The sequence below is a fragment of the Euprymna scolopes genome, chromosome 16, assembly GCF_053919585.1.
Source record: "Euprymna scolopes isolate OS-2025 chromosome 16, ASM5391958v1, whole genome shotgun sequence".
In the NCBI taxonomy this organism is placed as follows: Eukaryota; Metazoa; Mollusca; class Cephalopoda; order Sepiida; family Sepiolidae; genus Euprymna; species Euprymna scolopes.
Window position 1 is genome coordinate 46,932,054 of NC_136497.1, and position 72,089 is coordinate 47,004,142.

Consider the following 72,089-nt stretch of genomic DNA (forward strand, 5'->3'; position numbering starts at 1 on the left):
ATTCAAAGCTTCGCTTTTAAAGTGAAAGAAGCTACGTGTGATTTTTTTTCATGAGAAAGAATAACTTGGTTACATGATTGATAAAAATGGTAGACACCTCGACTCTGAGAGGACAGAAGCCATAAATAACATACCTGTACCCGATAATGTGCAAAAACTCCAAAGTTTTCTGAGACTGGATAACTACTACCAAGTATTCATAAAGAACATACATGACTTGCCTGTCCCACTCAACGAATTTCTTAAGAAAGAAAAGACCTTGAATTGGGCGCCTGAATGTCAAGCGTTGTTTGAGGACATCAAGGACTGAAACATACATATAAACGCCACAATAAAACAATTAAGATGTCGCGGACATAATAAAAACGACACACAACCGTTGGAGGTAGAACCGATCGACACTATTTTCCATACATTTAAGCTCGAAGCTCCCCAACAGCACCTTACCTAAGACGGTCCGTTCAGAAGAGAAGCGTTACCAATCTAAGAATTATTAACAGCATTTACGAACAGAAAGCTTGGGAGAGATTTTTGGTGACGCACCACTACTACCGGGCATAATGAAGTATTACATGGCGTCACTTCCGTCCATGACGTCTCTTCCGGTGAATAAGAACCGATTTACAACAGGAGTCAGACAGACACGCAGAGAGTATGGTCGTCGCCAATAGTTCAGCAATGAACAAAGGCACAGCTCAGTTACTCTTTTTATGTATTTTAGTTAATTCATATTTATTTAATTGTTATTGGTCCTTTCTCGTCAATTATTTAATAAGTAACACCATAACAGATATGTATTAGAAAATGTCCAATTTTATGCGGGACATAAAACTATACAAACATATATACAATTATCATATATAGATATCGACGTGTTTAAGATGCGTCTAGTAGCACATAATATGCAAAAGTACAATCAGGTTAACTGGCAGATTAACAGATAAACAACTCAACAGAAAACAAAATTTATACCGGAACATAGCTGGTCAAAAAAAGAAGTCTACGGTTATTTAGAAGCATTACCTATGAACGAAAATACCTATGTCACTAAATAAACAATAACATTGAAGGAAGCCGCATTCAACAGAAAGCGTGGCTGCATTGACTTCGTAGGCAAAATACGAAATAACCATTACAGTTGTTTATGTATGAATGTCTAGAAAGTAGATAAAATTGAGTTTGAAACATATCTGCGACTTCAAGAAGGCAATTTTAATTAATGTACGAGTTCCGACGCCTAGGATCTAAAATATACTTATTTGCTGCGACAAGGCAAGAAAATATTCCATCATATTTTTATACAGAAATTGTCATCATTCGCTGAATCACAATATTAATACACAGCAATAGCTTGTATTTCCGTTAAAACAAATTAAAGGCCTCATCTATATTGCAAAGTACAGTATAATTAATTAGCATGAGATAAAGTACTCACAGTACTCTTTTTACATAAAAAAACTCTAGCACTAGTATATTTCTAATTTTTTTCAACCATGTTTTACATATCAGTTGAAAGTTATTGCTGTCTACACACTACACAAAAATACACTCTCAACATGTCTAAAATTAAATAGATTAAGATGTTAAAACAAAATTATGATTAGCGACTGTATTATTCAAAATTGTATATTTCCGGCTTAATATTAAAGGTCGGACCATGTACCCGGGGAGTCAAACATTAGGATGAAGAAAGAAAAAGCATCAGAACAAAAGCAATCAATTAAACATTTTTTTCTATTTATTTAAATCAATATATAGACGGAAGAATTTTTAAATTATTGTATATTATTACAGTTATTATTAATGTTTTTTCTTTAATTTGGGACAATTTTGGAGGGGCCGAAATAAGTCAATGGTCTAATTCTTATTTACAAAAAAAGCTGTTCATATACCCGTTAAACAGAAGCGTATTTCATAAACGTTGTATATATATATATATATATATATATATATATATATATATATATATATATATATATATATATATATATGTGTGTGTGTGTGTGTATGTGTGTGTGTGTGTATATATATATATTTCTATATATATATTGAAACGTATTTCAGCGTAATGGAAATTAAACAAAAGCGATAAAAACAAGAATTACTTATATATTTACAAACGTTTCGTCTTTATTTAAAGACTTTTTGAGGAAATAAAAGCAGTCATATATATATATATATATATATATATATATATATATATATATATATTATGGTCAGTACATGCGGTCGGGCTTCAATCCTTGTTGGAGGTAGTTGTCTGTCAAACCGTACTGATGAGCTGTGATACAGCGAAGCTGTACTGTATGTATATGACTATATATATGTATATATATGTATATATATGTATATATATATGTGTGTGTGTGTGTGTGTGTGTGGATGTGTGTGTGTGTGTGTAACAATTTTTCGGGTGAGTACAGAATTTAAGAAAGGCTAAATACATACCAACCAACATAATGATTTAAAAAATATTTATTTTCATTTTTTATTTTTTAAATCACTATGTTCATTGGTCTGTATTTAACAAATATATATATATATATATATATATATATATATATATATATATATATATATATATATATATGGAAACATAATCCAACGTAATGGGATATGAAACAAAGGGGAAAAACAAGAACTGCTTACATATTCACACACGTTTCATCTTTATTTAAAAACATTCAGAAATTAGCTAATTTTAAGGAAAATCCTAGGTCAATATTTGAAAATATATACTGCACCTTGAGTCGATCTTAAGAAGAAAAAAATGAAGAAAACCAACCCCAGTAATAAGCTGGCAAAACGGTGCATTAACACGACAAGAATAATGCCCAATAAAGGTAATGGTAATATACCAAATCATAAAGAAAGGTGGGGGGGGGCAGAAAATGAAAAGTTAGTCAATTACCCAATTTAATGGGAGAAACAAAATAATAGTGAAATTGAAATGGAAAGAAAACCACTTAATTTTAAGGGGTAAAAATTTAGAACAAGATAAATACAGACGAAACGTAATTTAAAAATACAAGGAATAAAAAGAAATAAAACACAGATACAAACGAAATAGAAGAAATATGACGAAGAAAGCTGAGCATAATAAAAACAGATGTTACGATAGATTTAATGAAATAGAAATGAAAATATAAATAGTAAAAAAATAAAATTACGCTAAAACTATAAATAATAATAATAATAATAATAATAATAATAATAATAATAATAATAATAATAATAATGAATACGTTAATTCTTTTCCAAACCAGGCGTTAATTTATAAATTCGTTTTCGAAACCAAGAATTAATATAGAAATATATTCTAGCCTAAACCCCTTTTTCCCATTTCGATATCGTTTTGATTTCTATTATTATCAAACTAATGCTAACGGATTTTTTACATTTTCCAACCTTGCCACCCCGATAGCCTTATATGCTTTCAATTTCACTAATTTCACTACCTCCCCACAAGACATAAAGCTCATCCCTTTTTGCCACCTCCCCGGGTCATCAGCGTCAATTCTTTATCGTTCGTACCCTTTAAACCCTCTTTTCTTTAATCAACGCCCAATATTGCAACCTCTTATTTTTTTTTCATTTCTTAGCAATGTGCAGTATTGAATTCAATATGCCTTGTACAGTTATATTGTATTCGGTTTCATTAATGTTTTATGTTATAGCGAGGTGTCTCTTTTCTTGCTTTTATCACGTTTGTACATTGCCGACATTAATCCATAGACGGAAGTGACGTCATGCTACTCCTTGATGTACGTACTTCGTCCTGTATTCTGCCTTCTTTCTTCTTTAAGGAAAACATAGACGTTTGTGAAAATATATTGCATTTTACTTGACGTTCTTTTTTTTTCTTACTTCTTTTAAACTTACATGTAGACGAAAATGAAGACATAGAGCTTTCTATATTATTTTTTCAATCTTTTTTTTAATTTTTAATGCTCATATAGACGAGTCTGAAGTCATAAAAATTCCGTCTGAAAGTGCTTTCTTATTTTTCATCTTTTTTTATATTTTAATTCATATATAAACGGAAGTGGAAATATATCATTTTCGTCTGTAGTCCAGTATTCTATTCATTCTCATATCTATCTTGCCATTATTATGTATCTTTATATTTTCCTTCTTTATATATTTTGCTTTTACATCTGATTGTATGTTATTGAATTTTATATCTTCTACCGTTCTGAGTGTCATGCATTCTGTCTTTCTGTTATTGTATATTTCTTGAATAGTCTGTTCTTCATTCTATATTTCTGCGGTTTATTATCTTTATTTTTTTAATTTTGTATCAATTTATTAGAAATAACAACCGTTAAGCAAACTTCGACTCTGTTCATCAAACTAGTCTCTTCCTAGTGCTATGCTTTGTAAACATTTGACCTTCACTTTTGGAACGATTTGTCTCTGACCTAAATAAGTAAATATATATAATATAAGTATATATATATATATATATATATATATATATATATATATATATATATATATATAAATATAACTTCTATATCATAAAAAAGTCGCTCCTCTGGAACATTCTTCTCAGATTCGGAAACAGCCAGTAATAACTGAGGAACACAACGTTAATTGGAAATAAGACTCAGTGAACACAGAAGAGACATAAAGAACGGCAACCGTCTAAACGCATTTCGCTCAGCTTTACCCGTGCAAAAATCATCAAATTCGTTCCGTTTAGAGCTGAATAAAGACTTGTAGAACTACACTGATTTTAAATACTATTAAAATCAAGCAGAGAGAAGCATTCTACAATTAAGACTTCATGATAAAAAATATAATAATCAAATAGCAAAATATGAATATTGATCCTGCGTAGCTATTCTATGTATCCTTAACTTTTTTTCCTAATATAATCTGAATAAAATTTATAAGGTATTAGCCAACTAACAAATAAATGCAAATAAAAACAAATGTAGCAAATATAAAAAAAAACATTAAAAAATATTTAACAGTTCAGTTAATATGCATGTATATTTATATATAAATATATTTATATATATATATGTGTGTGTCTGTGTGTGTGTGTGTGAGTGAGTGTCTGAGTGTATATATATACATAGAATACTCCGACCCTCCTACACGCACTTATGCCCATTTTTCCAGAGTAAGAAGAAACATAAAGTTCCTTCCCTCTTCATTAGTATGTTGTCTATAACCTGTTTCCTTGGCATTTTTTTTTCACTCAATCCTGATGATGTCCCCTGAAATAGGGATGAAACTTTGATTAACATTTATCTATTTTAGGTTCTCCTTTTTATTCTCATAACTTCAACCATTGTTTGCATTTTACTTATATATCTCTATCTTTCTATCTATATATCTATATATATCTATGTACATATACTTATGCATATATATACACACACACATATATATATATATATGCATAAGTGAACTCGTCTGTCTGTCCGACTGTTGTGGGACCGTATCTACCAAACTACTCTATCAATTCTTGACCTACAGAATTACGACTTAAATAGAGGATTTGGACAAGTGCATGCTTGAAAATTGACATATAGATCATTCAGACTTGTGGAACAATTTTGATTTTGTTTTCACTCAGAAAAAGTAGATGTTAAGGGTTAAAATTAAAAACAACAAAACAGAACAACAGAATTTGGGACTAGGCCGAAAATATACATCATGAGTGAATTCGTTTAATTATTACAGTTTTAATATCCATCTGACATTAGCTCAGATCCTGGCAAAAAAACGAATAAGATCTAAATGTTTTTATTTGTATTTTTACTGATTCTACCCAAACCATATGTTTTTAAAACTTCTGAAATCACGACTATATATTGGGTACAGTATATTAATCAATAGAGTATGAAGAGTAACAATAATGATGACGATAAGGGAAAAAGAGAGATAGGGGTTAGAATAATCAGAGGATTGTTAATTTTAAATTTATTTTTAAAATTAACAATCCTCTGATTATTCTAAATAAATAAAAACAAGAAAAATATAAAGAGTAATGTAATCATGAAATAAAGCAATACGATTTCCTTATAACCACTACTGCTCATCATTGATATTATGCACTCAGAACATACACAAAGAAAATGCCAAGCTAGATACAAGTTCACTAATAAAGATGAAAGAATTAACGACCTAATGTATATGGATGATCTGAAATTGTTTACAAATTACAAAGATATAACTAGAGACACGAATAAACTAAACCAGAATCTTCAGCAAGGATATCAAATGGAATTCGGTATGGAAAAGTCTGATCACAAGGGGAGGAAAACTGAAAGCAACAGAAGGTAAACTAGTGCCCAATCAAACAGAGATAAGAGCACTAGACGAACATGATAGCTACTGATACTTGGGAGGTCTAGAGGCAGACACAATCAAAACAACATAAATAAAAGAGAAAATTATAAAGGAATACTGTAGAAAAACAAGAAAAATTCTCGAAACTAAACTGGACAGTGTAATTAGTATGATACTCAGGAATGTTTATACGTTTGACAAAAGAAAAACTGAGGTACCTCGACCAGAAGACCAAAAAAAAATCATGATAATGCACAATGCACTACACCCAAAAGGATGATACTGATCGACTCTGTATAAAACGGACAGACGGCGGAAGATGGCTGGTCTGTAAATAATACAGCAAAAGAATTAGAAAAATACATAATGCAGAACACCGAAAAAATATTTATTGTAGCAAGAGACACTGTAGAAACAAAGAAGATAGAAAAAGAAGAGACGAGGAAAAAGACGAGTTAAGAAAAAAATGCGAAGAGAAACAGCTATACGGACGATACATAAAAATTACAACCAATGAGACTAACTAAAATACGTGAAAAAGCCTACGAACAGGAAACCTAAACAGAGAAACTGAATCACTAATAAGCACCGCATAAGAAAACGCAATTAGAATCAACCACACCAAATCAAGGATCGACAATACAAAACAAACAGACTCTGCAGACAAAGAGACGAAACAATAAACAGCATAATAAGTGAAAAAGTATGCCAACACCCAAATGATTATACTAATCGACTCTATGTGAAATGGAAAGACGGAGGTAGAGGGTTGGTCTGTACAGAAGACTGTGTAAATAATCAAAAAGAATAATACAAAATGTATAAGAAATAGAAAACTGAAAAGAACATCAGATAGAATCATTAAACCTGAAATGGTATGATTATAAGTACACGCATGCGCCCAATGTGTTCCAGCTACTCTCACATTTCGTGTATATGTGTGTGTATATGACCATAAACTGGCACCACAAAAAATAAATAAGGGGAGGTCAAATAGGGTGGAAAGATCAAGGAGAGAAAGCGGGATTAGAGAAAAGAGTATTATGACTTTGGGAATGTGTTTTGCCATCCAAATTTTAACGAGTACCAATGGTCGCTGCAAACGCGAAATCAATGGCTAGTGGATGTTGTGATAATGCAAATACTTCTGCAAAGGGTTATCGAAAGAGGTGAAAAGTACTTAAAATCTGAGGAGACTTGTTGTAAATTATACTACAGAGAACACGACAAATTGTTATCAAAGATAAATCTTTGATGATAGCCTGTGTGGCCACACCTAGAGAGTAAATAATAGCAATAATAAAAATGATTCTAAATAACATAGAAAAAGAAAAAGTCCTAAATATAGCAACCATGTGGAAAATTTCAACACTGCTCATACGATAAATGACCAACACTGTTAATACTCATAGAATATTTCTGGAATAACAGAAAAGGTTGCCGAAATTGACAATAGCGACTCCTGACCTATTATAGAGAGACGAATAATTCTTTAAGATGTAAAAAGAAAAAAAAAACATAGGCATAACGTGGATTACATAAAAGAAAGCTTACAAAATGGATGCAACATTAATAATTAAGTGGATTATCTAGATAATATCAAACAAGGCAGTCAATTCGATTAAAATCATGATGGAAGCATTCAGAATTGACACCTAGATAATAATATCAAATTGACATATCAATAAAAAAGAGTATATTCCAAGGAAACCCACAATATTTATTATTCTTTATCATAGACCTAGTGTCACTCAACCATATACTCAAAATATGATACAGGAAAAATATCTCACACATATGGACGACCCCAAGCTATTTTAAAAAATTAAAGAATAACTGAAAATATTGATTATACAACGATATAAAGACTATAGTAAATCATGATACTATATAACTATTTGAAAACGTCCGAAAGAAAACAGAATGAAATCGATATATAAAATATTTGATGGGAAAGGTATACGACAAATAAGAAGAGCAAAACCTCTTAGAAACTGAATTATTTAACAGACATATAGCAAAAAGAATAAACACCTGATCAATACTAGCGGAAAAATATTCCGGATCAGTTTTAGACTAATCTTAAAACCAAGTGGGGTAGTTTGACCAGAAATTAATCTTCATGTACAATACACTATGCAACGGGAGGGGGGGTGATTAGAAGATTCTACGTGCAAGAAGAAGCGAGAGAAGAGTATTGATTAGTATAGTAGATGGTTTTAATCAGGTTATATAGAAATCGGAAAACGTCAAGAACACAAACTGCTGATCATTACAGCAAATAATACTATCAGAAGGGACAGTAAATGGATCAAAGCAACGAGAAAACAGGAAGAAAAGTAATGAAGGGAAGGGAAAGAGCTCGATGAATGATTCATAAGAATAACAAAACAAAAAAAAAACACACGAAAATACATGTGTTCGAAACGGATATCCAAAAGCGAAACAGAATCATTACTTACAGCCGCAAACTAAGATAGAGAAACCCCAGGAAACAGCAGATTTAGACTCTGTGGACAAAGAGACGAAACAGTAAATTATATAATAATAAAACTTACCCCCCCAAAAAAAATATACATGAAAGTAATTACTCTGTGGGAAAGGTTTTGAACTATGTCAGCCAATTCTGCATTTTTGGACACGGAAATAAAAGTATTCGACTGGAAAGGAAAATTACAAAATCATTTAAGGCATATATGTACAAAAAGGTAACCTCATTCGACAAGCAGACTAGATGTCATAATTGTTAACAAGAAGAAAATAATTGCCAAATCGTAGACTATCCTATCCTAGTGGGCAACAACATGGAAGTCAAGGAATAAGAAACACGAAGCAAATATAAGAACTTTCCAAAGAACTAAAAACTATACAGCAGATACAGAAGGTCAATATAATACCTCCAATAAAAGTACCACTAAGAATATTCCCGAAAAATAAAAAAAATAAAAAACTGGGAAAAAATGAAAATACAAATTGGACAATCCTTGAATACGGAAAACAATCACATAAATCAAGATCGCTGACGAGACATGTGAAAGTTGCGGAATTCTGGTGTAAAGGTATTACGTAAGTTATTTTATAAACTGATTCCCTACAGACACACATCTACGCAAAAAAAAAAGATCAAAGAGGAAAAGCATCAGCCAGACCTTCACCGAGAGAGTTAAGATTGAACTGGACCCTCGGAAGGCTTGTTGCCTACAAAATTATGAATATGCAATAGTTTTTGCCAGCGAGAAATCAAACTAAACGACTGTTATGATAGCGCCAAATAATTAGCAATTATTATTATAAGAATAAACCAAAGTAAGGAAAATATGGTAGATCTCTTGTCACTCGGAATTCAGGGAACACTATCTCTAAGAAGACTAAGAATGTAAATTTTTAATATGAGTTATATCAAAAAAGATAGAATAGGGTGGAAGTAGAGGTTCATTAATAAGAAGATAAAAACGAAGCAGGGGGTGAGAGTGGAGGCTTTTTCATAATGGCGCGTGATTATTGCTGTGAGTTAAGTAGCGATTTAAAATGTTTGAAGAATGAGATAAACGGACGACAATATTCGGCTTTATCGGTTGACATTACATTATCTCATCTCAAAAGTTGCGGATTAACATCGCTTAGCCCAATCGCGAAAACTGTGTCCTATTTTCAATAAGAACATAATGCTGGATTTGCTTAATTTAACCTTCCCCCACCCCAACCCAATTGCAACCCTTTTCTGAGAATCTTCCGACTGTCATGATGATTCCTTCAATCTATCTAACTTCACCTTCAGCTTTTTGGGTTTATCCATCTCTTCATTAATCAGTTTTATCTATTTATCTCAAGTATCAGTCAATTTTTAAAATGGCTAACGCGTGCTACAACAATCGAATGATATCCACGGATTCCATAAAACAATCGGGATTACTCGTACTTCTTACTCTCCCGAGCTTGATCATTCCCTTTCTGTCTTATTGTGTCAATTTTACTTCTATTTTATTTCTTTCATTCTCTTATTCTCTTTTGTTCTCCGTGTTTCTGTCTCTAATTATCTCTTACCCGCTTTCTCTCTGGCGGGATCTACTTTGTTTTGATGCATGTTATTTTCCTCCTGTTTCGAGCCCTTTTCTTATTTTTGTCTTTGGTTCTCTTTCATTATTTCCTCACTTGTCTATATGTCTGTTTATCTAGATATGTAAATCTGTGTACGACGATTTCACTTCTACCCCTATTTCTATTCATCTATTTTTTTATGACTTTTCTGTATGTAATAATCAGTCTCCCTATATATATATATATATATATATATATATATATATATATATGTGTGTGTGTGTGTGGGTGTGTGTATATAAAACTATACATATAAATGATATATATATATATATCTATGTGTATATAGATTTATTTTTTATTCTAAATATTTTTTTTTAATTCTAAATATTTATATTATAGTCCAGATAAGTGAGGATGGAATATATATATATATATATATATATATATATATATATATATATATATATATATGATTTTTTGCATGCAATAAATTGTCTCCCCATTTATCGGCTTTTCCCTCTGCATGCATATACATACATACAGACATATATATATATATATATATATATATATATATATATATATATATGTATATATATATATATATATATATATATATATATATATGGTAAAACTGGTAATTAGTAAAAACCTAAAGAGAGGGTTCAATATTATTGCAGAGCAAATATGTGTTTTATTTTTTTATTAGCGTTTTATCTGTTTTGTTGCATATGTTTCAGATGTTGTATCATGTTTACGATCCAACAGCCTCGTCAGTCCTTACAAAGGTCTGTAAGGTCTGACGAGGCTGTTAGATCGTAAATATAGTCCAACATCTGAAACATATATAACCAAACAGATAAAACGCTAATAAAAAAGTAATAAATATATATATATATATATATATATATATATATATATATATATATATATATATATATATATATATATATATATATATGCTAGCAAAAGTACCCGTCGTTGACTGGGTTCAAAAACAGCCTACAGAAAATTGACTCTGATTTATGAAAGTATGATAGGTTATGAAAAGGAAGGGTTATAAATTTGGGTATCAAAACCAAAGCAAAATATGATGAAAGTAAAAATAAAAAAGATAAACAATATAATTTATTTTACTATACCTGTTCACACTGAAACACCTATCACAATATTCTCTGGATCCATATTAAAAACCTTGTTGAACTTTGTGACATATTTCCATTCTATGGAGGTCAGGTGCGAACGAACACCCTATAATTATATTATACCATATTTCCTCAAACTGAAACATAATTATAAAAGCATACTTACGCAGATAGATATGAAAAGTCATTATTAAAGTTTGTGCCTATTTCCATTCTATAGAGGCCAGGCGCGAACGCAGACCCCACAATTCTATTTTACCATCCCTATTTTAGTTAAAGCATACTTATCAAATTATTCTTATGTACATCTATATCAAAAACACTTGGAAACGTTTTTTTTAATTTTTAATTTTCAATACTTTGTGGACCATGCGCGAGCTCAGACCCCACAATTTTAATGAACCACCGTTCTGCCAGATCAAACATACCATTTCCTGTTTTTCAATGCATCTTCTATTATTATATGTAATCATTTTTTTTAAATAGTACACCATATAGGAGCCTATTCGTGACCACACACACACACACACACACACACACATTTAGCTTTATATTATAGATATATATGGATATATATATTAAATATATTATATATATATATAGATATATAGATATATTTATATATATATTGAATATATATATTTATATTATAGCCCAGATAATAAAGATGAAAAAATGAAATATATATATATATATATATATATATATGTGTGTGTGTGTGTGTTTATGTGTATGTGTGTGTATGTGTTCGCGCGCGGTCGTGTGTCTGTGTCTCTGTGTCTGTATGCGTCTTGCTGCGTTACAGTTGTTTCAGTGTACATGATGTATTCCGCCATTTTGAATATCACTTTTATTTTTTATTTTTAACTAGCGGGAGTACCCGGCGTTGCCCGTGTGTTTGTTTCCGGGACAGGGGGGGGAGTTTTAAAAATGTTATGGTAGATAAGTAGGAAGGATCAAACCCGGAGTCATGAGTAAAAGTAGGAAAATAAAGTGTGAAAAAAAAACCCACCTGCAACGTTAACAGTTCGGCCACCAAGAAAAGTCCATTCCAGTTGTTTAGGAAAAAAAAAAAAAAAAAAAAAAACGACTGCGGTAGGTCGGCGCGAACGTGAAAATATAATGTGAATTGTTCAGCACGCTAACCACTACGCCACAGAACACTGCAGCTTTGTTTAGTGATTTTAAATAACTTCACATGAAAGAACTACGAAGCCAAACCGGTGTTCTCTTCTCAACTGTTCCTTGTGAACGATCCCCAAACTGTGTTAAGTGGTGGCAGGGGGAGGAGGAGGAATGTATTAGAGAGAAAATATTTTACTACTTCTATTGATCTTAACCGATTTGGGCCGTGACTTCTCAGCAGAAAAAGTATAGAAATCTAAGATTATCGAGGAATTTGAGAAATAATAAGTCTATAACACACCTCAGATATTGTTCTGCCGTTTGTGCATATTATATTTGCATGAAATATCTTGATTTTTAATCCTATTAATGTCAAAATCAGACGGGAAAAATGAGTTCATTTTATTTATATAGAATAGAAGAAGATAGATAGAAGATAACTAGCGGGAGTACCCGGCGTTGCCCGAGTGTTGGTTTCCGGGACGGGGGGGGAGTTTGAAAAATGTTATGGTAGGTAAGTAGGAAGGATCAAACCCGGAGTCATGAGTAAAAGTAGGAAAATAAAGTGTGAAAAAAAACCCACCTGCAACGTTAACAGTTCGGGCACCAAGAAAAGTCCATTTCAGTTGTTTAGGAAAAAAAAACAAAAAAAAACGACTACGGTAAGTCGGCGCGAACGTGAAAATATAATGTGAATTGTTCAGCACGCTAACCACTACGCCACAGAACACTGCAGCTTGGTTTAGTGATTTTAAATAACTTCACATGAAAGAACTACGAAGCTAAACCGGTGTTCTCTTCTCAACTGTTCCTTGTAAACGATCCCCAAACGGTGTTAAGTGGTGGCAGGGGGAGGAGGAGGAATTTATTAGAGAGAAAATATTTTACTACTTCCATTGATCTTAACCGATTGTGGCCGTGACTTCTCAGCAGAAAAAGTATAGAAATCTAAGATTATCGAGGAATTTGAGAAATAATAAGTCTATAACACACCTCAGATATTGTTCTGCCGTTTGTGCATATTATATTTGCATGAAATATCTTGATTTTTAATCCTATTAATGTCAAAATCAGACGGGAAAAATGAGTTCATTTTATATAGATAGATAGAAGAAGATAGAAGATAGATAGATAGATAGATAGAATAGAAGAAGAAGATAGAAGATAGAAGAAGAGAATAGAGAAGATAGAAGATAGAAAGAGAAGAGAAGATAAAGGGGTTATTTTTCTACGAAATTAATTAAGACTTTTACTATGTATAGACTATATTATCCCGTACATATCAGTAACTTGACTTGCTTTTTATTGTGAAGTATATTTTACTAAAAAATAAATAGATGCTTGTTTACCCTCGTCTCAACGCGACCTCATCTGCTTGTTTTTTGTTTTCCTTACAGCTTTTCTAATTTCTCATATGTTATCTTTATCCACAATGCTTTAAGCTACCTACGTATTTCTCTCATATATATATATATATATATATATATATATATATATATATATGATGCTCTTCTATCACAACGTTTCATTACATAAGAAAGACAGTGCTAAACCTAATAAAAAAATTAGCTTATCTATATATATAAAAGCGAAAATCAATGTGGGTATTATGTACGCTTTTCCTCGATGTCCACAAAAGGCTTCTTTCAGAGAAGCGCTTGCTCGGTTAACAACTTTTTATATCATCTATAATTTGTAATATCTCAGAGTTATCCACGGAGCTCGCCTGTCTATTTAATTTTATTGACATTCAAACGTTAATTATTCCACATTTCCCGCATCGGCACGCGTTACATTCGGTTTTCGGTATAAACAAAAAAGCGAAACTCGACTCTAATAACAGGCCGACAGGCCGCTTGCCCGCGCGCCCTCCGGGGCCCGGGTGACATGATCAAGGTGTAGTATCTGTTCCGACAGATACTGCAAGCTATGACTAGCAAAGACAAGATGTGGGGGCAACTCCACAGGCTTGACATTTAACCAGCTCCCATTTCCCTCCTCTCGGGAGCTGGTCCCCATTTTCCCTTCCCCCTCCCTGGACTCCTCACATTAAAAATTGGCCTTGTTCCTAATTTGCTCGGTGGGGGAGCAAATAAATACAACAGGCCGACAGCCCCCCCCCCGCTTCGGCGGCACGGGGGACAAGATCAAAGTGTAGTATCTGTTCCGGCAGATACTGCAAGCTATGACTAGCAAAGACCAGCTATGACTAGCAAAGACCAGATGTGGGGGCAACCCCACATGCCTGACCTTTAACCAGCTCCCATTTCCCACCTCTCGGGAGCTGGTCCCCTTTTCCCCTTCCCCCTCCCTTCACTCCTCACATTAAAAATCGGCCTTGTGCCTAATTTGCTCGGTGGGGGAGCAAATAAATACCATCTGTTCCGGCAGATGCTGCAAGCAAAGACCAGCTATGACTAGCAAAGACCATATGTGGGGGTAACCCCACATATCTGAACTTGGTCAAGGTAGGGATCACCCTACGACCACAGTTACTATCCAGCTCCCATTTCCCACCTCTCGGGAGCAGGATCCCCCTTTCCCTCCCCCTTCCCTCTCTCTCCACATTAAAAAACGGCCTTGTGCCTAATTTGCTCAGTGGGGAAGCAAATAAATCCAAACAGGCCGAAAGGCCACCCCCCTCCGCTTCGGCGGCACGGGGGGGGGGACAAGATGAAAGGGTAGTATCTGTTCCGGCAGATACTGCAAGCTATGACTAGCAAAGACCAGATGTGGGGGCAACCCCACATGCCTGACCTTTAACCAGCTCCCATTTCCCACCTCTCGAGAGCTGGTCCCCTTTTTCCCTTCCCCCTCCCTTCACTCCTAACATTAAAAATCGGCCTTGTGCCTAATTTGCTCGGTGGGGGAGCAAATAAATACCATCTGTTCCGGCAGATGCTGCAAGCTATGACTAGCAAAGACCAGATGTGGGGGCAACCCCACATGCCTGACCTTTAACCGGCTCCCATTTCCCACCTCTCGGGGGCTGGCCCCCTTTTTCCCTTCCCCCTCCCTTCACTCCTTACATTAAAAATCGGCCTTGTGCCTAATTTGCTCGGTGGGGGAGCAAATAAATACCATCTGTTTCGGCAGATGCTGCAAGCAAAGACCAGCTATGACTAGCAAAGACCATATGTGGGGGTAACCCCACGTATCTGAACTTGGTCAAGGTAGGGATCACCCTACGACCACAGTTACTATCCAGCTCCAATTTCCCACCTCTCGGGAGCAGGATCCCCCTTTCCCTCCCCGTTCCCTCTCTCTCCACATTAAAAAACGGCTCAGTGGGGAAGCAAATAAATACAACAGACCGAAAGGCCACCCCCTTCCGCTTCGGCGGCACGGGGGGGGACAAGATCAAAGTGTAGTATCTGTTCCGACAGATACTGCAAGCAAAGACCATATGTGGGGGCGACCCCACATATAAGACCTTGGTCAATGTAAGGGCAACCCTTCATACCAATTGTCACTATCCAGCTCCCCTACTCCCCGATCATGATGATCAAAATTATAGGTTTCTTGGTAAAATCTCTAATAATTGATACCGTCTGTAGCTTACTAGTTTGCGAATATATTTTATAGTCCTTACATAGCAAAGTTGATATTTGTATCTCCTTGCTAATAAACCTAGGATTTTTAAGTAAGGCAGATGTATCTCAAAAATATTTAAAACATAAAGGAGAATAGTTACTTTTTTATGAACAATGTAGGATGAATAAAAATAAAATAAAATAAGGTAGAATCTGGTTGAAGGGTAAGGTTAAGAGAATCTAGATTTTAAATAATTTAACAAAATATACATACCTTGCAATGGTTCGCCTTTCTAAAATTCGTACGTATCATCGTCAATGCATTCATTGGGATGGTAAAAGTAGTGTATGATTCCTTGAAGATGTTGATATACACATTTTCAAAGGAGACGCTATGGAACAATATTAACAGTTAAAATCATTAGTTACGTTACATTTAAAATTAGCTGAAAATTGCAATTACGAGGGAGATAATTTTATTAAAAATATATTATTTGCATATTCAAAGGAAGATAAACACTGGTTATTTAATATTTGAATTTTTAAAGTGATTAAATAAAAAAATGCTAGGTTTATTTTGGTGTCTTTAGTTAAAACCCCACCATCCAATATTTTTGCTGATGAGGAGAACTTGTTTTCAAAAACTATATGATAAAATTATATACGCATAAAACGATCGTCAATTTATTGCTTTTGTTTGTTTTTCCTTCTGAAATCGATTTTTAATTTTAATTATAGATTATCAATCATCTTACTTAATATATATATATATATATATATATACATTTATATATATAATCTTATATATATATGTATATACATGTATATATATATATATATATATATATATATATATTCAAAATATGCAAACAATATATGACAACAAAAACGGAATGAAGTTTACGAAATGATAAAATCAGCTTGTCGTCTAGCCCCGTTATCTACGTATATGTTCTGCTAGCTAGTTTATCCTCCAGTAAAAAGCAAAACCATTGCATTCTTTGAAACTCCGCGGAATATAAACTACTACCTTTATATGTGTTTCCTTACCAAGCAATAAATATGTTTTAAACTCTTGTTAAAATTTTTCTCAACATATTTTTAAACCTATATATGTATGTATATATATATATATATATATATATATATATATATATATATATATATATATATATATATATATATAAGTTTAAGCTTTTTATGAGACCGTCTACTTGCATAATCAATACATTTAAGTAATTTACTATCTTTTTTCGCCCATTGTTTCAGATTCCGTTCATTGTACAATTGATTCACTCTGATCCCCTATCATTGAGTAATCTTAGATACTTTATAGTCGGTTACTTACTTTTAGAACCAAAAGCAAAACATGTATGAAAACGGACCTTAAAACTATTCTACTTGGATTATGATTTATTTTCATTAAGAAAAAAAAACAGGTCAGCCATTTTGTTGATCATAAATTTTTGCAATCTAGAAAAAACTTGGCAACAGATTTGAAGTATATTACCCATTAAAATGCAATTATAAATGTGTTACATTTCGAATCGGCTTCACCATTTCTGTCCGCAGTCTGTAAAATTGTTTTTTTTTTTTTTTGCATTATTCTTTGACCTCTCTATGAAATTGTTGAGGAAAAAAAATTGTTAGTGACTGGGAAAATGAATGATGAAGCCGCTTCCAAATGTAACGCACATTTGGTTACTTTGTAGTAGAGCATATACATCAAATCGGTTGCCGAAGTCGTTGGAAAAATAGTTGCAGCATTCCACCGGTCTAGTAGATATTTACTACCTTCATAAGAGTTAAGAAAGTTCTAGGATTGAGTACTGTTGCCACAACTGAGTAAGGGCTGCTCGTAGGGTCCTATCCTTCTTCGACAGAGTTCAAAACATACTTCGTAATCCATGCAACTGATTTCCATAGATAAGACTTCTCTTGCCGTATTGCTATTTCCATGACAAATCTTCGCCTGAACCCTAATCTATCCCTACTCGCCAAATCATTAGTCTAGCCAAAATCAATGTAAATAATTTCCCCCACTTTTAATCGGTGCCTAAATCTTAACTATCATTCGATGCAAAAGCTTCTTTCCTAGAATTTCCCGCCTGTGGAGCTCTGTTTCACTTGTCTGCCTTTCAGCTGACTACAATATCATTATCTTCACCTTCAGCGTAAACACATTCTTATTCCACCGTCCTCGTAAATAATCTAAATATACTAAATTACCGCTACAAACGACTGTTACGTAACTGTCCCAATGACTACAATTCACACATCAACCCTTATCCATGAGTGGCTTTCGGGCACTTATATATGGTAACCCCTTTATAAAAAAAAAACTATAATGAAAAATGGCTGTGCGTACATCAAATATATAATAATAAGTATGAATGTATTATAAATTACTGAATGTTCATATCTATCTTAGAGTTAAATCACATGGGCACACTAGTTCCAACCAGATGGCAAAATCCATACATCCTTAGCCCTGGTTAGTATATAGTATTTAGAGAAATAGGCATTTTAATTACCAGATTCTGTAACGCACCGTCCATTCTCGTTCATAGGTGGACACAACACTCGTTGGAATAAAGCTAGGGGCAAAGACTAGCGTCCAGTCAGAGTGATGGTTCAGATCATTGTTTCTGCTTTATGCCATTTTTTTCTTCCTTTGAAGATTGTAATGCTGGGTATGGGGCAGCCAAACCAGCTGCCAACATTGCCCCGCTTTTTTATTGAAACCAACCGAGAGCTCTTTTTAGTATCCTCGCTGTTTCCTTAAGTGCAATTGTCTGGATCTCTTTTGCACTTGGTTCACCAGGAATATTAGTAAGGTAGGACTTCAGCTTTTTCTTCATAAGCCCTGTAGCATCTATGATAACTGGTTTGTGTACTTAGATGAGTGATGCATGTTTAGTAGTGTTGTGATGTCAAAACCATACCGTTTAAGAGTTAATGTAAAGGAAATTTTCGGCAAATGCATAAAACCAATAGCCATCTGTCTAAGTGATATATTTGTTGCTTGTTATCACTTAAAAGATGGGTTTATTCTTATTAAATTAAATAAAATAATATTATAACAACACATTTATATTTTCATAACCGGTTGAAACAATTTATTTTGTAATTTAGAAAAGATTAAAGTTTTTTGTGAGAAGATTGATACTCAACATACGGGGGCCTTTGAAAGTAATGCATCTGATTTGTCAACTAAAATAAGTTGAAGAGTTATGAAGACAGAAGTTTTACCATTAAAACGAGGGAGGTTTTGTGATGCAAAATCAATGTTTCCACATAGTCACTAATGTCCTTAATGCCATTTTGAAAACGAGAGGGGATGAATACCTATTAGAAACGCGTTTTATCACGCATATTTCTTTCACGACGTTGAAACCCACGAGCTTATCTTCTACCTGTGCTGGCATTAACCGATTTGTAAAGTTAAAACAGGCGCTGGTGAATGTTGATCGGTTTAATTTTTTCTGCAGAGAGGAATTAAATGAGGCATGTCTGCTTCTGACGCACTTCCAACAATTCCTCCACTATCCAACAATCATGAGGTTGTTTGCTCAGCAACTGAGAAGGCTAACTTGCTTGTCAGACGGTGTGCCTCCAACTCCACACTTGACTCTGCTAATCACCCTTTCCCTGACTTTCCTTTGCAGACAGATATTCTCACTAGATGATCTGAAAATTACCTCTGCTCAGGTGCATGCTATCATAAGAAAGCTTGACACTGCAAAAGCATGTGGACCTGATCTCATCCCGGCTGTGCTATTCAAAAAGTGCGCCGCCGAAGTAGCTCCAGTTCTCTCCAGATTTTACAACAAATGCCTTAATGAATCTTGATTCCCTGCCTGCTGGAAAACGGCTTCTGTAGTGCCAGTTTTCAAGAAGTATGGCGAAAGAACTGACCCAGTAAATTATCGCCTCATTAACCTCCTCCCACTTTTCGCCAAAATATTTGAGATCATAATTAACCAAGCTCTAGTCCATCACCTTACAGATGATAAACCTCTGACTGACCAACAATATGGATTTAGGCAAGCCCGTTCCACAGCAGACATCCTAACTGTAATCTCTGAACGTATATATCAGTCACTGGACAAAGCGGGGGAGGGTAGAGCGGTAGCTCTAGATATATTAAGGCTTTTGGCAGGGTATGGCATGAGGGTTTTCTCAAGAAAATCAGATCATTCGGCATCACTGGAAGAATATTTGACATAATTAGACCCTTCTTGAATAAGACAAAAACCAGGTTGTCCTTGACGGTCGTATATCTAAACAATATGATATAAATGTGGGAGTGCCTCAGGAGTCTATCCTTGGACCTCTGCTATTCTCAATATTCATAAATTGCTTATTTGTCATCCTATTTTCATCTATTTTACATTTTATGAGGTTTCTTTTGCCTTTTTTAATATTATAGATTTTTTTCGAATTTCTGGAAGTTTCACTTTTGTTATTGTTTATATTTTTGGAGTGGTCCTTTTCTCAGGAGGAGGTCGTATGGTGCTAGAATTGTTCGATCAAGTCATACAAGTAGAAACAATGAAAAGAAATCGGTCAAATGGTAATAGTATTAATTATACTTGATTGCACCAATGGAGTACGATGAACCATATCAATATAATAACACATTACGATAATTTCGTATGCACATATAAGTTATCATTTTTCAACCAACTTTTTAAAAAGTGGCATCGTCGAAGCTGCAGTGCAGTTTTGATCATTTCCTCGGATGACGTAAATTTGTTGAATTTGAAACTCGAACTTCCATTGTTGTCTCTATTCAGTCCAAGTATCCGTATAATGTTATTAGTGAGGTAAGCCTTAGCTCTAGACGTCCATAAAATGGAGAAAAAAAAATTCTATAAACTCCTACAAAGTTTTCAAGCGAGACTCTCATAAAATATTCTGAAACTAATTTTACCAGATTATTTGATTAACGTATACAATATTGTTATAATATTCTCTTGAGATTTGTTCGAGCCAACCATCCATAGAATGAACATATTTTTAATCCCGGAAAAAGAATGATAGATATATGGAATATCCCTGGGCCCTGCTATTTTATATAATAACTAGGGATGTGACAACAGCATATTATTTTCATTGTTTTGATACTAGTGTGTATCCGTTGATATATTATATGCTTTCATATAGAGTGGTATGGTTCTCTGTTGATTAACTGCGTCTAACTGTGTCGGATATACGTATACTTGAGAGTCAAGGCAATGAAAAGAATATTATGTTGTCATAGCCCTAATAATAACACACGAAACCAATTTAGAACTTTATGTACGTTATAAAATTTCACATATATTAATCATACGGTATATTCCGATCAGAAAGTCGTGACTAGCAATTACTCTGATATCAGTAAGGTAATAAATTTTCAACTTGACCCAATTTTAAAAAAGGATTGTTCCAAATTCAAATTATATCGTTACGTCGAATACCATTGTAGATCTCTAAACAAATTTTACCTCAATAGATAGCATTCGTTTACTTGTGTTAAATTTTGCTGACAATTAGTTTTATGGTTTATTTTTTAAATAGTTTGAAATGACAATTATTTTACGAGTGATCACATCTTATTTCCTTTAATAGTATTGAATCTGATAGAATTTTATTGTTTAAATAGGAATAAACAAATAATCAACGGGACAAGCAAACATATTGTTTTACTGTGCACGTTTTCAGCGTCTCAGTTGGGTTTTTTTTCGCATTTAAATTATTCAAATAAACAATTATTAATGCTTTCTGCATTCTTTTACATCGTTCATTTCCGTATTACGTTTAAGTTATTTTAACTCAATTTTCTTACAAATAAATCTACTTTAATTTATTGACAACAGTAAGTGCATTTTACAACGGTGATTTACCTACAGCTTTCTTTTTTTAAAAACGTATTCTCCATTTTTAATACACCTCTCTTAAAAAACATTCATACATTTTCTTCTACACTACCATATGAATAAATAAATAAGAAAATATGTTTTTTTTTAAATTTGCGTTCCAAATAAATAATCTACGCGACGATAAAACGTATTGTTTTACTGTGTACGTTTTCAGCTTCCCAATTGTTTTTTCTTTCGCGTTTAAATTAAAAGATATATCAAAATTTGAATTTAATTTTAAGTATTATGGTGTCTGTTCAGTGCACATTTACCTATAAGTATGACTAACCACTTATAATTCAATAGCTGTAAGTTTTCTTTTCAAAAATGAAAATTATAAACAGAACGATTCACAGAAATGTATCTATATTCTTTTTTCATTTCTATATACTCTCTAAGAAATGTTTATGTTATGTCACAAAAACTATTTTCTGGACGTCACAAGTGTCACGCTCATACATTAATTACATACCTAATATAACATACTGACCCAACGGCTCACGCGTAGTCTAGTATTTACTATTGAATTACACGCGAAACAACTCTTACAAGGGGAGTATCGCACTTATCTGAACGGAAACCATGATGATAATTTACGTACGTTTTTTTTTATTGGACTTAAATGCTATTTGCAATTTGAATTGTAGTGACAAAAATACATCAGTTTTTAAACTTAAATTATGAGGCCCACGAGCATAGATTCTTAGTTAAAACAAACTATTTTAAAACAATGAAAATATTTTTCAAAGCCATTCATAATGTATAGCTAGATTTATTTCTAACTATTTATTTATATTTCTCGCTTATGCTTGAATTCATGTTTTGAAACATGACATCAATCATAAATCTATGAGGTCACGACGAAGCTAAATTATTTTGTTAATATACTATTTTAGGGTATACTTATGAGAAAGAACAAATGGTTGCATTTGTAAAACTGTAGAATGAATATCTCTATGTTTCGCTTTCGATTTACAGTTATGACATCTGCTTATTTGTTGAAATTCTTTGTTTTACAATGAAATATCCTTTTTTTAATTCTTAGAAATACTTAAGATCTCATTTATTTAAAAGTAAGATAAAAAGTGAAACTAATGGAAAATTAATTGGCATACGAATACATAAAATCCCTATTGATAACAAATAAATGTTCAAAGTCAATTTGAAACAAAACTGAAATAAAATTCCAGAATGATCGAGTTTTATCACGTAGTTAAGTCTTCTGATTATTTGATATTAGGATTGAGTTTAAAGGGATACCGCAAATCTTTTTTCTTCAGTTTCTATTGGTATTTTTCTAAGTATAAATAACAAGTTGTATATTTGTCAAAAAAAATTTTTTTTTTGCCAACTTCATTTGCAGATGAATAAGTGAACATCAGATTTTTGCCAACAACGACCATATTTTCTCTATGGATGTGCTGCCTCTCGGACGTTTTTTCTTGAAAACCAATTCAGATAACCTCATCTACGCCATTCAATGTAAGTACATTCGTCAAAACGTTCAAACACCTGCACACACCGCTTTTTTCTGACAATAACATTTTCTCATCTATCGTGTTTTGACCTACTGACGCCAAAACAAAGAATTCTTTCCGCTTTGTCATTTCATTTCAAAATAATGCTTTTAAAATTATTGTGTTTTACTTTGATCACAAATCCGTCTGCAGATTCTATCACTCATCCTTCTTAATAAAATTACGAAATTACTGACAATAACAATGGCTAAAGAAAACCGACCGGTAAAAGTAACGTCCCTCATGGACGCGAAAACTCGTCTAAAAGCTTATAGACCACTAAACATTAAATAGAGTTTCCTTAAATAGTTTTAGAAACTGAAAAACTGAAAGTTACGTACTACTGTTTAAAAGGTATTACGGTGACAAAAACACCGTTAGGTGTTTCGACATAGGTGTTTTTTCTTAGTTTTTGCTGTTATAAAAAAATTTGCTTCCAGATATCGAAGGAATTTCAGATATTGATCATCTCGTTTCTACAATCGTCTCTGGACAAATGGTCGCCTAGTAGGCAATGCTAGTTTAGTTCAATTTTCTGTCATAGGGCAATTGTTCTTTATAATTTATCTAAATTTATTGATAACTACTCTAACTAGCCAGAGTTTTTTGGAAGTTGATATTTTTTTTATTTTCATGATATGTATTTCCTTGTCTCCTATGTCTTATCTCTGAAGTATTTTATGTAAGAAATATCTATACATTGAAGTTAAGTAAACCTACCGTACGTTGGGGTAATTGCGCCAAATCCAGGCGTAATTGCGCCAACTCAAGAAAAGTGTTCTTTATATGCGTGGTTGCAAAAAAGGTACTTTTAGCTAGTTGGCGTAATTATCCCGGACTTGATGCAATTAGCCCAAAGTACACTATGTTATTTAAAAACAAGTTTTGCAATAAAAATCAAGCGAACATCCGGTGAAATTTACAAAATTTACCCTTTTGGGCATTGGATTTCATTTTTGTAGAATAATATTTTTACACCTCTTTTAAAAATGCTTTTGTAAGCTGAACCGTATAATGTATGCCAAAACCATGTGCATGGTAGCTATAACATATATATATATACATATATATATATATATATATATATATATATATATATATATAGGACTATCAAAATAAATATTAACATTTTACTTATTTAAATATTGTGATGGCCGCCATATTGATGTTTCTCTGGAGTATTTAAAATAGGATAAGAGTGCTGTACCCGTATTTTATATCGGTACAATCTCCCATCTAGCGAGGAAATTCAATTCCAAAATAAACACCGAGCGGAGCTTTATGACAACTTTATGATATAACAACGGGAACACAAACAGTACTATTATCAAGCATAAATTACTTAAAAATTACAAATACTCTTTATCATAGACCAACAATATTTTGTGGGAACGTATGCTGAAATATCAGCGAACCACCGAGCTTGCGTCTGATACTCGTGCAATACACTGACACGCAGCACAATGCCCCTTATATCTAAGATATTGAATATGTAGTAACATACAATATATAGTTAGTAATTAAATAAATTAATTAATATACACTCAAACTAAACATGATATAATTTGCTACTACGATTTCCCATATGAAGCATTAAATAGGTACAAGTATAAATAAATAAACTAATAAGAAAGTTAAATAGCGATTAGAGATTTTTTAAAAATCAAACAATAAAAATAAGGTAGAGAACTGAACTAACCTTACTTAAATCTGAAATGTATTACAATAATTACCACTAAGTATTATGAAACATTGCCAAATAAAAGCATTTGTAATGAATATGTAAAAGTATATGTAAATCAATAAATGCGTAGTTAAATTATTGCAATTACAAAATATATACATAAATATATACATAAATAATATCCAAGGGATATATTGAAACAGGGTAAACTTCCTTAGATTTATTAATAACGCAAAAGGAAAGAATAAACTTCCTATGCACGTAAACACTTCTAAGTGAACAATTCTAACTGGAATACATAATAATAATACTATAATTACTGATAAATGTTGAACTAATAATTGTCTGTAATTTTGAGATGAGGTGTTTTCATTGAGTGAGATTGTCGGACTGACTTCGTCATCTTGGTTGTTATCGTCACAACGTTTCGGCCGCTTTGCCCTCCAGCCTTCATCAGGTGTTTTGTATCGAGCTGGGGAACCGTTTGTTCGGAGTCTCGAACCCAACCCCTTATTATTATTACGGGGGTACCGTGTTCGGACTCCAGCTAGGCTTTGGGACATAGTTGCTGATTCTCTGTTTTGAATGTTACTTTTTACTGCCTTCGTTCAGGATTGAACTCATCACCTTTGGGTAACTGTAAACTGATGAAGGCCGGAGGGCAAAATGGCCGAAACATTGTGACGATAACAACCAAGATGAGGAAGTCAGTCCGACAATCTCAATCAATGTTGAAGTAATTTTTAACAATAACTGACAAAAATGCAAACTTAAATTTCAGAAATAATTTACAAGCATACAACTTGTTCTGACTATGAAACAGCTATTTCAAACATCCGGTGTCGTGCATAAGCATACATCCTAACAGTGATCACACATAGTCTTTTTTCTTCTCTTCCTGTTGAAAATGAAGTATATTTTGAAAGTTTGCGAACGTAACACCACATAGCTATTTTGGTATGACTCATAATGATATTAATAAACATTTGAGAGATTGGTAAATCCAAGAGCAACGGCGAAGACAAGAAAACCGAAAGGAAAACAAAAACAAACAGATGAGACCATAATAAAAAGAAGAAAATCAAGTATGTACTTATTTTTATTTCATTTACATTTTTAAATAAAACATATTTCAGAGACTTAAGCTTGCTAAGTTATTGCTATTTCAATGGCAGAGTAATATCCTAGGATGTTAAAGGTATGTTATTAATTTTGGAAAAAATACCTACCTGTATCAAAAAGAAAATTAACAGTCATATTCAAAATGCCGGAAAAACAGGCAGAGACGACAGGAACGTAGTAAGGGATACTATAGAAACACACACACACACACACACACACACACACACACACACACACACACACACACACACATATATATATATATATATATATATATATATATATAGTAAGTTATAAACTATATATGGCGATTAAGCTACACTGAATATTCCGCGTTTCATCCACTCTATGACTCTTCAGGCTTATATATATATATATATATATATATATATATATATATATATATATATATATATGTGTGTGTGTATGTGTGTGTGTGTGTGTGTGTGTGTGTGTGTGGGTGGGTGGGTAGTTGTGTGTGTGTGTATAAAAATAGAATAAAATACCAGCGATGGTTGACGTTATGTTGTTTTGAAAAAAGAAAAAACCGAATGAATTTATGAAATAATCAACGTTTCGTCCCTATTGCAGAGGACATCTTCAGGGTATTAAAAGGAAAAATGCAAAAAAGAAAAAGATCATAGACCATACGAAAATAAAAAGAAAATAGTGTTAGAATCCAACCCATATCGGGAAGGAAAACATATGTGTGTGTATAGGAAGGTCGGGTTGTTCAATATCTATATATACACTTTTAAAAATGCGTTGAATAAATATGTACACTTTTTTTCTTCTTCTCTCTCTAAACTTATTGATTTTGTTGAAATATTTAAGGATTATGGAAAAACGATTAAAATACTCACACACACACACGCACACACACACACACACACATATATATATATATATATATATATATATATATTGCCTTTCGCTATCGTCACTAATTTTTACGTAATTAATTCCTGTCTTTCTTTTTATTTACTTCCTTTTCCTATTTCGTTTCCGTCTTCGTACTACTCACTCTTAATTGGAAATTATTTGAATTTTTCATTATAAATACTATCTACCTTGTCTCAAACCAACAGTATTTTTTACAAAACTGCATTGTCTTAGCCTTCAAACACAACTCCTCTCACACTATACACAACATCCGCCTCAAAATATTTTACATTAGCATCGTAATTAGAAACCAACTAAACAAGTTTCGATGAATTTTGAATTGCGATTAACACTCTTAAATAATGTGTTAAATATTAGCAATGTGTTAAATTCAAATCCCAATGATGAATTTTAATAAAATGACGAACACAGATTCTTGCCATGAAGTTTAGTAAAATTATATCCTGAAGTAAATTTACTCTATTATTCCATAATTGATTCAAAATCTCGTAATCTGAGAATAAAATTTGTGTGTGCTAGAACGGGTATTTTCTATGTAGATTTATATATTACACTTTAAATAAGTGTTTCTCCATCTATCTATTTATCTTTCTATCTAGTTATCTAGTTATCTATCAATCTATCTATTTATTAACTCCTGTCTATATTTATTTTTCTAATCTTTATTATTGATTATTTTTAAAGACGTAATATTGATTAATAAATTGAAAAATGCAATCTTTTCTTCTCCTTTTGTTCCATTTAAATTTTTTCGATTGAACCATTTCCTTTGTGTTTGTTTTTATTTACATTGTGTTTTTTATTTTTATTTTTTGAAGCATTGATTCGAAATTCTTTGAAATTTTCTAATTGCTTCGAACTTTACAAGAAGTAAAAAATGATGGGCGGGTCGCCGATTGCGAAAATACCAAATGAATTTTCGGTGTTTTACTGTACAAAATTAGGTCTCTGTATATTTTTTTTTGTTAATTTCTTTGCTTTTTTTTTTCCTTTTTCGTTTATTTTGCTTAACCTTTACGATTATTTATACTTTTCTTTATTTTAGTCGCTATTTTTGTTTTCTGTACTATTTCTATGTTTTTCTTTTTATCTCTTTTTTTTTCTGTTCTGTGATTTGTTTATTTCCTTTTTTTCTATCTCCCACTAATGTTTCTTATTTATTACCTTTATTGTCGCCTGCTTTTTCATACTTCCTTCATTTTTCTAATGATTCTCATCTCGATCGCTTTTCTTTAACATATGTATTACCTCTTCTTTTCTGTTTTAGATTGCTTATGTCTTTTTCTTTTTTTTTTAGTTTTAACTCTCGTCCAAACGTTACTTTGATTTTATTTATATTCTATATCTCTCTCCTGTGTATCGGCTACATTTGTTTTTTTATTCAGACGTCCTCTTTACGCATATCATTTACGTGTATTCTACAAGGTGCCTTAATTTAGGTTTCAGACGTTTTTCGAGTTCCTTTATTGATAGTGCAGGAATGAAACTTTTGTACCCTTCGAATTAATCTCATCTGGTTTAAATGCAATTGTTGTAAAATTCCAAATTTTGGAAAGCCCATGGATGCCCTCTTTTGTGAGCGTGTCCATGATTCTCCTCACAGCTTTTTTCATCTCCTCAATTATCTCAAAACGGCAGCTTCTTGAAACTTTGGGAATAACCAAAAGTCACAAAGAGCAAAGTCTGGGTTATAAGGAGAGCGAGGAGGTGTCTTGATGTCCATCCTGGTTAAATAGTTTGTGACAAGGATGGATCTGTGAACTGCAACCTTGAGACACACTTCACGCAAATCTTCCGCATTTGCAGTTTCTCGCAAATAAGTGTATGTTCAGTTTCCACAACGACATAGAATCATGCACTTATTGTCTCTATAGAAACACGATGGTCCTTATTCATGAAATTCTTTATTTGGCCAATCAACTTTGATGTTTTAACTTTCTTACTCCTCCCACACGTCTCATTATCCCTCACATATTCTTAGCCTTTTTTGAATTTCTTATATCACTAAGAAACTGACGCTGGATTCATGGAAGATGGGTCAAAAGCAATTTGAATAATTCCATACGTTTCTGTAACATTTCGAAGCAGAATTTTATTACATATCGTTCTCCTAGGATGTCTTCATATTCAGGCTTTATTTTGGAAATTTATCAGCTGCTAAAATCAGGCTTCAGTTGAGTATATTCTAATTCCTACTGTAGCTGTCATTTGAACCTGAAATCATAAAAATTGGCCATTTCATTAGATGTATAACAATGACATCTTATATTTCCATGAGGCTACGACTATATCGAATGCTTGTAAAAAGAATGGGAACTTATATAGCAGTTTAGGGTGCCTAATAATGATTCTAAAAAGACACTGACTACTCTAGAGTCTAGGGAGTTATGTAGCTGTAATGGACAATTCGACCTGAAATTGTTGATATTAGGAACAGCAAGACCTAGTAACTCTAAATTATGACATATTTGATCGTTGAAATCATATGACATAATAGGATCCAACAATAACTTTCTAAACAAGAGGCAGAACGCGGTCTTAAATTGTTTGCACCGATCAAAATATAAACTATCTGATTTCAGGTCAGTTTATATAGTTTAACGTACATGATTATATAGAAAGATTTTACTTCATTATAATTTGAAGATATTGCATACTAAATTATTCACATATAGGAGTGAGAAAAATAGTCAACACCAGGAGCAGAAAAACTTGGATATGGAAAATGTTATTAATGAAATGCTATAGCTATCATTTAAGGGATGAGATATGTTAGACGGTGTCAGTTGATCGAGGATATGCGAGATGAAATAATGATGTAACTGGTCTTCAGAGAATTATTCATAGAAAATTAGTAGGAAAGTCGGATAGGAGAATCGTCAATATTGTAGTTTAGGCCAAATATGATTTACAACAAGCATCAGGCATGAATTGTTTCTGTAAGTTAAATAAGAAATAATCATATTTTAGGGATCTTACTGAATTGCGGTTGGTATGAGTTAGTAAGAAGAATTTATTATTATCCCAATTAAAAGTAATAAAGTGAAAAAAAAAAACTAATTCCTAACATAAAACGAATAATTACCTAGGTATCCTCTAATCATTGTAAGACATCTGGTAGATATAAGATATATCTCTTATCTCACTAGGTTTAGAACAAACGTCATTATCCAAATACAGAAACATAAAGGAAGACTGAAATAAAGATGGGAGACGTCGTTTGTTATGGTTTCACGCATTCTCAATGTTATCTACCAAGAAACATAATTACTAAACCTTTCATATAGATTATAAAAAACACATAATTGAACTAATTATACTGAACTAGAAGCTTATGCTCTTTTTTCTTAATAGATATTTGAATTGTGAGCACACGACTATCAAAAGAAATAAGTAGTTTGATTGAAGCATTGGTTCATGTATATATAAAAGGAATTCAGGTTTAGGGTAGGAAATACCCCGCAGAAATGTAACGGATAAACGGAAACTAAATTAGCTTAAAGTAAAATAGTGAATAAACTCCAACTTATTTGTCTACTACATCTATATATATATATATATATATATATATATATATATATATATATGCATATATATATTTAAATAAATGTTTAGAGGTACAGAATTTAAATAAAGTTTTAAATATAATGGGCGGAAGTTTCTCGAGTGCTCTTTCAGCTATCATCTTATCAGGAGAAAATCGATAGCGTAAAAATAATATTATGTCTAAGTAAAGAGTTCTGATGGGGGAACTATTGAATGTGCCAAAAATTACGGGGACGCTAAAATAAAGTTTATTAACGTTTAAAAAAAAAACGATTAAAATAATGGCACAACGAGGGGGGAAAACGGGAGAAAAGATTCACATTTCCCCAAAGAGAAACAATGCATTTGATGTTTCTTTTTTCCGGCACAAAGAAGGTTTCCGCACCGCAATAGAGACAGACTCTAAAATCTTTAAATGGTTTCTGGAGTCCGCTCTATGTAGCACCTCGAACCATTCAATTTTATATCTATCGGCACAGCACGGGTTGTCAACAAAATGCTGGCCAATAGCAGAGTCCAAGACTGCAGAAGGAGGAAGACCACCAGACCCCATCCTCCCTCGTCTGATCTTCGATGGAACATGCTGGTTTATACGAGTCAAAAGATGCAAGGATGTTCACCCAACATAACCAGAAACAAAGAATGTGACGCAAACTTAAATTATATACATATACATTTTATGTCTACGCAGCATATCTTTCTTCATACCGAGTAAGGTGGCTGGTTGTTGGTTGATGTACTAAGAAGAGTAAAGCCCGTGTTTAAATTTAAGACAATGAGGAAGTCAATTTTTTTTATTCATATATATATATATATATATATATATATATATATATATATATATATATATATATATATATATATATATATATAAGTGGTGGCGGGTGTCTATTTAAATAGACATTCCGACGAGTTATTTACGGGCGTCGATTCCATGGTCGGGTGAGAGAACTGCCGACTGTCAACACGACGGTTCTAGGCTAAATCCTTGGCTTGAGAGAGATGCTAGTCTAGCGGCACTGATGAGTTGTGATACAACAAAACAGGACTGTATGTCGATGGCTACAAATCTATATATACTATACGTGTTTTTTTGTCGGTTTATCATTTGAAATAATTTTTACATCTGTTTTCATCGCTCTCGCCCTCTCTCCTTTACTACGTCAGTATTTAATAATTACTTTTCGAGCTTTGATATTTTTCTTACTCCTCCTCCTTTCTTTCCTTCTATCCTTTTAAGTTTGTCGAGTGTTTTTATTTTCCTTTTCGTTCTCTTTCTCTATTTTTTTGTCAACCTCAATTTATTCATCTCTTACACCAGTCTCTGTTAATATATTTCTTCCTTCGATTCTTGCATCATCTCATTGCACCGCTGCCTTTCTTTTCCCTCAATATTTCTAGACGACTCCACCTCTTATATGTGTATCTCTCTATTGACATGGTTTGTAAATATCTAATCTTCGCTTTCTCTCTCTCCCTTGCTCTCTTACACGTTTTTTATTTATTTTCTTTTATTTTTTAATTTTTTTTTATTTTGCATTGCATAGTTGAATTCATTTCAACCACTTACGGGGGAATAACTAATCTTCGTAAGTTTCGTTCTAAAACAGCTTTACTCATAAACATCTCATTCTGTTTCAAAATATATATCTCCCAGCCTTTTATCTCTCATTTTCTTCTCTATCTATATATCTATCCATCTATCTATCTATCTATCTATCTATCTATCTATCTATCGATCGATCTCTCTTTCTCTTTCTCTCTCTTTCTCCCTCTCTCTCTCGCTCTCTCTCTCTACATATATATATATATATATATGTATATATATTTCATAGTTAATTTAATAAATGTGTTTTTCTCGTAATTTTTTACATCTCTCTATTAGCTTTCAGTCTTTAACCACCTCATTAATTTACTTCGTCTTCTGATTCATTCACATTATGTCCTCCTCATCCGTGTATTTCTTACTACCTCCTCATTTAATTACTCTATTTCGTTCTACCTTTCTTTCTATATTATCTCCCTGTCCGTATCTCTCTATTACTATCTCTATCCATCTATTTCTTAATAACTCCTCCTACTTAACTTTCACCATTGAAGAAGGTTCAACTTTTACGTAGAAGATCACCCCCTCCCCCATTGCAGCAACCCTTATGTCTTCCTGGTTAGCATACTAGGTTGTTTTCCACCAATCGACTGCACAGACCTTTTAACAGTCCGTAGCCACCACATCCGCCACCATCTCACTATATACCACCAACTCCATTCTGACACTTTCTACATCCTTTCCGCCTACCCCCTACTCTACGCAAACTGTCTTCTTCCCCGACACATTCGTGTACTAGTCAACCCCGCCCAACTGGCCGTATTCCCACCATTATCTTTATTTGGTAATGATTGATTAAAAACAGTCCGATATTGACAAGTGATCGCCCGGAAAATACCACGGGGCACGTTTTTGGATCGGCGTGTAGAATACAACAATAAATATATAAAAGAAGTAAGGATAAAAAATATAGATATAAAAAAATGTAAAAAGAACACCCCCCCCCAAAAAAAAATACATACAAGAATCAAACGGAAAATAAACACAGAAAACCAGGAGGTTAAAAGTCCTGAAGAATTTAAAAAAATATATAAAAGAATAATAATCCTAAAAAAATAAATAGCACGAAAAATAATCTGGAAAGCTAGCAAAATCATTTCAGAAAACATTTTAACAAGTTATTATTTCTTTTTTACTATTTTTATTCTTTGTTTCGCGTGATTGTTTCTTGAAAGAGAATTCAAATGCGAATAAGAGACGCGAAATATGTGGTCGTTTTTAATGGTTGTACAAACCTAACTGAACGGGACGAAAACACTGTTTAACTGTTATAATTATGTGGGACTTGTTATTGAACTTAGATCGTACAATGTGACGCAAACTTAAATTATATCATAATCATAAGTTATCATAATTATGTGGGATTTGTTATACAACGTAGCTCTTACAATGTGACGAAAACTTGAATTATATCATAATCATAAGTTATCATAATTATGTGGGATTTGTTATACAAAGTAGATCGTACAATGTGACGCAAACTTAAATTATATCATAATCATAAGTTATCATAATTATGTGGGATTTGTTATACAACGTAGCTCTTACAATGTGACGAAAACTTTAATTATATCATAATCATAAGTTATCATAATTATGTGGGATTTTTCATACAACGTAGATCGTACAATGTGACGAAAACTTTAATTATATCATAATCATAAGTTATCATAATTATGTGGGATTTGTTATACAAAGTAGATCGTACAATGCGACGCAAACTTAAATTATATCATAATCATAAGTTATCATAATTATGTGGGATTTTTATACAACGTAGATCGTACAATGTGACGCAAACTTAAATTATATCATAATCATGAGTTATAATTATGTGGGATTTGTTATTGAACGTAGATCGTACAATGTGACGCAAACTTTAATTATATCATAATCATAAGTTATCATAATTATGTGGGATTTTTCATACAACGTAGATCGTACAATGTGACGCAAACTTAAATTATATACATATACATTTGACGGTTTGAAATGGGTAGCACTTGATTAATTATACATTTAATATCGGATATTATCTCTCCCTCTCACTCTCTCATCCTTTGATTATACAAAGCAAGTGATGCACAATACTAAATGTATTTATCTTTATATTGTCTCAAGCAAATTATAAATGGGTTTCCCCTTGCTTAAATGAATCTACCTACCAAAGTTTATTGTCTTACCAACCACATTCTTTAACTCTTTGTTCAGTAATTTTAATTATATGTTATCATTATTAATATTATCATATTATATACGACATAATCATGTTTGACACACCGATTCTCATCAGATCACCGAAGTTAAGCAACAATGAGTCTGGCCATTACCAGACGGGTGTCCAATTCGGAATTCCTAGTGCTGTATGTGCTCTCCGCTTATCTCGGCATTTGTTCCAGTCGTCCTGGATCTCTCCTTGACACCGAACTCAAGCAGTGCCGATTCAGGATATGTGCGGTTGGAGATTGCGCGACCCTAGCCACACAATTATACGCGCAGCTGCCCCTACAGGGTATCCTTTGTCTTTCGAGACTGAACGGGGGCATCGAGTTATTATATTTATTGTACAAATGCTAGAACCATTTTCTGATTGTATCTATATGACTGTTTGTCTGGTACTATTTCATAACTGCACACCATTCACTGAACAACATTCTATTTTCTGATTCCGTGTAGAACCGAAGGTTATATTTTACTAGCTATTTACTCACTATGTGTTCTCAGTTTAACATATACAAAATAAATATTTGACGCATTCTGGAAGGAACGTGCAGGAAAAAGTAATAATATGCTGGGTTACTGTCTCGAGCAAATCGGCTGAGTAGAGTTATCGTGTTGTGTAGGGGAGTCATATTGGAGACACATGATACTTAGAGATGATAATGACATTTATTTACTGTTTACATCACGATGACGACTGTGAAGATTCCTAGGATCTTCATATTATAATTACTATGGAGCTTAGAGAGATGCGACATGGACACTTTTTTTACATCAAAGAGAGGATGCATTATTGATGATAGCAGAGGGGACAAATTACTTGGAAGGGAGTTATAAAAAGTTCGTTAATAAGATGATAGACAAAACACGTTCACCTTTTCCTTTTGGTTGAATGACGACAGACGAAGACAACAGTTTACAAACATAGAGGATTCTTTCTTCATACCAGCTGGTTAATAAATGATAGTGGTCAGGAATTCAAGCCTTTACGACCACATGGCCTTCTCTTCCCCTCCTTTCGTCTCTAAGAGGGCGTCAGTTCCTAAGGTGGTCGACCTGAGCTCTCTCTGGCTCTGGCTCTCACTGAGATAGTGACTAACTTCGACCCTGTCTCAATATATTGAGAATTTCCCTTCTTAATGACGTCAAAGGTATGCTTCGCCACGTGAAATTTATTCAAATATATATATCCAAACACACATTTGGCAAACAAATAATTCTCAATTTGAATTGTTCAATATCTAACCCATTTGTTAATCATTATCTCTATACTCGTATTGTCCATTATTTTAACTGACATATTTAATATCCAGTTATTTCTAAAAGAATGAACAATCGACTACATTCCGAAATTAAATATCTCTGATATAAATAATATTTAGTTATTTACAAAAACAATGACAATCGTCCTGCATTCATCCGATTTCAATATGTATTCTGTTTTTAACTTTTCTTATTGGGTTCGATTCAAACCTTTTCCAAATATACTTTTCAACTTATCTAGTTTGCTTTCTTACTGGGGTCTGTCCCTTTTCATAACAACTGCGCAAATACAGAGACTAAGACTAATTCGTCATTTCCACAATATGGAATAGTTGTCACATCTTCTGAAAATCTACATAAGATGCATCTTCCGCGCACTGGAATAATAGGGTGTCCCATGCTGATGTGTTGCTTTCAGCAGTTCTGTTCAGCAGGTTTACATTGCGCAGAAAGTCCCGACAATATTTACTAAACCATGTCCAACATATGGAGCATATAGTTTCCAATGTTAACCGTAGGTCAGACGGCCGGACTAAAAATCTTTTGTACTTAAAACTGGCCGTTGGAGGCAAATATGCCTGCTGCAGTATCATTAAGCGAGATCTTAAGTAAAGGGACCTGAACCAAGTCACTGGTGAACCTTCAGAAACGTAAGCTTCGGCTTCCGTTGACCAAGTGTAGTTCACACATTCGACTTGTGTAACAGATACCGTCACTACCGCATCAGCTTCCTCAATCAAAATCTAACAAATCAAGGATGCTTTTCATGGTTAACCGTCCATGATCTAGAGTTATAATCACACGAGTAATTATCAATAATCAATCCCTGTTAAGAGCCCGACCGAGTTCCATCGGGTATTAGTTACAAATCATCCCAGATTTCCACTACTCTCCTTTTGTGATATCCATTATATATCTCTTCGCATTCTTACAACAAACGTTTAATAATAATTTATAACAGAAAGCATTCATAAAATTTACAAGCCATAAACCGTATCAAGATTCCAGTACACTCTTATGCTCATGGTGGAGATGTTGATGTTTTCTTTTTCGTTCGTGGCGTATTAAAATACTTCCTGGATCTCAAAGAAAAAAATGTTGTTACAGTAACCAAATTCAGTGTCATTCATTGGGCATCTAACAAGAAATTGGAAATACCGTGATTTCCTGTAACCTTCGCTTTTCTTTTAGTTGTTTGTACCTGTTATGTTTATGTTCTATTTTTCGAGTCCAATGATTTTTTAAACAAATATTTCAACCGTTTCATCATTATGTTTTATTTGACCAATTCACGCTCTGACTCATATTCTTCTTACTTGCTTTTTAAGATTATTTAGAGTTGTTTTAGTGTTCCTATCATTATTATTATTATTGGCTCATATGGCGCTTTCACACAAGTAATCAAAGATCTGCTTGGAAACCTGTGGCGTTCTCTAGAACCTGAGTGACAACAGGTCTCCCCAGATGTCCAGCTTTCTCCGCCTCCTTAGATAGCATTTGCAAATAAATGTGCGTCATCGCAATAGACTCTCACCATTGATTTCTCGCTGGCAGCGGCCATGGGTGTATACTGGAATTTGAGTGGCACTAAGCCTCTCCAAGCTCCCAGTTCTCTTCGGGTTTGTCCAGCGGAGGTCTGGTCAGCGCTCTCTTCTATGTATTACCATCCTCCTTGACCCTTCTTGGCTCATTGGTATAAACTTTGGGGGGCGGTGATGGGACAATGGGAAGAGATGCGTGATGAGAGTGTAGAACTTGTAGGTATGCAGCTTCAGTGTTTTTCATAGTCGCTGTAATGCTTCTTCATTATATTGTATACTTGTATTCAAAAGTTTTCTTTAATATTTCAGCCGTTTTCATTATTTTTATTCGTTGTATCTTTGCAGCCATTCCTCTGATTCCAATTGGTCCCATTTTTTTCAAATTTTTTTCGGAATTGTTCCTAGTGCTCCTACTATTATAGGTATTATTTTGATTTTCTTCATCATCCAAATCCCTTTCAACTCTCTTGCTAGGTCTGTGTATTGGCTCTGTTTCTCCTTTTCTTTCATACTCACTCTATGGTCATCTGGGACAGCAAAATCTACGATTTGACAGGATTTTTCTTTCTTTTTAATTATTACAACACCTGCTCTTTTTGCTTGGATGGGCTTGTTCGTCTGTATGTCAATGTCTCATAGGATTTTGTCGTTCTAGTTTTCGAGTACTGTTGCGGGTTTACGCTTGTAGCATTTGTCTGTACGTTCAAAATACAGTTGTTTGCATAATTCCTAGTGTATTGCCCTCCTCACTTGGTCGTGCTTGTTTTTGTATTCCTTTTGGGCCAGTTTGCTGCATTCACTTACTATATAGTTTATCATTTCGTCTCTTCGTCTACAGAGTGTGCATTTACTGTCTTCTTATGTTTTATTGATCTTTGCTTTGATATGGTTGGTTCTTATCGAGTTGTCTTGTGCTGAAGTTATTAGAGATTCGGTTTCTCGGTGTATATGTCATTTTCGCATTCATGTCCTAGTGTTTTTTGTTATTCTCATCCTTTGTCCTTTTTATGAATCTTCTGTTGACTTGTTTCTGTTCCCCTTTTTTCTTGTTTTGTCATTTGTCCCTCTGTTTTCAGTTTTGTTGATTATTTCAATGCCTCTTCCTGCCATAATTATTCTTTCAGTATTTTGCATTATGTATTTTCTAGTTGTTTTTGTGTTATTTACATAGTCTTCTATGCAGACCAGTCCTCTCCCGCCGCCTTTCCTTTTTACATAGAGTCTGTCAATATCGTTCTTTTGCTGCAGTGTATTATGCATGGTCATTAGTTTCCTGGTCTTCTGATCGAGCTGTCTCAGTTCTTCTTTTGTCCACCCTATAAACGGACCAGAGTATCTTACTAGTTATACTGCCTATGTATTTATACCTTTTATTAGGTTTCTGCTATATAATTTCGTTTCCATAAATTTTCTTGTTCTCGTGAGGTATTCCTTTCCAATTCTCTCTTTCATTCCTGGGGCTTTAATGGTATCCGCTTCCAAAACTTGTTACCGTAGTGCCCTCATCTTAGTTTGGTTGGGTAGTTCCATGTCTTCTGTCTTTTCAGTTTTCTTTTTCTTATAATTAGTTGTGCGCACTTTTCCATTCCAAATACCATACACTATCTTGGCTGAAGATCCTGATAGTGTTTATTAGTGTCTCTAGCCCGTTTCCGGTCCTTGCAAAAAGTTTCAAATCGTCCATGCACATCAGGTGGTTGTTGTTTTTTTCCTCTGTATTGGAGAACTTGTATCCGGCTTGGCACTTTCTCAGACTACTATTCAGGGGCATCATGGCTATAATGAACAATAATGGTGATAGTGAGGTCCTCCGCCTTTGGTGTTATTACTTGTGGGGTAGAAGAAGTTAACTCGCTACGTAATGTTTTAGTTCCGTCAGACTTTTAGGTCTCTGTTAAATCCAGTGAAAAATTAATACGCCTGTTAATGTTAGACCGCATGAAATTGCGAAACATGCGTTACGCAATAACTAACTTTACCTCGATGAAATCGACACTGCTTAATTTCAGTAGCTATTGAATAGTTTTCCACATTCTCACCTAAAATAACGCTATATCTTCTGTCATTTATTTCTCAGAGAAATAATTAAACAGACACGACTCTTAAGGGTTCGTCAGCCACCTAGTTTATGAAATGACTTAGTTTTTATATAATCCTCCTCAGAGTTGATATTTACCACATGGTATACATCCTGTAACTGTGTTGTTATCATGGTCTTAGTAGAAAATTGTTATGTTCACCACAATGTATTGTCTATCTAAAACAACTTCAAGTTAAGCTCGTCTTATAAAATGTATATCTAAAACAACTTCAAATTAAGGTCGTCTTATAAAATGTATATCTAAAACAACTTCAAGTTAAGCTCGTCAACAAAATCAACTTAATAATCGAAATACGACTGTGCAAGCACACATGAAGAGATAGCATATAAAATTAAGCAGTTTATTGTACAATTTTAACAGTTCTCATCAACAACCAACATCGAGAAATGTGCATATGGAAAAATTAATGAACACCAATTAAAACGTTGATTTTAAGGTAACTTAAATGTACTTAAATGTTGACCTATACATGCATAGTACTGTGGCTACAACATTTAAGAAAAACGTTTTCATATATACACGAAAATTGTGAGCTGACGAAATGGGTCTTTTCGTGGACGGCAGTAACATAGATGAATGCGTTTTTCTTAATCATTAAGAGTTACTACCTTAATCGTGTGTTAGTTCAACTTAAATGATACGGAGTTATAAAAATAAACGAGACAGTGCATCTGTAAAAAGTTATGCATTAAAGATAATGAACTTGTTTTATATTCTGCCCCCAGTTTCAAGTAGACAGCTAATAGATATTTTCTAGAATAATACATGGTATGTAAGCTTGTTACTGAGAAAAAAACTCTGAAAGCAGTACAGTTGAATAAAAGAGGTGGAAAAACGATTGGATTAATTTCAGTAGATGATCAAAATCATATAGGTAAAAACTGATTAATGAGTACTAATATCAATCAATGACGCAGAATTACATAAACGGCGTAATAATATCACATGTTATATGATTAATAAAACAAGTGTAGATGATAATGGTCAAAAGTGGAATCGATGATTTGATCTTGAAACTTTCTTAAAAAGAATGTTTAATTATAAACATAAATTCAATCAGTAAAAATACTGGTGAAATCCAAATTATGGCAAAATACTGAACAGAGGTTAATATTTTGTTGTAAACGTGATGGTGTGGAGTTGTATCAGAAAAATATGGAGAGGTGGACCGTTGTATAAACAATGTAAGTGTAGATTGCAATGAGAACAATATTTTTAAACCATACGATGCAATATGACGTGCAATAAAAATAGTTGCTTCGTGTGCTAATTTTCAAATTCGCGAAAACCGCAAATAAATCAGCTTTGATATAAATAAAAACATGAACCAGTCTCGTTAGAAATGAACAAAAACACGTGCAGTATTGTTTAGATTTAATTGCATAAACTACAGTAAAAAGCGGATCTGGGGGAAATTTTTTAAAGCGGTTAATTTAATGGGCATTTTAGAGTTGAACTCGAAATGCTTAAATGCGAAGTTAGATTATGAACGACCGTTTGACATGACACTTAGATAGGAAAGAAGAATGTTTCGTGATAGTAGAGAAGATGACTATGTTCCGCCGCAACTTCGAATTTCATATTTTGTCCACACCCACTTTATGTGTGCTGTGAGAGAATTTTTTGGGATATTTCTCTGATCATATGCATACTTAAAACTACGAAACTAGAAAGGAAGACGGCAACATCGATTAGCACATCGCTACAGCAAATACAAACAGGTGAGCATCTGGTAATGTCGACGAAATAGAGTACGGTGTAATATGGAAATCGAGGAGCAAGCTAGCAAATTGTTACAAACGCTAAAAAAATCATGAAATATTCAAGAATACTACTTAGAAAACTATTCCCAATAATAAGATTTGGATCCTGTGGCCACGGTGTTATATGCAAGTCTTAGAATACAGTGAGATGGTTAACTTCCCGAAAAGACGTGTGATGGTAAGTGAACACACAGAAAAGCACACATATACATATATACACATATACAGTCTGTCATTGTCGAGGGTGTCCAACTTAAAAGTAGCCCAATCTCTCCCATCTTTCTCTTAATGAACAACTGACACCACAAGAAAAAATCCAATTTTCTTTCCAACAAGATAACCCTATATACCACACGTCTCACAGATCACAGACAGGATTCATGACATGTTTACAGAGGAGAGAGCAATAAGCAAAGTATCCGGATTTTTCATCAGGTGATTCATATCTTAGGTGGATTTTCAAATAAAAAGTTTATGCAAATAAACCTCCCAATATAGACCAACTAAAGGAGAACATTTCCAGGAGAATCACCAGAGATCTACAGGTTGTACTTAAAAACGTTGTTAAACGGGCCCAGAAATGCATAGATGTAAACGGGCAGAACTTCTAGCATCTTTTAAAACACTACAGTTTATTTAAACAAGGCAACAAGTAATTTAAACAACAAAAGAATGTTCTTTCTCTCTTCTACATTTTCTGGGCTATTTTTATGCGGGCCACCCTGCAAAAATATTTTTCTTAGTAAGAATATTGAAACTTCAAAAGTTGAATAAAAATATTCCATTCTTCCAAAGCCATTTTGTGACATGTATAATACTCAAATGAGACAGATTTGACTACATTTCATTAGAGGTCAGACACTATTCAGAAAAAAGGGAAAATCACAAATAAACGAAATCAGCTGCTATTTTCAGATAGAACTTTAATATACACACACACACACACACATATATATATATGTATATATATATGTATATATATGTATATATGTATATATATATATATATGTCAAGAATGAGAGTTCAATAGAAACGTTGTTTTTATTTGAATAAAATAAAATGCGCATCAAGTGCGCTTGAAACCAAATCACAAAGTAATATTAGGAAAATAAACAAATATTTTACTTGGTTGAAATTTATCACAAATATATTTCGGATGTATACTCCATCTTCAGTGTGTTATTTTGTTTCTTTTTTTTCTCCCTTGCCATGTTGTAAATTTCTATTGAACTCTCATTCATGACGTTATTCTCGCGTTATCATCTGTCTTGTTTCAATGGGCTACTATATCACAGTGTGAATATTAAAGTCTTCACAAACGTGAATGTTAGCCGAAGGCTGGGAAGACAGGATGTGGTCAATTTTCTCAGATATACTTTTAAAGATAATAACTTAGCTGTTTTTTTTAAATAAAACCATCAATATACTTGGCGCTTTTTAAAATAATCACTTTTTCTTTATTTTAAGCAATATATAAAGAACTCTTTTTAAAATATACATAATTGTAAACTCAAATAACATTGAAACAGGTGTTGTAACCCAACACCCGCTTACGACTTCCGGTTGCGCATGCGTACATAAGCATAAACCCATAACGTAATACGGAAATGAACGATATAAAAAAGCAGAGGTATTAAAAATTGTTTGTTTGGATAATTTAAACGCGAAAAAAATTGGGACGCTGAAAACGTACACGGGAACACAATAAGTTTTGTTGTCGCGTTGATTATTTATTTGTAAGGAAAATTTAAAAATAAATATAAATAAATAATCAATGCGACAATAAAACGTATTGTTTAACTGTGTACGTTTTCTCCGTCCTAACTGTTTTTTCGCGTTTAAATTATCTAAATAAACTATTGATAATACTTTCTGCATTTTTTTACATCGTTAATTTCCGTATTACGTTTAAGTTATTTAAACGCAATTTTCTTACAAATAAATCTACTTTAACCCGGTGACAACCATTAGAGCATTTTACAACGGCGATTTGCACCATGCCTTCCTTTTTTATAATTTATTTTCCATTTTTAATACTCCTTTCTTAAAAAACATTCATACATTTTCTTCTATACTACCAACATAAAAAATAACCCCGACATTTTTTTTTAATTTGTGTTGCAAATAAATAATCAACGCGACTATAAAATGTATCATTTTACTGTGTACGTTTTCAGCGTGCCAGTTGTTTTTTTTTCGCGTTTAAATTAAAAGATATATCAAAATTTGAATTTAACTTTAAGTATTACGGTATCTGTTCAGTGCACGTTCACCTAGGAGTATTGCAAGCCACTTATAATCCAATGGCTGTAAGTTTTTTTTTCAAGAATAAACAATTATAAACAGAAAAACTCATAGAAATGTATGTATATTCTTCTTTTTTTATTTTAATATACTTTCATAGAAATGTTTCTGTTAGGTCACAACATCTATTTTCTTTACGTCACAAGTGTCACGCTATCATACATTAATTCCATAGCTAATATAACATACTGACCCAACGGGTCACGAGTAGTCTAGTATTGTATAAAATATAATTATAAAAACAATATAAATAGAACTGTTTTATAGTTTTTAACAAGATAAATGTTTTTTTAATTCATTTTTAAACAAAATAAATAGATTAAAAAAAAACAAAGCAAATATTGTATACGAATGATTTTCATTTTATGGGGAAAAACTCCCCCTTTTCTCTTGCACCACATGAATTTCACCATATGCATTCCAAAACTTTCCCCGTTTCCAACTATTCTCATTTTTTTAACGATACTTTCTATGGTTTCTGTGTATCGAGATGTCAATTAATCAACAAAGATTTGTCCATTGATTATTTCATTTTAATTTATAGTTTCGATGATCAAAGTTGTCTAGACTATTATACGTCGCCATTCATCTGATAAAATTCGTGTTCCTGGTAGGATCTACGAATTAATTATCGGGAATAACGTGTTTCGATCCCTAGCTGTCAACTGTGGTAATATTACACAAATTCGAGTAACGTTCGACGGTCTCGATAAATTATTAAGTGATTTTACCAGGGACTTGAATTACATTGGATGCAGGATCGGCCTATAAAAGTCTGGACCTCTTCGATCATGGAAAGAATCAACATATGACATATTTGGAGGGGGGCATGCGTGTACGACAATGGCCACCACATAAAACGTAATGAAATTTTATAGCCTTATATCAGGAAAACTACCCATTTGCCAAAAATTTGAATATAGTATTCGTTTTCAGCATACCTTAAAACATATGAAGGTCATCATTTTAAAGGAAATATTAAGGGTGAAACCATGTAAAATTTACTGAAGTTTGTTTTAAACGGCATGTATTTGAATTTTTATAACAAGATTATCACTGTTATTATTAAAATATATTTATGAACTGATTTTTTTTAATCAAATATCAGAGGGGTTTTTAATTTTTACATCAAACAAAAATGAAACTGTTCTTATAAAATATTTATGATTGTTTTTTCAACGAAATTTTATTTAAATATATTTATGAACCGTTATTAATGCATTTATGAACTTGTTTTCGTTTGTATTAAAAGAAACAATTCATAAATATATTTAAAATTGTTCACAATATTCTTTATAACAGTTCTATGTTTATGTTTGATTCAACAACATTACCAGCACCTGATTTTTTTATTTAAAAAATGAGTTCATAAACATATTTTCATTATAAAAGTTATATTTTTTTTACGAAAGTTCACATAAAGACTGTTTGAAAAAAACTACTATATTTATATTTGCTTTTAAAAAGCTACGTCATATGCAGTGTTGATCGTATCTTAAAATTAGTGTGACGTGACTTCCGTTGAATTGCTTTGTAAACAAAAAAATGCGACTTTTAACAAGAACTTCCATACTTATAGAGTACCGTGGTATAGTGGTGAGTAATCTGTATAATTCCTAACTGTGCATCGAACATATACAATATTAATTAGTTCGTTGCATTTTATCATAACAAAATAATGAAACATTCGACAATTATTTTTTTTTGCTTCGTATATGAAATCTACTGAAGATAAGCGCATAATCATATACTGGGTTTTTTAATAAGGTTGATTGTTGAAACGATTCCGATAAATCTATCTATCCATATTTTTCCATTTTAGTATACTTTCAAACGAATGTTTCTGTTACGAAACAAAAGTGTATGCGTGTGTATTTTTGATCCATTTGTGTAAAAATATTTTCTTGCCGTCACAACTACCCCGTTTATACATTAATTTTGAATACTTACTTTTCCATAACTAGGGATAGCATAGTGGTTGTTTTTGTTTTACGGCATATCAATCCTTTTCATGTTATTTAATGCCGAATCCAGTTATTTTAAAGAACAATTTTTTAATAGAGTATTTTTTTAAGTCAGTTTCTATTTAGCCCATAGTTGGGACCCTAACAGGTACTACCACTCCAGGCCAAAGTGAACCTGGGAGCAATGGCAATTAAAGTAAATAGGCACACAAAATAGTACATACATGAATTCTACTGTTGCATCAAAGTGTACTTTAGGTTAATCAGAGCAGGGTACTCAAGGGTAATCAAGTCAGCCAATTCACGAGTGCTCGATCAAGGCGCAATGCCCAACTCGGTTTGTTAGTCTCAAACATCCAACTTCAACAGCCGTCTGAACGAGGCTTATCTTGAACACTAATGTAGCCAAAATGAAATCGCTTGTACCACTTTGATATGGATACATATGATATTTTTTTAAATTTTCTGTAGATTTCCTGGTTAAAATACCTCACTTCCAACAGTAGCGAATCAAAACTCGCAGCTCAATTTGTTATCAAAAATAGAAAAATGAAAATAATTATAACAATATAAACGTGTACACGATTACAAATTGCATAAAAATTTAATTTTTTGCTAGTGTTTAGGAACTTTTCTGGTGACCTTATATTACACACTCGTCTTTGATTCACATAATGTTATATATATATATATATATATATATATATATATATATATATATATAGTAATTTATAAAATATATGTGGCGATTAAGCTACACTGAATATTCTGCGTTTCATCCACTATAGGATTCGCCGGGCTTATGCGCATAAGCCTGACGAATCCTATAGTGGATGAAACGCAGAATATTCAATGTAGCTTAATCGCCATATATATTTTATAAATTAATTACTAGCTCTACCTACGTATTGAGCACTTTTGAAGTAAATATTTAAAGTTTACGCATAAATCTATACTTTCCTATATTAGGTTTATGTGAGTAAATGAAGTAGTTATATATATATATATATATATATATATATATATATATACGTGCACTTACACACATGCACATACACATCTACACACAGGCAATGCATATATACATACACATATATGCGCACACACACACATGGACACGCAAATTTCTATATGCTTTTCTGTTGAGTAGTGTTGTGTACATGTAACGAGTATGTTGTAACTTATATAGAGCTGCGACTCACCATATGTGTTCATAGTAAACCGTGTCGGCTCGTGTGTATTCATATATACGTGCATGTATAAATGCCTTATGCTATCGGCCATAACGTGTGTTTATATTGATGTATATGCGTGTTTGTTGGCCTAGACATTCAAACAAATAACAAGATATGTGTATAAACGAAACATTAACTTTATATTGACAAACACGGTTCTTTAACAAAACGTAAATATAGTACTTGTTGCGATGTGCTTAGACAAGCCACATATCTTGTTAACTGGTTTCTTTTTCTTAGTTGCATTCCTTATGCAGGAAACAGTAGTCGGCAAGTAATCGTAAACATATTAAATTCTCTCAGAGTGGCAACGCCTCTGGTTTTTACATCTGCTATGTACGCCTGAATATGCTTTAGTGAACATAGAAGGGACAACCGATCTCTAAGCTGATCTTCAGTAAAACTGCCCGACTAATGTATTTCTATATCCGATAGCTATGATTGTCCTTTCTCTTAGGTATATATATAAAATAACATATTCTTCGTCAAAGCGTGTTTTTCTAAATCCATTTAATAATTTTGTTTGATTTAAATATCATTGTTTATGGTAACTATCATTTATTTGTTTTTAAATCAAATTTCTAATATATTTTCTTTAAAAATATTTATATCCAAACAATTTATGATTTAACTAATTCTCCTCAATACATTCCTTTAGCTATTCGAAAACATCCATTTAAAAAAGAAACTTTCTCTCTTCAATTTCTCCTATTCATCGCAATCGCACTACCACTTTCGCTTCAGTTGTTCCAGATGCCTATATATATATATATATATATATATATATATATATATATATATATATATATATATATATATATATATACAGCTGAATGCCTGTGTGTGTGTTTGGTCAAAAATAGGCTCCTATATGGTTGACTGTTTTAAAAAACTGATATAATGATAGAAGATGTGTCGAGACACAGGAATGGGTATGTTTGATCTGGCAGAACAGCGTTTCATTAAAATTGTGGGGTCTGCGTTCGCGCCTGGTCCACAAAGTATGGAAATAAAAAAAATTAAAAAAGTTTACAAGTGTTTTTGATATAGATGTACATAAGAATAATTTGATATGTATGTTTTAACATAAATAGGGATGGTGTAATAAAATTGTTGGGTCTGCGTTCGCGCCTGGCCTCCATGGAATGGAAATAGACACAAATTTTAATAAAGACTTTTCATATCTATCTGCGGAAGTATACTTTGATAATTATGTTTCAGTTTGAAAAAATATGGTATAATATAATTATGGGGAGTTCCTCTGCACCTGACCTCCATAGAATGGAAATATGTCACAATGTTTAAAAAGTTTTTTTAATATAGATCCACAGAATATTGTGATACGTGTTTCGGTGTGAACAGGTATGGTATAATAAATTATGGGGTTTATCTATTTTATTTTTACTTTCATCCTATTTTGCTTTGGATATGATACCCTCAAATTCGGAGCTATCTCTTTACAACCCTTCCTTTTCATAACCTATCATACTTTCTTAAATGAAAGTCCATTTTCTGCGGGCTGTTTTTGAACCCAGTCAACGACAGGTACTTTTGCTAGTATATATATATTTTTGTCAGGTCATGTCATATGCTACTGGTACCATGTAACCCAGTACTACCTGCCTCATGGTCGGGTCACCTGTTAAAGAGCATCTCTCCCCCCTCTCTGGCTTTCTTACTCTTTCTATTTTCTCTCTGTGTGTCTCTATTAGAGAATAGAGAAAGAGAGAGGGAGAGGGAGAGAGAGAGAGAGAGAGGTGAATAACGTGGACAGTGGACACGTTTGCAAAAGAAGGGTCAGCTGACCAGATGACGTGGTATCATGTGATGAGGTTAGCTGATTCTTTCTTGGCAGTTGGGTTTCGGGTGTTGAATAAGACAGCCGGCTTTTCAGCTGTCCCCCCCTGGGCTGGGGAGGACGCTGACGTGTATCATCAAACAAGCAAGGTTCACCTCCATTCTGTGTCGACCTTTGGAAGGTGAATAAAAACTATAAAACCATTTCATCGTCTTGGAGTGAATTCTTCATCCAACAGGCCAGCTCCCCTCCAAGAGACAATGAAAACCAGAGGAACAACCGACGACACATGAATAAAGGTATGTTAAGAAATGCATGCACACAAACACACACCCACGAAGACATCAAAAATAAAACCATTAGAAACTAGACGATCACGTACACGAATCTCCTTGACAAAATCTCCTTTATGACACCCCCGAATATATAAAATATTCGTTTTGGTGCTCGTGACTAAGTTCACATCATCGATGTGAAGTCGAACCTGTGTTTAAGAAATACGACGTGGAAACAGGTCCTTAAAAGGGAAAGGAGATTTTAAGACAAGAAAAAAACAAAAACTATACAACACAATAAAATGTCTGGAAGAAAAAAAAAAGAGAAAGAACATTATTAGAAAAAAAGAAGAAATACAAATCAACACACACACACAACGATGGTCCGTTAAAACACTAAGTAATAAGGAAAAATAATAGTAAAGAGAAAAAAAGAAAAGAAAAGAAAAAAAAATTCTGTGAGAAAAACAGTAGAATAACTTGGAAAAAAAAACAGCTATAACGAAAGACAAACTGATAAAATATTGTTAATTTTGAATTAAACAGCAAGTGTAAAACAGAAGGACAGAAAGAAAGAAAAAGAAAAAGAAAATAGAACATATGACTTGTTAGCTACAACGTGTGTGTCAGAAATGAGCCTGTCACCTTACTAAAAAAAACATGTCAATCACGAAAGGTTTGTTGTTAATAATAATTTTTGTTGCAATTTTGGACTGCGAAACTTCATGTGCTTTTAGTGAAAAGACAATGATCATGTCCTGTAAAATGATTTTTTTTCTTTTTCGCTGATTGTGCGATTTTTTTCGTAGGAATTTATTTTTTGCTGACGTGGACAAAATTTTGTTGTTTGGATTTTATTTATTGCTAAGATGGGACTTTCTGAATGCTTATAGGATATTTTTGTATTTTTTTCATTTATTTTCTTTATGTAATTGATGTGTTCTAAAATGGTATTGTGCAGGATTTTCTTACTCTGTGACATGTATTTTTTTTTCGCAGAATGGGGAGGTGGAATCTTGCTTGTGGGGTCTATGGAAAGAAGGATTAATAAAAGAAAAAATGTGTTTTTAATTAATTAAATAGTAATAATAAAATAGGGAGAAAGAAATAAGATTTAAACAGTGTAATAAATGATTTAAAAAAAAAAAAAAAGTTTCGGAAGAGTCAAAGGTTCAGTCGGTATTAATTTTAATTTTCGAAAAGTAGAATAAATGTTCTATTCGACATGAGTGACGTTTTGACCACATAAGTAAGGTAAAAAAAAGGATAAATATAGGGTTAAATAAACTATATGAAGAAATGAAAGAAAAAAGTGGGGCGTGAATGGAATTTAATTTCTGTGGCAAGCATGTTAGAATTTTGGAGAGGTGTTGAATTACATGGGTAGTTATTAATTTCATTATTCTCGGGAAATGATTCGAATTTTATTTTTTTTTATCGTGATTTCTGTTGATTTCGAGTAGAATCAACATGGAGCAAGTTTGAGTACTTCATGTGTGGAAATCCGATGTTTTCCGTGAAGCTATGTGTCTTCAAGGCAGGTTGCGCTTACCGACTTTGGAAAAAAAAAGAAAGTTTTTTCTGACATAGCAGTGAACGGAATGTATTCTGTCCAGCGTGAGCGGATCTAGTTGTAATCAACTTCAGGGAGCAAATGAAATGCCCTCTGACATGGTGTAAGGGGCAGAGGGGGTGCAATGGCTGACGTGGCCATTATGTTACGAATCGCTCAAGAGAAGATGAATGAAATATGTATGCAAGTACTTAGGAAAATAAAATGTTACCATATTGTGAATTAAAGGTACCAAAATTTAAAAAAAAACATGCTGGGTGAATTTAATTGGTATTATTAAATTAAATTATTTTGGAATAGATTTGGTTGGTTTAGTTATATTTTAGGGACGTTTAGCGCGTAGTTGCATTTTTTTTCATGAGAATTACAAGGCGATTAGGCTGTAGAAAGCAGTTTTTTCTGTTGTTTTATTTTTTTTATAAGCCACGGTATTGTCACAAATTAGAAAATTTGGCAGGGGAAATACTATTTTAGAGTAATGAGAACCCTGTTAAAACAATACTAGTGGTTCCAGTGAGTTGGAAGATGCCACGTAGGCCCAAGCAACGGCAATAAGTCTTGTCCAACAAAAGTCTGGCGTGCGAGGTCGCGATAATTCCTCAGGGTACGGAGCGACTGGACAGTCGGTACCAAGCCTAATCACGGGGAGATAGAAGAAAGGGAAAGATGCAGATTACGTAAGGGACAAGATAGAGCCTTATTATTTTTTTATTTTTTTAGAGGAATGTGTGAGGGATATCTGGGTTGGAATCTTGGGACTTGCTGGGAATGCGAAAAAATCACAAAGGGAAAACTACTTAGTTAGAAATCGATGGCGCATTAGTTAGGGAGTGATGATTCCGTATCTTGTCGGGTTCCAGGAACTCAAACAGGCTCCGAGTGAATCAGTGTGAAGGCGTATCTTGGCTTAGACCAACCAAGGGAGTTAGTAGAAGAGCTTTGTGAAGTCCCGAAGTAGTAGATTGAATAGAACAAAGCTCCAGTAATAGGACCACTCAGAGAAAGACGTCAGGGCATTACAGTAAAGGAAAAAAAAAAACTGGGACTTAGGCCTATGCTGAAAGTCGAGAATGCGAGTAGGATGGTTGGGTCGGCAGAGCATCAGACTTTTAATCTGAGGGTCTGGGGTTCGAGTCCCCATGCGATAAAGCTACCACCAACATGGAGCATCCGACGTTCTGGCCGTAATTGCGATATGCTGGCCCCATTTCGAAAAAGTGATCGAAAATGGAGTCTCCATTTGTTTGGCCAAGTGGTCCAAATAAAGAGCAGAGTCAGTGGAAAATATCCAACAATGCGACCGCCTAGACAAGATGTATATCTGCAAAGCTGTATCTTTGTCTAACTTGGAAGCAAGTTAATGTCTAGGAGGGACTTTTGAGAAGCAGCAGAAGGGTTGATAGTGTTGTAGAAGAGTACTGGTGCCTGATCTTTCTTGGAAAAGGGGTGAGTCCGGAAAGTGAAAAAAATAAAGATGTACTTCGGACATAATTATTTTTTTTAGTTAGTTAGTTATTAAAAATGTATGGCTTGCCATACATTTTGATAAAAAAGGGGTGGAGGAATGTTAAAGAGCATCTCTCCCCCCTCTCTGGCTTTCTTACTCTTTCTATTTTCTCTCTGTGTGTCTCTATTAGAGAATAGAGAAAGAGAGAGGGAGAGGGAGAGAGAGAGAGAGGTGAATAACGTGGACAGTGGACACGTTTGCAAAAGAAGGGTCAGCTGACCAGATGACGTGGTATCATGTGATGAGGTTAGCTGATTCTTTCTTGGCAGTTGGGTTTCGGGTGTTGAATAAGACAGACGGCTTTTCAGCTGTCCCCCCCCCTGGGCTGGGGAGGACGCTGACGTGTATCATCAAACAAGCAAGGTTCACCTCCATTCTGTGTCGACCTTTGGAAGGTGAATAAAAACTATAAAACCATTTCATCGTCTTGGAGTGAATTCTTCATCCAACAGGCCAGCTCCCCTCCAAGAGACAATGAAAACCAGAGGAACAACCGACGACACATGAATAAAGGTATGTTAAGAAATGCATGCACACAAACACACACCCACGAAGACATCAAAAATAAAACCATTAGAAACTAGACGATCACGTACACGAATCTCCTTGACAAAATCTCCTTTATGACACCCCCGAATATATAACACACCGGCGACTAAACTGGTTCTCCCATCAGACTTGTTTGGTGAGGAGGGTGGCTAATCTCCCTGAAGGATTATAAACAAGACCTTCCAAAGGGCGAATGAACTCTTTTTCTGGGTCAACGGCCAACTAGCACAGTGTATATTTTTGTGTGTGTGTGTGTGTGTGCGTGCGCGTGTGTGTGTGTGTGCGTGCGCGTGTGTGTGTGTGTGTGTGTATGTGTATTGGTGTGGAGAGAGCTCCCGTAAGCCGTGGTGAAGGCAACCTTTCTAGGAGAAGCAAATCTCTGATTTAAAAAACAAAGCGGGAGACCAGTACCCGCATTAAGCTGGACTGCAGTTTAATTTGTTGCTGGCTATCTTACTCTTGCTTGTTGCTGGATCTCAACATTTTGAACCGAGAGAGAGACTTAGCTGTCTCACAAAGCTAAGACTCTGTAACATCATCTTTGTATAGATACTCCCTCAGGCATTTGGGCTCATGGATTTTAAATGTCTGAGGGAGTGGCACTCATCTGACAAGACGTTGCAATCATATATATATATATATATATATATATATATATATATATATTGTTGAATTCTTATTTATTTTTTATTAGCCATTACTAATTTTTTTTTTCTTTTTCGCTCTTTGAGCGTTTATTATAAGAAAGGAGTTATTTGCCCTTTTTTGTACATTTTCCCGCCTACATTTTTAGGACGTATAACTTTTTTTAATTTATTTTTAAATATTATTCATTAATAACTTTTACGAGCATAAACGTAAGTCATCTCTATTTCAGAGTTTACTCCTGATCAGTATAGCTAGACTTAATTGACAAGGATCGAACCTGCAACCGGTCAGTAAGTAGTCTTGTGTTACCACGCGACCTACGGGCCCTTATCAATATTTATGCACGATTTTTATCGCTATAAATGCATGATGGTTTACTTTTTATTTATTTTTTCATTAGCGATTACTAATTTCGTTCTTTTTCGCTCCATGAGAGTTTATTATAAGAAAGTAATTATTTTCCTTTTGTTTATATTTTTCTGTTGAGGGGGAAATCATTTTTGAAGAAAACACTGAACTTTTTAGAATTATATTTATCAACAACATTAACAACAACAAAAAAATAAAATGATATTTATTACTTAATAAAACATACTCAGAATAACATGAAAATATCATCACATAATGTAATATTTCTTTTATTAATCAATAATACAAAAGGTTATATTTTTCTTCGTAATAACACAATATATGTTAAAAAATAATGTAATTTTTTAAAATAAATATATTGTTTTGTTTTTCGTATCTTGACTCCGTTTCATTCAGGTGCTTTACATACTTATCCACTTACGCTTGTTTGATTTTTGCCGAACACTGATCTTTGATATTACTTTAAAAATCATGCATATTTATTTTATTTTTGAGGGGGAGGCAATTTTAAACCTATATCTACTTCCGTATTTTCTTTGAATTTCTATTTTTCAGCGATTATCGAGATTCCTGAGACGTGATCCTCTCATGTCGAAATTTTTTTTCGTTCTAAAGTAACACTCGACATTACTTTTTTAAAAACTAAATAAAGTTTTAATATAAGTTGAATCATTAAAAACTTACAAGACTCCATTCAAGAACCGTTCTAAAATGTGTTTCCAATCGATATGTATTCAATAATGGAGAATTTTCCTACCTATCAAAAATGGACGCGTTTTCTTAAATTATACGCTGCATCCAATTTATAATTAATTCTAACTTTAATTTTCGTTAAGTTTAACTATTTGAGTTTCATAAGCCAGTGAGGAAAATTTTGTTTCAACTGTAGGTAAATTTATGTATTTATTATTATTATTAGCAGCAACGTTTAGTATCTGTTCTGAGACTACACCACCTTTTCTGTCCTCGGTTAGTGGAGGAGAAATCCTTGTTTACTTGCGTTTCTTACTAAATAAACACTTTGAATGAGTATAACCACTAACAACTTAGCACGCTAGGTAGAAAAATCGATTTTTCCTCTTTTAAAACAACAGTAAATAAGTATAAATATTTAAATAAATATTATGCGGTGTGTAATTTCGTTTTTGAACTGAATAAACGCTTAAAAATAAGTTGAACAACTAACAACTTAGACAGCTAGGGAAAAAAACGAATACTTAGAAATCGATTTTACCTTTTTAAAAACAGCAGTAATTAACTAAAAATATTCTTAAAAGTATTAGGGGATAGTCTCTTTTAAAGACAATATCTCCTTCAAGAATAGTCCTAAAATGTGCCTTTGCATTTTTGGTGAAACGCAATTTGTAAATAATGTTTTCATGTGCAGTTCAAGTTTTCACGATATTTGTTTTTTATTCAATTGTGATTTTTTATTCAATTGTAATTTTTTATTCAATTATAATTTTTATTCAATTTTAAAGTGGGAGCACGGAACAGATACAAAACACTCTCTCCTTCCATGTTAAGAATTGCTGTCAAAACATTAACATTATTATTTCAACACGGTGCCAACAGTACATTAGTACCTTAAGTTTAACTTTGCAATTTTTTTTATTTTTAATCATAAAATAAAACACATAATAATTTTAATACCCTCATTCTGCTTTATTTTTTTATTTGTAAAGTACGGAGTTAATTAAAATTAAATTATAATCACATCTTTACATTTGAAGTAATTATGTGATTAAATTCTACCTATAATTCATTTCAAAATGTAAACAAACTTCTGGTATAATTAATCGATACCGGTGTTGAATATAAGGAGTCCTTTTTTTAATGATTATATTGTTTGACTAGTATTTTTAAGTTAAATATAGTTTGACGATATCTTTTTGTTCATTAAATTATTAGGTGGAAGTACAGAATGGTTATTTACAAACAGCCGAGTAACACAAGCAGTTTTGATTAAAATGAAAAGATAGAATCAATAGTTCTCACAAGCGATCAGTTAGTACGCGTAGTTGTTGCCGGCAGCTATTGTGAAAAGTTAATATTAATAGTTGCTCAGCGTGGTTTGACAGAAAGGTTAGTATAAATAGTTACGGTGGACAAACCGTAATATCCAAATATGTAAAGTATATTTTTCTTTTTAAATCGATATTATATCAAAACATATATATATATATTAAAAATATATCTCATATGAATCAGAATAACACGAGCATTTTATTATCACTATTCCAAAGGAATTCATAAAATATTTGATGAAGAAATTAAAAATCTGTTTTATTATGCTATACCTACGGCTTCATTCCTTATTCCCCTCACCCCCACTGTTTCTCTCCATCTCTCTGTAAAAATCAATGTGTAAGCGATAAGAAATTATAAACCACTTGAAGTAGCATCAACAATTCTAGTAAGCAGTCAGTATGATGCTGTTTGAAATAAAGATGTGTAGTAACATTAATAGAAATAGCGGGCAGTTATTAAATGTTATGTTATGGTAGTATGAATAGTCTCCCGGTTGAAAACCTCTTAAGAATCGATTTTGTAAAAAAGATGTCTTTTTAATCGATATTATATCAAATTATATAAAATAATATCTGAAATAAAACAGAAGAATATGGAGATTATTATTTAAAGTAGTCAAAAGAAAATCATTAAATATTTGTCAAGGAAAGTAAAAATGTGTTTTTACATGCTGTACCTGGGGCTTCATTACTCAATAGTATTCTGCAAGTAACATTTTGTTTAGCCGAGCAGTTACTTACTCGACTAATATAATGCTGGACTTTCTTATTTCACTGATGATTGAAATGTGATATTTTTAAAATGGTTTTTGCCTCGACATTACAAAATTCCCACTTCAAGCTAAAAAAAAAAATACAACGTTAAAAAGTTAAGAGGACTTTAATTGTTACGACTAAAACGAATGAACTTTGTGCTCGAGAATTTATTTTTCTACATAGTCATCAGTATTCCGATGCACTTTATCCAGAGTTATTATTATGTATGCTTCTGTCGTAAGTTCTGGAGCACGCTTTGTCACTCACATCTCTTCCCTTAATCTAGAATCGTCACACCGATTTCCTATCTTGGCGGACATCAATAAAAGGCGCTGTTAAAAGCTGATCGGTTTTATTTTTTTCTGCATGGAGAATTTCAATGATGTGTTTCTGCTTCTGACGCGCGTCTATGACAAGGGTTGCTTTCTTAGAGTCTTAACTGTTCAATATCTGCAAAAAAAAAGATATCATTTTCAGGTCATGAGTTCATAAGTTACGTCATGATAACAATGCAATTTGTAATTCACTCCGATTTATTTGGTCGAAAAAAAAAGCATAGCAGGTATTTCTGTTGGTAACTTACTACTATATATATATATATATATATATATATATATATATATATATATATACTTTTTTCTTTTCTGGGTCAACGGCCAACTAGCACCATGTATATTTGTGTGTGTATATGAATATTGGGGTGGAAATGGTTCCCATAAGCCGTGGTGAAGGCAACCTTTCTAGGAGAAGCAAACCTCTGATTTAAAAAAACCATAAAGCGGAAGACCATTACCCGCATTAAACTGGTCTGCAGTTTAATTTGTTGCTGTCAATCTTGCTCTTGCTTGTTGCTGGATCTCAACATTTTGAACCGAGAGAGAGAGAGACTTAACTGTCGTACAAAGCTAAGATTCTGTAACATCATCTTTGTATAGATATTCCCTCAGGCATTTGGGCTTATGGATTTTAAATGTCTGAGGAAGTGGCACTCGTCTGGCAAGACGTTGCAATCATCATATGTATATATATATATATATATATATATATATATATATATATATATATATATATATATATATATATAAGATAGGTGGAGAAGAAAAATGTAATAGTAAAACAGCGATAAGATAAATACACCGAAAGCATATTTAAAATGATAAAGAGAAAGAAACACAAAAAATTAAAACCAAGGAAATATCCCCGACACTAATAAAAAAAACAGTGATTAAAGAAACTACGGAAAACAGTTAATAATTTTTACTGTGCATACAGTGTTTTATATTTATATCATTCATATTTTATTTTTAACAAAATAAGAATAGGAAAATAAAACATAATGTTTAAAAATTATAAATTTTAATAAAAAAAATAGAAATAATCTACAGGCAGAAATAGCTAAAGAAAATTCTAAAGACAAATAATTCATCAAGAGTATATTTTCCTTTTTCTTTTATTCTTCCTATTCATTTGTGAAATAATCAAATAACTAGTAAGTCTGTGAAGGTAACCGAAAAAAAATGACTAAAGTATATAATATCATGGGAAAAATTAATTAAGTAGAACAATAAAAACATAAAAAGAAACTAAAAATCAATGAAAGCAATATATATTTAATAATTTAAAATGACAATTGAACGAACGAAATAAAAGCGTAACGACTCCAATGAAAAAAGCGAAATAGATAAGAAGTGACATTTTACGAAAAATAAAGATTAAGGAAGAAATTAAATACAGAAATTAAAATACAATACAATAGAAAAAATAAAGAATTGAAAAGAATTAAAAATGACGGCAAATACAGACAAATAATAAATTAATATTTTGCCCTTTCTCTAAAACATGGAAGAGAGCGCAAAACGTATGAAATAACGATGAAGTACAGAGGAGTAAACAAACATACAGACAGATGAATGAATAAAAAACAGGAGATAGGAAAAAATAGAAATAAAGCAATGCATGAAGCAAATGGATTAAAAATGAAGGGAAAAAAACAGAAACCAAGGAAGCAAAAAAATCACGAACAAAAGTTTATAAAAATTATGAAAACGAGCAATGCTAATAAGGATGAATGAAAATAAACAGAATAAGAAAGGCATTCGATGAGTTATAAAAGAATTTAAAAGAAAAGAAGGAAATTATTCAATAAGATTTTTTTTAATATGAATAAAAAAAGGAAGTAAAATATAGTACATGTTAAAAAGGAGAAAAGCAGAAATCAAGTATGTGAAGGACGAAAGAGATCTTAGTAGAATAATAAGGTAACATAAACCATAAAAGACACGATGCGAAAACAAAATACAAGATAGAAATTTAAAAAAATATATAAAAGAAACACGCAGCAAAGAAAAGACGGAATATTATAGAAAAACGTAACTAAAAAAACATACGAAATAAAAGTATTAAAAAGAAAGAAATATCTATGAAAAAAGAAAAAAAATCATTGACGGTGAATTTTTCCGTAAACGTCGGGGGGGATTGCAATAAATCTCATTAACTCGACAGAGGTCAATAATGCTTGATTGTAGTTTTGTAGAAGCCTGGACTTTTTTTAACCACTTTTTCTTTTTTTCTTAGAATTCTTTTCAGATGTATTTGTTTTTATTATGTGTCCGCCAACTCCACCATTTTCGATTGCTTCATTAATTTATTCTACTTACAATAGAATCACATTTTTTCATCCTCTCACACGTTTTCATGATTTTGCTTTTTTTTTCTCTCTTTTATTTCTTAAGTTCATAATTTTTTTGTTTATATTTCAGGAGAAATATCGACATGGTCCGAAATGTTAATATAAAATCTTTAATAATGAGACGAAAACATTATAAGTAAAACGAAGAAAAAGGTGAGTTTATCGAGGATAAAACAATAGTTACATGGAGTTGGAAATGAGAAAGTAATGGACGACCAACAAATACCAAATAAAGAAGAGAAAAAGGAGCAAAGAAAAGACCATTAGAAAGAAAGAGAAAAAGCCCAAATTACAAAGAAGGAAATTAAATTAATAAAAGAATGAGAATAACGAAATGTCGATTAGCAAGGAAATAGAAAGCAAATGCTATTTTCTGCGCGTTATATATGAACTTTAATAAAGATATAATGCATATTACATTTTATCAAGAACATTAAAATTATTAACATTTACAATAAAATACAATTATAATAAGTTTAGCTCGAAAGCGGGAATCCTTTCACGTAAAACCCATATGCATTTTTGTTTTGTTTTAGTTTATGTTTTTCATATTGCTTAGATGTATCGCTTTGAAAAACGGACGATCACATTTGAAAAATGTTACCGATTTGTGTGTGAATTACTATAGTATACTATTAATTACATTCGTCAATGGAATGTTGTTCGTGTTTCAAATATTGTGCTGGGCGTTTTTTCTTTGGTCTCTTATCTGATCACTAGGGCTATTAAAACATAATATTATTTTCTTTATTTTGACTCTCCAGTATATATCTAACACCGTTATACACAGTAAATAAACATAAAACCACATTACTCTATATAAAAGCATATAAGATATCAATGGATTCACACTCGAGAGTAAAAACAATGAAAAGAATACACTTTGTGGTCCTAGCCTTACTGATCCCAGGTAAATCATCCCCTCTGTAAAAAATGGGATTCATCTTTTTAATGAATACGCTGAAAGAGAAATCAATTATGTACATTTGAGTATATATCAGTTTCATAGTAAAATTTACGCACAGTGAGATCCATTTCACATGATAGGTTGTGTTTTAGAGGATTTAACCGAATATTTTTTTTTTGCTCTGTAAGGTTAATCCTGTCCTTGTACCGTTTGTATTTACTTTTTCTCGGTAATTATGCATGGTTTACAATCCTTGCAAATCGTAATTAGTGTTAGTGGTGATATATTTTGTATATTATCAATGAAAATTAAGAATGGTTCAGAAGTAACAATAATTTTACGTTAAATGGATAAACAAATATGACATTCATAAATTTAAATGGTTTATGAGCAAATATCTTGGTGCATATATCCTTACTAAGGATTCTACACTATTAAATAGTACTTTCCTTTCAAGTCGAAACATGTTTTGCTGGGACTGAATTAAAGAAAAAATAACTTAAGACATACTGCAAGAATGGGAAAGAAAAAGCAGAAACGATGTACAATGAAAGAAATGAATTACAGAAAACGTACAGAAATCGAGACTAAGCGATATAACAAAGAATACAAAACAAATATAAAACATAAAACAGGAATAAAACTGAAAGAATGAACATAATGCAAAAGACGACAGAAAGATGGGAGTATGGGAAAAATGAATGGACGAAAAAAGGAAGGAAAATTTACAGGTTCCGAAAGAAAACATTATTTTATTATTAGAAGAAAATATGGTAAGAAACAAACTGAAATGGAGAAAGAAAGCAAAAGGAAATACGATTTTAGAAAAAAAAGGGAATCTATAGAGGAAACGTAAAATCAAAATAAAGAAAATCAATAAAAATAAGTAAGATTACGAAATGAGCAAATGAAAAAGAAGGAACAACAATTTCAGCGAAATAAAGTTGTTAAATGCATACCAAAATCTCGAGTCCCAATGAAACACTAAAAAAATTGTTTAACATTAATTATCGTGATAAAAACGTACAGACTTTAGGCAATTTCCTTCCTCTTCTTTTTTCTATTTTATTCTTTTGTTACTTTGAAAATACCCCGAAGTTTGTCTTTCACGATTTTTTTCTCTTTTTCACCATTGAATAGATGAGAACAATGGATCTTATTGGGACAGAATCGCGCTTTTAGCAAAAGCGAGTGTCATCTTCATGGGAGCTCTTGGCGGGAAAAAAAGGAAGGAAAATGGCGGAAAGCAAACATGATGGCAACGGAAAGAGCAATTCAAGGAAACGTGAGGTTCAGTTCCGAGAAGAGTCGGATACAAATGTACGCCCTAATGGCGGATAACTCTTCTGACATTCGAAACGACGCGTTTCATTATGAAAAGTTGAAATTATATTGTTTCTGGTCATTTATACTTCAGAAGGTTTTCGGTTTGGGAATAATCTGAAGTTGCTATTTAATAGAGATAAAGTAACCAATAAAGTTTAACGAGCTTAATACAAGAGTGCTCAATACCGAAGTGGGGCAATGGTATACTTACTTTTTGTTTTTACAAGGAGTAATATATTGCTACACTGTCATGGGCATGTTTCAATTAGCTACTTATTAGTAACTAGAAACCTCTTCGGGCGATACATCTTGACCGAAACATCCCCATGACTGAGTAGCAACATATTACTGCTTATGTAATTACAGATAGAAAGTATATATATATATATATATATATATATATATATATATATATAGAGAGAGAGAGAGAGAGAGAGATAGATAGATAGATAGATAGATAGATAGATATAGATATCGATATATATATATAAAGAAAAGGGATCCAATGTTGTTCGGTATTTACTGTGAATCAACAAATATTCCAACGACCAACACTTTATTGCCAGCAAAATAGATGAAATCGCTGATTTTTAAATCAAATTGATTGATTGCTTGAATAAATCAGGGACATCATCTCCCACATTGTTTGGAATTAATTTTCAACTGCCCCCCCCAACGCAGGGGCACAGTTCACAATGCAGTGTAAAGTATATTACACTGTAGAGAATATATTGTGCATTTTTTAAAATCGTCTGTAAATAATGGCTCCAATTTAAGTTTAAAATACAAAAGTCAAGTATCATAGTCCACTTGTGCTCTAAATAGAAACATTCATTTCGAACGAGCCCCTGGCTTAATAAATAACTGTTTACTTTATAAAATTATTTTTATATAATTATTTTAATTAAAGTTAAATGTCCAAAAATCAATTAGCATGGTTCAATTGTGCTATAAAATAAACAGTCATTTCGAATATGCGCTTGACTTATGAAAGAATTTACAGTTATTTTAAAGGTTGGTTTTTTCTGCTTGTGTGGCGATAAAACTTCTCAAATGCACTTGTGATATTAGGCTGTATCAAATGTAAACTTTCGTTCGAATCACTTTCTTTCGTTAACCATATTTTTTTTCGATTATCGATACTTATCGAGCATATTCCGAACAAAACCTATGTAATAATACGAACTGAAACAGTAAGTCCCTTAGTATGAAACTAAAAAGATGAATTCGGCCGTTTCTCGAGTCCATGCGCATATAACTCACATACAGACAAGGTTATTTTAGATAATACTCAGTATATGTCAAGTTAAGGATATCCAAGCCGGATAACTCACGGATTAAAAACGAGGTTATAAAGAGGTTCAATAAAATAGAGCAAAATATAATATTTTCATTTATATAGACAAATATTGCATAGTCGCTAAATTGAGCATGTTAATGTTTCGGACAATTTGTTGGCAAAAACCAAAAGTCCTCGTCAGGTTACGTAATAAAGTTTATGTTCCAATTGAAGGATGTTTGTTCACAAATGGAATAGAAAAAAAGGCATTTTAGAACCAGAGGGGTCATTGGCACGTAAGATGTATTACATCGCCTAACGAGGACTTTGATTCTTGCCAACCATTTGTCCGAAACATTAGCATGTTTAATGTAACGGCTATGTAATATTTGCCTATATAAAAAATATTTTATATATATATATATATATATACATATATATATATATATACATATATATATATATATATATATATATATATATATATATATATATATATATATATATATATGATTGTTGAGCTGGATTAAATCCGACGATATGAAATAAAATGGAGGTGGAAGGACCTGGATACTCAACGTTTCGCCCGATTTATGCGGGCTTCTTCAAGAGGGATGGTCATTGACGAGAGAGTCGGAGGATTGGGGCTATATATAATGATGGGGGAGAGCAGCGTGTTTTCCTTATGTAAATTAGATGTCATATATACATGCATATACATTTTTTTTTTTTTTTTTTTTGAGAGAAGAACTAATTAGAGTAAACTAGTGTATTGGATTACGTCTAAAAGATAAAATATCGTAGAGATTAAAAATTGTGTTTGGAAATATAGCGGTGATAGATTAAATAAATAAAATGACACGAGATTACGAAAGAATCTTTTTTTTTTTTTTTTTTTTTTTTAAATTAGAAATAATTGAATTGGGATAGAATAGCGCAGTAACTTAAAAGATGGTATCTAAAAATAAGAATAGGTGATAAAATGGAGTCTAAAAATAGATAATGATAAAATACAGTAAATAAGTAAAATAAAAATAAAATTAAGTGTAATTACGGTTTTTTTTTTTTTTTTCGCGTTTAACCGGTGTCTAAGTTGTTTTCTTTGATAATTATTTTCGACAGAAAGGGAGCAACGTGGAAAAAACCTTTTCTTTGCTTAATTATATTGCTGGAATGGGAGATTATAGCTGACTCAATTAAACGTCGTGTTGATCTGTTATGTATGTGTTTAAGGAAAGTTGCTTTGTTAAAATCAAAATGGTGGTCGTTTTCCATGATGTGACAAAATATGGCGTTGAGTGTATTGTTGTTTTTTACATCTCTTTTGTGTTCATATATTCTTTTATTTAAATTACGTTGAGTTTCTCCTACGTATATTTTTCCACAATCAAGGCAGGGTATGGAATATATTCCGGCTTTGGTGTTAATGTTGGTGTTAGTTATAATTTTACGTGTTAGATCCCTAATTGTTAAAGAGTTTAGTTTTGTTATTTGAATGCCTGTCTTATTTAGGTTCTTATATATTGTGTCGTTGTTTTTATTAGTTGGTAATGTTAATTGTCTGTTGTGTATCTGGCTATTTAAGGAATGGTCTCGGTTTCGGTTATGGTAAATTTTTAGTGCTTTTCTTTTTGTATTTGCCAAAAAATGTTGAGGGTATTGCAAGTTAATGAATGTACGTTCGATATACTCAAATTCGTCCACGATGTATTCTTCACTACATATTCTCAGGGCCCTAAGAAAAAATCCTATTAGAATACCTCTTTTTACTTTATCATCGTGATGAGAGTAAAAGTGTATGTAATCATTTTTATTCGTGACTTTCCGATGGACTTTAAAACTTAGATGATCATTGTTATTTATGATGTTGATGTCCAGAAAAGGTATGGAGTTGTTATTTTCTCTTTCATACGTATAGTTAATAGTGGGTTCAATCTTGTTTAATTTATCAGTGATATTCTCTATTTTAGAAGATATAGGGAGAAAAATTAAAATATCATCAATATATCTATAGTAGGAGGTACCCTTGGGCAATTTATATTTCATGGGTCCGGTTTCGATGAATTCTAAAAATAGACATGCCAAAACCCCACTTAAAGGGTTACCCATGGGCAGTCCAAATTTTTGTTTGTAGCAGAGTCCATCGAATGTGAAATATGTCATGTCAATGCATATACTTATAATTTTAATTATATTATCTATCGGCAAAGGTAATTTAATTTTTATTTTATTTAAGTGTTTTGAAAGAAGGTTGAGACATTTCTTGGTAGGGGTATTGGTGTATAAAGATTCTATATCGAGACTATTCATGGTTTTATTTTTCATATCTATGTTTTTTTATCTTATTAAGAAGGTCGCCAGAGTTTCTTATATGGGAATTGCTAATTGTGCCCAATAATGGCGTTAGGAGTTTTGTGATCGCTCTTGCTATCTTATGGGTGGCACTGCCAATGCCAGAGATGATTGGGCGTATTGGATTATTATTTTTATGTGTTTTGGGTAAACCATATAAGGTCGGGATTTTAGGATGGTATTCTATATAGGTAGTCCATATTTTATCATTATGTATTAATTTCTTGTAAGATTTGTTAAATTTGTCAATTTCTTTGTGTATTATTTCGGAGGTAGTTTTTTCATATGTGTGTTTATCTTGTAATAGTTGAAGTATTTTTAACAAAGCAACTTTCCTTAAACACATACATAACAGATCCACACGCCGTTTAATTGAGTCAGCTATAATCTCCCATTCCAGCAATATAATTAAGCAAAGAAAAGGTTTTTTCCACGTTGCTCCCTTTCTGTCGAAAATAATTATCAAAGAAAACAACTTAGACACCGGTTAAACGCGAAAAAAAAAAATCGTAATTTCACTTAATTTTATTTTTATTTTACTTATTTACTGTATTTTATCATTATCTATTTTTAGACTCCATTTTATCACCTATTCTTATTTTTAGATACCATCTTTTAAGTTACTGCGCTATTCTATCCCAATTCAATTATTTCTAATTTAAAAAAAAAAAAAAAAAAAAAAAAGATTCTTTCGTAATCTCGTGTCATTTTATTTATTTAATCTATCACCGCTATATTTCCAAACACAATTTTTAATCTCTACGATATTTTATCTTTTAGACGCAATCCAATACACTAGTTTACTCTAATTAGTTCTTCTCTCAAAAAAAAAAAAAAAATGTATATACATGTATATATGACATCTAATTTACATAAGGAAAACACGCTGCTCTCCCCCATCATTATATATAGCCCCAATCCTCCGACTCTCTCGTCAATGACCATCCCTCTTGAAGAAGCCCGCATAAATCGGGCGAAACGTTGAGTATCCAGGTCCTTCCACCTCCATTTTATTTCATATATATATATATATATATATATATATATATATATATATATATATATATATATATATATATATATATATATATATATATATATATGAAGTAAGATATCGTTAAATATTACTGAGTGTTTTTGCTTAATGATTTTCTTTTGCAATTTTCCGTTTTGGGAATGGGCGTTCTAATGTGTCGGTCGAATTGGTGGAAGAAAATTCCGTATTTGTTTTCTTCCATCTCTTTCTTCTTGCAAGTGTTTTCAACTGATTTTCTTCGGTCGTATTCAGCCAATTTTTTATTAGTGTTTAATTTACAATATATGTATGTGTATATGTGTATGCATGTGTGTTTACGGATATAAATGTATATATGCGTGTGCATATGTATATACGTATATATATATATATATATATATATATATATATATATATATATGTGTGTGTGTGTGTGTGTGTGTGTGTGTTTGTGTGTGTGTCTGCATACGTATACATAATTTACTTAGTCCATATCTCCCGTTCACTACTTCGTTGATTCTCTTAAATTATATATATATATATATATATATACATATATATATATATATATATATATATATATATATATATATATATACTTATTTACTATAATAATTATTAAATACCTACAGACACTAGTGTTTCATCCTTTCGGGATTCATCAGTGCAGGGTGTCACGATTAACATCAGTCGAAAGATTTGAACCTGGCAAAATAAGTCATCTCTGGCTTTATTAGCTAGGACCCAATCAATTCGACTACCGTCAACCGCGAGAAATACAGTTGATTATTATTTTTAAATGCTTTTAACGTCAGTCAAAGTGATATAATCATTATATGACGATCTGCGCATATGAGCTAAGTTGACCGACTCATTTCAACTGAAAGTGCTCAACGATAAGAAACGAGTTACTTAAAGGGACCGACGTAATTATTTACTGTAATAATTATTAAATACCTACACACACCAGTGTTTCATCCTTTCGGGAATGATCAGTGCAAGACCAGTGGAGAGATTCGAACCTGGCAAAAGAATTATGTCTGGCTTTTTTAGCAAGGGCCCAATCTATTCGGCTTCCGTCAACCGCGAGAAGATATATATATATATATATATATATATATATATATATATATGAATGTGTGTGTGTCTGTGTGTGTATATGTGTGGGTGTGTCTATGCAGACATAATAGCAAAGAATAGACACGTATAAAAAATGATCTCAACTAATCAGAAGTTATTTTTATAGGGCATTTTTGTATTAAGGAAATGCACGAGAAAAGTCACGTCTGCTTACTTATTAATAATAAGTGCATTTTCCAGGGCATTTCTATTATGTTATTATAATTAAATTGAAATAGAGAGTTGTATGTTTGGGGTTGGATTCTATAGATTCTATTTGATGTACCATTGAATATAGTATTTGAAAAACAATTCTGATAATTAATCAAACGTAACTTTTTCATGGTATTTTTGTAATTAATCCGAAGCGATTTTTCTAGGGCATTCTTTATAAATCAGGAATAATTTTTCTTGAGCTTTAATATAATTAATAAGAAGTGACATTTCCAGGGCATTTTTGTAATGTTTAAACTTTGTAACATTAAGCATAGTATTTTAAATACGAAAAATGTTTTACACTTAATCATAAATGACGTTTCCACGGCATTTTGTAACATTAAGCATAGTATTTTAAAAACGAAACATATTTACACTTAATTAGAAGTGACTTTTCCAGGGCATTTTTATAACATTAAGCATCATATTTTAAAAACGAAACATATTTTACACTTAATCAGAAGTGACTTTTCCAGGGCATTTTTTGTGATATTTAAACTTTGTAAAATTAAGCATAGTATTTTAAAAATGAAACATTTTTACACTTAATCAGAAGTGACTTTTCCAGGGCATTTTTGTAACATTAAGCATAGTATTTTAAAACCGAAACATATTTTTACACTTAATCAGAAGTGACTTTTCTAGGGCATTTTTGTAACATTAAGCATAATATTTTAAAAACGAAACATATTTTTACACTTAATCAGAAGTGACATTTCCAGGGCATTTTTGTGATGTTTAAACTTTGTAACATTAAGCATATTATTTTAAAAACGAAACATTTTTTACACTTAATTAGAAGTGACTTTTCCAGGGCATTTTTTATGTTAAAACTTTGTAACAATAAGCATAGTATTTTAAAAACGAAACATTTTTTATACTTAATCAGAAGTGACTTCTCCAGACAATCCTTTTCATCATATATATATATATGTAGAACTCCATTGTTTTTACTAGAAAACAGAGTAAATACACATATATATGTTTGAGTGTATGTTTGTGTGCGTATGCACATGCTTGTATATAAAACATTTGTATTTATATATGTACTTTTTATATGTATTTCTATATATGTATATATGTATTAATATATTTGTATATATATTAATATATACATATATAAGTATATATAAATATATATATTATAAAGGTACAGGTGCATGAACATATATATATATATATATATATATATATATATATATATATATATATATATATATATATATGATGTTTGTATATATGTGCGTTCATTTGCTTCTAAGACACTTGAACTTTTAAAAAGCATTATTTTCTTCCTTGTCAGACATAATTTAGATGGGAAACTTAGATTTAGAGTGATGTCATATCAAAGTCGTTATTTTATAAAATGTTAATAAGTTCATAATTTACAATCATGAATATATACGTGTATATAATAGTACGGGTGTATAAACTGTGTCCATCGCTTTATTGCAGATTACAAAATAATCAATATTTCAGTAAATATCAGTTATAAAAAGCTGAAAATTACACCATCCAAGGACGTTATTAAGGTGAGATAAATCCTAATATTTCATCAAAATTCATGTTATATTTAAAAAGTTATGTTATTTTTTTTAATATTCAAGGAATTTACACCGTCCATCGCTTTATTGCAAGTCTTCTAAGATAATGTTTTAGCTCAATAAAACAATACCAAAGCATCATAAATTTATATTGAAGACATTTTCTGGGGAAAATTAACAAAAACAAAGTCACATCCCGAGGACTAAGTGTCAAACAAACGAATTAGTTGTCCACATATCCCCCATGTTTTGAAATTACATTAAACAATCTTTTGTCCACCGAGGAGGTCAATTGTTTGATCTGAGATGGAGTAATGGTTCTGGCAACGTCGACTATTTTGTTCCAAAGGGCATCCTTCGAAGAAGACGTACCTCTCCATCGTACAGTATATCGATACACTAAGGCTGACTGGGATAGCTTCCGTACATTTATATCTGATCTACCTCTGTATTCCATGTTTAAAAAGGATGTGTCCTCTATAGTATTATACCTGACGAAATGGTTAATTGTAGGTATTGACTGTTTCATACCCTCTAAAAAGTTTCAGCAAAAACCTAACAGCCAGCCATGGTTCTCTCCAGAATGTGCTGCTGCCATTGCGCACAGAAATCACTTTTTCCACTGCTTCAAACGTAATCGATGTATGGAAACTAAAGCCGCTTTCAGGACTGCCAGTAACCATTGTAAGAAAGTAATAAAGAACGCAAGAGAGTTGTATGCTCAATCTGTTAAGTCCAAAGTAGCTGAGCAGCGGCTTGGTTCCCACCAGTTTTGGCAAATAGCAAACAGAATCCTGAACAGAAGCGTGTGCTCCATCCCAACTATTATCAATGGACCTGAGGTAATCTCGTCAGCATCAGACAAAGCCAAACTCTTTGTCAAGAACTTTGCAGCTAATTCTACCTTTTGCGACCAAGGCCGCCAACCCCCAATATTTCCTCCTGTATCAGAAAACACGCTATGTGGCATACGTATATCTGTACGTGATGTTGCCAAGCTAATCAAAAACCTTGATTCCAGTAAAGCAACTGGCCCTGACGGTATTCCAATTATAGTACTCAAAAAACTTCAACCTGAACTAGCGCCCATACTTACAAAACTGTTTAAACGTTGTCTTAAGGAGAATAGTTTCCCATCTCCCTGGAAAATTTCATCAGTATGCCCTGTATTTAAGAATTCAGGTGATCGCTCATCCCCCTCTCAGTACAGGCCAATAAGTCTCCTGTGCGTCATGAGTAAGTTGCTAGAATCTGTGTTAAACACAGAAGTAATCAACCATCTCAACAAAAATAACCTTCTTAGTGACACTCAATATGGTTTCCGTTCTGCTAGATCTACGGCAGATGTGCTTACAGTTATATCGCATAGGATTAGCAAATCTCTCGACGGTGGCAATCTTTCAAGGGCAATTGCTCTTGACATATCTAAAGCCTTTGATAGAGTATGGCATAAAGGTTTATTCATAAGATCGCTAGCTATGGTATAGCTGGAAAAGTCTTCTTAATTATTAAATCATTTCTTTCTGATAGGTTCATAAGAGTAGTAGTTGAGGGGCAAAAATCAGAATCTCACAGTATTAATGCCGGTGTCCCTCAGGGGTCTATCCTGGGCCCAACTCTTTTCCTGATCTACATTAATGATCTTCCAAATCTCATTCTTACATCATTTGTAGACATTTATGCTGATGACACTACCATTTATGGTAGCACATCTAAGACAGTAAACGACCAAGTTCTCTCCAATTCTCTCTCCTCTGATCTTGAGTACGTAGTACAATGGGGAAAGGAGTGGCTGGTTACTTTTAATGCATCTAAAACCAAGCTTCTCTCTTTACATCATCAACATTCTGATCCACATCTGGCATCAATTGAAATGAATGGCTCTCGTCTTCATGAAGCCTCAAGTTTTGACAAGCTTCTTGGCTTGACCATTACTCCTGATCTTAAATGGAACACGTACATAAAATCTGTTGCCAAGGCCGCTGGAAAAATGGTGGGATCTTTCTATCGATCCGGTAAATATCTCACTGCTGATGCTATTCTCTCTATATATAAGAGCCAGGTACGTCCAAGGATGGAATACTGTTGCCACATCTGGACAGGAGCTGCTAGAAAGGACTTGTCCTGCCTTGATAGAGTTCAAAATAGACTTCGTAGCCTCGTAGGAGATGTCCTTTTCTCCTCCTTGTAACCTCTATCTCACAGAAGAGATGTTGCGAGTTTGTCTCTGATGTATCGTTATTTTCATGGAAAGTGTTCGACTGAGCTTCAATCTATGGTCCCCCCTCGCCAAACTTTCACAAGAAACACTCGTCTAGCTGTAAACACTATCAATAATTCCCCCCCTCTTTATCTGTGCCTAAACCTAAACGTAGATTCCATGAACAAAGCTTCTTTCTTAGAACTGCACGCCTGTGGAATTGTCTTCCGTTTTCCTGCTTTCCAGCTGACTACAATATGGTTGTGTTCAAGTCTAACGTAAATAAGTTCTTGATAAGCCGTTCCCTATAAGTTATCAAATTTACCAAATTTTCATTACTAATGATTACTATATAGTCCAATTTCTACTGTACACTCTTTAACCCTTATGCTTGAGTTGCCTCTTGGCCTTGATAATGTGGTGATGCCTATGTAAAAAAAACTGCCCTCCTCCTCATAAACTCCTCGTTTCAATATTGACCATATGTGTTCGATGGGGTTAAGGTCCGGAGAACACGGTGGCCAGGACATGAGGGTTTCTCCAACAAAGCCCTGAGATCCAAGGAAGGATGTAGTTACCCTAGCAGCATGAGATGGGGCATTGTCATGCATAAAAATAATCTTAAAACGACGTGACAAGGGAAGATCTTCTAGCCATGGTAACAAACTCTCATTTAGAAAGTCAGTGTAGGCATTGCTGGTGAGCTTGACACCTTCTGGCACTCGGAATGGTCCACATAGCTTATCCCCAATAATTCCCGCCCAAAACATTATGCCTCCACCTCTCTGTTGGTTACGAAATCTATAAGGCGTTGGAGTTCCATTTGGATTCCAAACTTTGGCCTATCCGTCCGGTCCATCAAGGGTAGCACGAGCTTCATCTGTAAACAGAACATTTTGGCAATCCATTTTCATATATTTTTGTGCCCAAGCCAATCATTTTTCTTTGTGGGTTTGGCTCAATGGAGGCCTTGGAGTAGGATTGATGTTCCTTGCCATTTCATTCAGTACATTGCATCGGGCTTGTCTGGACCTTGGTATGACTCCAGCCCTCGCAAAAATTGTTGCACTGGTGCTGTTTGGGTTGCGCACAATCTCTCTACGAATTTTTC